Source organism: Micromys minutus, assembly GCF_963924665.1.
Source record: "Micromys minutus genome assembly, chromosome: 22".
Taxonomy (NCBI): domain Eukaryota; kingdom Metazoa; phylum Chordata; class Mammalia; order Rodentia; family Muridae; genus Micromys; species Micromys minutus.
In genome coordinates this window covers 36,042,065-36,113,333 of record NC_137957.1, presented here as the reverse complement: position 1 = coordinate 36,113,333, position 71,269 = coordinate 36,042,065, and the positions used below count along the sequence as shown (strand labels likewise).

General features: G+C 42.2%; 3 protein-coding genes across 6 annotated transcripts in view; 1 reads left to right on the top strand and 2 right to left on the bottom strand.

Annotated features, from left to right (window-relative positions):
- The window catches only part of MRPL42 (mitochondrial ribosomal protein L42), a 24,419-nt gene extending 18,437 nt beyond the window's left edge, over window positions 1-5,982 (bottom strand). For 2 of the 3 annotated variants that reach the window (XM_080934997.1, XM_080934999.1), the window contains exons 1-3: window positions 5,945-5,982; window positions 4,144-4,266; window positions 1,700-1,763 (exon numbers count right to left, since the gene is read on the bottom strand). In XM_080934997.1, the coding sequence (XP_080791123.1) occupies window positions 1,700-1,763; window positions 4,144-4,210 (131 nt within the window). In that variant the 5' untranslated portion in view covers window positions 4,211-4,266; window positions 5,945-5,982. Of the gene's footprint in view, window positions 1-1,699; window positions 1,764-4,143; window positions 4,273-5,944 lie in introns of all 3 variants that reach the window. The other variant, XM_080934998.1, reaches the window with a different exon arrangement.
- A 10,724-nt stretch (window positions 5,983-16,706) lies between these two features.
- On the top strand, window positions 16,707-44,148 carry UBE2N (ubiquitin conjugating enzyme E2 N). Its single transcript, XM_080935762.1, has 4 exons — window positions 16,707-16,892; window positions 42,224-42,470; window positions 42,669-42,809; window positions 43,412-44,148. The coding sequence occupies exons 1-4, from the start codon at window positions 16,863-16,865 to the stop codon at window positions 43,450-43,452; spliced, it is 459 nt and encodes a 152-aa protein (XP_080791888.1). The 5' UTR covers window positions 16,707-16,862; the 3' UTR covers window positions 43,453-44,148.
- A 4,424-nt stretch (window positions 44,149-48,572) lies between these two features.
- On the bottom strand, window positions 48,573-61,949 carry NUDT4 (nudix hydrolase 4). 2 transcript variants are annotated; one of them, XM_080935987.1, is made up of 5 exons: window positions 61,442-61,949; window positions 53,583-53,693; window positions 52,839-52,883; window positions 51,279-51,366; window positions 48,573-51,017 (listed from the first exon to the last, which is right to left on the bottom strand). In XM_080935987.1, the coding sequence occupies exons 1-5, from the start codon at window positions 61,535-61,537 to the stop codon at window positions 50,815-50,817; spliced, it is 543 nt and encodes a 180-aa protein (XP_080792113.1). In that variant the 5' UTR covers window positions 61,538-61,949; the 3' UTR covers window positions 48,573-50,814. The 2 variants fall into 2 exon arrangements, with proteins under 2 accessions (XP_080792113.1, XP_080792114.1); XM_080935988.1 differs by having other exon boundaries at window positions 51,279-51,363.
- Window positions 61,950-71,269: the final 9,320 nt, after the last annotated feature.

Sequence of the window (71,269 nt, the reverse complement as noted above, 5' to 3'; positions counted from 1 at the left end):
AAAGTACAGGTATGCCCAGCTAGAATACTTCCTCCTAATGAGAAAATTAATTAGGATCCGCCTGCCCCACATGCTACACTGCAAGCTGAGCCTCTGGCTGCTGGAGAAGGGCAAGGGCAGTAACGCCATAAAACCTGGCAGTGGTACAGGCTCCACCCACAGCACCAATGTGCTAAGGTGGCTCAGTTCACTGTAAGCCACAGGAGCAAATGTAGCCCAAGGATATGGCCACTGTTTCATATGCCATCAGGAAACAAACCAAGTCCTTCTGGGATGACTTTCATAAAGCTATGAATAGCTGCACATCTGCCTGGTCAGTCCACCTTGGAAGTTCCACATTACAGCAGAGGGCAGTCTACAGACTAGAGTGTTTTGAGAAAGCTTTCTAAGATAACCCCAGCCCTAAACCCCAAATTTCAAGATGCTATTTTAGGCTGGGTGTGCTGGCACACTCCTTTAGTCCTGGCACTTGAGAGGCAGAAGCAGACAGGTCTCAGAGTTAGTTCCAGGACAGTCAGGGCTACACAGAAAAAAACTTTCTCAGAAAAACAAACAAAAATCAACAACAACTAAAAAGCATCCAAAAAAAAAAAAAAAACCAAGAAAGATGTTAAGACAGATTATTCTAGACAAAGAAGAAAAACAGAGGAAAAATACGGAAAAGAGTTACTGGACTTGTTAGCCTAACTGAAATGTTAACTGACGATTTTTACAGCTGGGTCTAGTCTGGAGGAGGCTCTGAGCAATGTTATGCTTAAGGAAAAGAAATTCCCACAAACAGAACTAAAACTGGACAAACTAACAGGGGCTGGCGAAATGGCTCAGTGGATAAAGGTGCTTGCTGCCAAGACTAACAACCTGAGTTTGAGCCACAGAACCCACAAAATAGGATGGAAATAGAGCTGTCTTCTAACCTCTACATGCATGCATGGCCCATACATGCTCACACTCAGCCAAAGAAATGTAATAAAAAATGTATTTATGAAATGTTGCTAATTTCAGGCTGAGAAGCTATATTGAATATACTTGTATGCTACAAGTATACAAGTATTTAAATTTAAATAGTAAAATTAATTAAGCACAAATTTTGAAAGTGAACCTGTGTTGCTTGATTGGAAAGTCTAGCACCTATAGCATAAGTGACTGGAGAGATGGCTCAGTGGTTAGAGCACTGACCGCTCTTTCAGAGGTCCTGAGTTCAATTCCCAGGAACCACATGGTGGCTCAAAACCATCTGTAATGGGATCTGAAGCCCTCTTCTGGTGTTTCTGAAGACAGCTTCAGTGTACTTAGATATAAAATAAATAAAATAAATCTTTTTAAAAAAATAAGTGAGGGACTGGAGAGATGGCTCAGCGGTTAAGAGCACTGACTGCTCTTCCAGAGGTCCTGAGTTCAAATCCCAGCAACCACATGGTGGCTCACAACCATCTGTAATAAGACCTGATGCTCTCTCCTGGTGTGTCTGAAGATAGCAACAGTGTACTTACATATAATTAATAAATAAATCTTTAAAAAAAAAATAAGTGAGAACTAAGGTCATAGCAGAGTATGCTAACTAACTACCATAAAAATAAACAGTAATGCTACCATAAATAAGACAATTTTCAAAACAAAATTAAAGACAGAATCATCAGAAAAGCAAGTGTAAAATAATTTCAGACCTGGCTAAGACTGCTATGTGAATTTTCATACGTACCAATTGTAGTCATCTGGAAGAGAAGAATATGTAGATTTGTGACAAGAGCTAGATAAAGCTCCATCTGCAAAAACCCAGAGTAAAATAGTTTAGTTCGCTGGAACATAAAGGTAAATCTACATATCAACCAATAGTCTCCTGCTTTCTGTAACAGACGGGGGAGGAGGGGAAGAGGTTTAAGGCAAAGGGACAAAGGGGAGACCGGAGGCAGATGAAGAAAGGGATGTCTTCTCTCATACAGAAATCTAGCAATAAATTTATGTACAAATATATGAGAAAAAAGAAAAGGGGGTCTGTTAGGGAGAGAAAAAAAGTCAGCAAAGGGGAGGAGAGAAAATGGGATTAGTTACAAGGACTATGTATGCACAAAAATGTCAGTGAAAATGAGGAGAAGAGTGTTGTCCTTTGTTTTGTTCAGGTTTAGTCTGGTTTTTCAAGACAGGGTTTCTGTGTGTAGCACTGGCTGTCCTGGAACTTGCTATATACAGACCAGGCTGGCTTCAAACTCCAGAAATCTAGTGCCTCTGCCTCCCAACCTTAAGCATTAAAGACATGCACCACTACCACCCAGCTGATGAAACTTTTAAAGTCACAGATAATCAAAAGTTAAATGTGTATGGCTTTTACTTTAGTTTATGGCTACAATCTTTAGCAATAGTGTGCACTCATGAACTAATTTTAAGCCAAGCACTGGTGGCACACACCTTTAATCCTAGCATGCAGAGGTAGGGACAGGCAGATCTCTGAATTCAAGGTCAGCCTGGTCTACAGAGCAACTTATAAGACAGCCAGGACTACAAAGAAAAATAGTATGTGATAAACAAAATAATGTTCAGAGCTTTAACTATGAGGAGCAGGTGAGCAAGGGAGCAGGGGACAGAACTTGAAACTTACATGTCTGTCTGTGGAATTGGGTCCCTCCTTCTATCATGTGGGCTCCAGAGATGGAACTCAGGTCATCAAGCTTGGTGGCAAGATGAGAGGAAGATCCCTGCTACCCAGCCTTCTGCTTCCCTAAGAGAGCCCAGCCCCAGGGTGCTGAGAAGTCAGACCCAATACAGCCCGCAGTCTCCACAGCAGTTAATGGGAAAACTACCTATGTGTCCCTCTTCACTGAAAAGACTTTTTTCTGTCAGGTTTCCCACTGCGTTTATATTGTGGCCCTAGTGCAAATTTGACACCCTTAGTCCCTCTTGCACACAGCAGGAGATTTAGAAACGTTTGATTAACTGATAGGAGTGCCAGGGATGGTCAGAAAGTTCAGTTAACTGTGAGCTGACCTGAACTGCTCCCAAACCCAGCCATCCTAAGGTCCCGTGACTAACCTGACAAGGACTCCCTTGTCTACACAGCCTCTATTAGCTTTGAAGTTTTATGTGAAAAAGGATGTTAACATTGGTAGCAAAGCAAAATCCACAATTTGAGGAGAAAGTACAAAGAGCATCAAGAAGACGACCTCCCAAGTGAGAGAACATTCAAAACTTTTGCATGCAATCAAAATCAGGTATGGATGTTTATTTATTTATTTATTTTAAAGCCTATGAAGACATTTGATCTCATAACTTAAGGACAGAAAAGGAAGACAGAGAAGGTATGACTAAGGTCAGGTGACTGAAGGTTTTCTATAAAAGTGGGATTAGGTAAATTCCAACAGTTTTAAAAAGAACTTTAGTGAGCAAAGCAGATTTGCCTTGCCTCAAATGACCCCAACATACCTATGTATTGCTTTGGGGAGGTAGGGTGTGAAAGTAGCTAGCTGTGATGAACAGGACGTTTACATTCTGTTTATTTAGGAGCCAATATGAGGCACGTATTATAGACTCTCAGGAAAAATGCTCTTTAAAAAGGAAGCACATTTATTTGTTTAATGGCCACATCCACAAGGAAAAAACCTTCTAAAGTAGTAACAGTGATTATTCTTGGAAGATGGGGCTGTGGACTTTCCTTTTACTCCTAAGTGTTGAGAACTACTAAAAGAAGTTAGCAGGTGGAAAATGTAGTGGGTCTGAAGTGTTCTTCCTGAAGGGGAAGTTACTCTCTACCAGTCACCTAATCCTTCTTGTACCTTAATGATGGCCGATGACTAGCCTATATCTTTCACTCAACATTTATGCATGTTTGTATACACACATGCACACTCATACCTATACACACACACACACACACACACTATCTCTTAAGCCCACAACAGGACCATTCTCTGACAAATCAAGGTTTTTTTCTTTCTCTATTTAGTGATCTTTCCATGTTAATAACAGTTACATGATATTCATAGTCAAGATGTAGAATAATTTATTAGTTCCTCTTTTGACTGACATTTAAATTTTGTCCCCTCTTTATGACTGCAAGTAGGAGTCATATAGAATAACCAAGTGCTTTAAATATTCTACGTTTGAAGAAAACCACAAAACATGTTTAAGCATTTGAAAAAAAGTCTCACTTACTTTGGATTGGAAATAAATGCTTCCAGATAGTCCTGTTTGATATCACCCATTTTACTGCCATCGCCATGATCCTTACCAAGTGATTTGAAAAATGATATTGTAAAGAGAAGCCGCCTCTAAAACCTGTTGCTAGGCACACAGATAAAGGAAATCAGCTACAAAGGTAAAGTTAAACACTACTACAAGACAGTAACCATTAGCTACGGCTAACCACTTGAAAACAAGGCTTTTGAACTTGGCCTATCCAAGTTAAGGACAGGACAAGGAGCACTTAAGAGAACAACATAAGAGAAACCAGGCAACTGCGTCCACTCACTTCTCTCTCAGGACTCTGTAGTTCACTTCACTTACAAAGTGCTCAGCAAACATGTAATCACTTAGCCTTTCACACATAATACACACTGCAAACTCTCCCTCAAACACCAGTGGGTCTACCTACTAATTCCCAAGTCCCACACATAGGACCTTAACACTTACAGTCATACTGTTTCTGATTCAGCATGACCTGCTTTTGGTCCATGAAAAACTTAAGAGGAACCCGTCACCATCTTAGATGGTTTTTTCTTTCCTTTTTTTTTTTTTTTCAAGATTTGTTTATTTCATATATATGAGCATCCTGTCCTTTTTTTTAAGATTTATTTATTTCATATATGAGTATCCTGTCGCTGACACACCAGCTAAGGGCATCCGATCCAATTACAGATGTTTTATGGACCACCTTGTGGTTGCTAGGGATTAAACTCATGACAGTGCTCTTAATCACTGAGCCATCTCTCCAGCCCTATCTTAGGTGGTTTTAAACAAAGCACTTTCATCACCATCTTACTGGCATAGAACATTTAAAGATATGACAGGCATATTTATTTCGAATTATGAAAATTTAAAAGGACTTGCTTCCAAAGACTTAGAAGTTGCTCACTTACAAATTGGAAGATCTGAGGCAAGTCATTAACTAAACGACCTTCCAATTCTCCAGTGGTAAACTTGCAGAAGCAAACACAATTTTCATGAGATGTTGTAAATAAGGAGTATATAATTACTGTGCCCTGGGTCTGTATTGGTATCAAGGACTATGTGTGCTCTTCCCTACCTCAACAGGCATGAAAGGGATTAGGACAGGGGCTCTCTTTATTGGCACACAGATGCCTAACATATGAGTGCTGCGAACTGCAAACCCGAGTTCATTCAGCTGGCTATTTATTTATGCCTTGCAACCCACTTTCCTTATATTCTGTGCTTTCAGACAACTGATTAGGAACGAAGGCTGAGAAAACTCAAATGCTTTATTATTTTAGTAGTTCACTGTTTAACTGGTGGCATGCATGGGAAGAAAACTTGTCTTCTGATCACAAGTCCAAAATCAAAATGTTTGTGGGGGACAATCCTCTGCTCGATTCTAGCATACCCAGGAGAGAGTCAAACTCCATTACTCCAAAGAGAGACTTTCCAGGATGAGCCCCTCGGCACCGAATTCAGTTGCAAATCAAACACCCTGGTTGGTCTGAAGTTTGAGAAACAGAACACAGCACTACCACCCATGAGCCGGTTTAAAGACTTGATTCAGGAAGAATCTCAGGAGTCGTAAGGTCAAAGTGGTGCAGCCTGACGGCCTCCTGCACGCGGCGGTGTGCTACAGTGAGGCCGCAACCACACGCCGGCCCTTCTGCTGGATGGAGCCTGAGGACAACGGCAGCCTCGCCCTGCGCCAACCGCAGACAGAAAAGCCCTCAATGCCTACGAACAAAACTTCCAGGCCTGTCCCAGAGAAGAAGAGGGCAGCGGTACCTCCACAGCTACTCACCGCTCGCTCGCCATCTTGCTTCGATCTGGGTCCTAAAGGCGCCGTCCAGCGCGCTACGGGTCCGCGAGGCACTCTGGGAGTTGTAGTCTCCGCCGGGAAAGGCGCCGGGTTGCAAAAGGAAGGCGGGGCCAGCAGGTGTATCCTTGCAGCATTTGTTGTGGGCCCTTGGACTCAGGATTTCCAAAATGCTCAGACAACAACATTGCTACCCTCCCGATTTTAGTAGCAGGAACTATTTAGAATAACATCAAAAACACTTTTATGTTATTTAGAGAATATTGACATTTTCTAAACATTATGAGCCCATTGGCACCAAATTCAGTTCTAAACCAAATGAATGAATTTGTTTTCCATAATGGATGGATTAAGTTTTCTCAGGGGTTGGGGATTTAGCTCAGTGGTAGAGCGCTTGCTTAGCAAGCGCAAGGCCCTGGGTTTGGTCCTCAGCTCAAAAAGAAAAATAAAATTAGCCTTCTTAGAGAAGGCAAAATGCCGGAAGGCTAATCAACAGACAGAAGTTGTCTTTTAAGTGTGGGAGTGAATTCCACTCAGGAGTTGTTGATTTGGGGATTCACCTGAGACACACAAGCAGCGATCTAATGAAGCAGGCTGGTAGAGAGGTTTGTTTAGAGAGTAAGGGCTGGGCTACATAGGAGTATAAAGCCATGGGAATGAGGGTTGAGTATGTAGCCTAGAGCATGTAAGAGGTCACCTAGCGTGGGAATATCTGAAAAGAGACAGTCCAACAAACTATTGTTGCTATTCCTTCTAGATCCGCCCAACAGTTACCTGGCAACAGCTTAGGTAGGCCCGGCTTGCTATAAAAGGGACTGTTTAGGGCTGGAGAGATGGCTCAGCTATTAAGAGCACTGACTGCTCTTCCAGAGGTCCTGAGTTCAATTCTGGTGTGTCTGAAGAGAGCTACAGTGTACTCACATAAAATAAATAAATAATTCTAAAAATTCCTGGCCAGACTCTCCCCCCTCTCATCTTTCTCTGTCTCCTCTCTTTCTCTGCCTCTACTCATCTCTCTCAACTCCTCTTCCCTTACTCCCAAATAAACTCTATTCTAATCTACACCTGTGCTATGGCTGGGGAGGATGGAGATGCCTTAGCATGGGCCACTAAGGCAACCCCTCCCACCTCACCATACTACACTATAAGGATATCCTTGGCTTTATAAAAACACATAATAAATAAATACATAAATACATAAACTCAGAACACAACCAAAGAGCTTACATTGGCACACATAAAAGTAGTTTGGCCTGCGATAGTGGCTTATGCTGTTAGTCTCGACACTGGGGAAATAGAGGCAGGTGGATCTCAAGGGTTTAAGGGTAGTCTGCCCTACATAGATCATTCTAGGATAGCCAGGGGCTCTACAGAGAAACATGGTCTCAAAAAACAAACACCTTAAAAAGTACTTTGAAATTTAGAGTAATAAAATGGCAATCTAGACAAAATCCCAGAATGAGGTAACTGGCAGGGAATGATGGGACAGTTCCCCAGTGTGTGATGACTTTGCAGAAACACAAGCCCTGAACGTCCTGCCGCAAATATTTGACAAGAGAGAGACGTGCCAGGTGGGTGACACAGGATTGTGATCTCAGTACTTAGGACCTAAATCAGGAGGATTCCTGTGAGCTCAAGGCTAGTCTGGGCTCTGCATAGTAAGTTCTAGACTTGCTAAGACTAAATAGTGAGACCCCCTTCTCCATAATAATAATTATGTAATTATTATTTACAATATTAAATATAGTATTATATATAATAATTAATAATATTAGAATTATTAATAATACTCGAACAACTAAATTATTTAAACAATAACAATGGTTTAAATCATAAGAGATTTGAGGAAAGAACTGCAGTGACCAAAGTGACATCTCCTAACCTGACTCTACTCTGTGTCTGCTTAGATACTTTCAGCCTTCTATCCCACTCCCAACAGCCATGTTCATCTTGGTAACACATTTGGGATGTTACCTGACCATGGTCCAGATGTATTAATCAAAATAATTAGTGTTTGTAGAACCTGAACATGAACTAGAATAACTCGCAGGGGTATAAATCACAATTAGTTGTTGCACAGTGTCTGCAGTAACGATATTCTGCCCGAACAGATATTGCAAGGTACGCTAACCTTCATATAACATTGATTTAATTGTATTCCATATGGCCTTTTGCCTTTAACAGTGCTGTTCCCCAGAGCTTCAGCACCAAGTGTCTGTGTGAGGCACTAACCCACTTTTGGTCACTAGATAAAAATGAAGGACTCGGGTATGAGAGATAGCTCAATCGTTAAGAGCACTGACTGCTCTTCCAGAGGTCCTGAGTTCAATTCCCAGCAACCATGTGATGGCTCACAATCATCTGTAATAAGATTTGATGATCTTTTCTGGTGTGTCTAAAGATAGCTACAGTGTACTTAAAATAAATAAATAAATATTTTTTAAAAAGAAGAAACATAAATGACTCTAAATTGCATGGTGGTCAGTAACTTTCTCAACTACACTAGAAAAGTACATTCAAAAATTGGGTCTGGTTTTTCAAATATAGACTATTTAAAGCATTGGATTATTCTATATGCCTCCTATTTGCAACCATAAAGGGGGTGCAAGATTTAAAGGTCAGTCAAATGGGATTAATAAGTTATGCTACATCTAACTATGAGTGTCAGGCAGCTGTTATCATCATGGAAATATCACCAAATGGAGAAAGAAGAAAACATGATTTATCAGAGAATGGTCCTGTTGTGGGCTTAAGAGATGGGGTGTGTGTGTGTGTGTGTGTGTGTGTGTGTGTGTGTGTGTAGGTATGAGTGTGCATACGTATATATAAACATGCATAAATGCTGAGTGAAAGATGTAGGCTAGTCATCAGCCATCATTAAGGTACAAGAAGGATTAGGTAGGTGACTGGTAGAGAGTAACTTCCCCTTCAGGAAGAACACTTCAGACCCACTACATTTTCCACCTGCTAACTTCTTTTAGTAGTTCTCAACACTTAGGAGTAAAAGGAAAGTCCACAACCCCATCTTCCAAGAATAATCACTGTTACTACTTTAGAAGGTTTTTTTCCTTGTGGATGTGGCCATTAAACAAATAAATGTGCTTCCTTTCTAAAGAGCTTTTTTCCTGAGAGTCTATAATACGTGCCTCATATTGGCTCCTAAATAAACAGAATGTAAACGTCCTGTTCATCACAGCTAGCTGCTTTCACAACCTACCTCTCCAAAGCAATACATAGGTATCTTGGGGTCATTTGAGGCAAGGCAAATCTGCTTTGCTCACTAAAGTTCTTTTTAAAACTGTTGGAATTTACCTAATCCCACTTTTATAGAAAACCTTCAGTCACATGATCTTAGTCATACCTTCTCTGTCTTCCTTTTCTGTCCTTAAGTTATGAGATCAAATGGCTTCATAGGCTTTAAAATAAATAAATAAATAAGCATCCATACCTGATTTTGATTGCATGCAAAAGTTTTGAATGTTCCCTCACTTGGGAGGTCTTTTTCTTGATGTTCTCTGTACTTTCTCCTCAAATTGTGGATTTTGCTTTGCCCACATCTGAAACTGCTGGACTGCCATACTTATCTGTCTCACCTCTGAGATAAGAAAACAGTCTGGTGGCACATGCATTTGATGCCAGCACTCCAGAGGCAAGGCCAACCTAGGGTACCTAGGGAATGTCAGGTCAGCCATGACTACCCAGAGGAATACTGTTTCAAAAAGGGGTGAGGGGGGAGCAGAGCTGCAGAGATGGCTCCGTGGTTAAGAGCACTGACTGCTCTTCTAGAGGTCCTGAGTTCAAATCCCAGTGGTGGTGGCTCTCAACCATGTGTAATGAGATCTGGTGCCCTCTTCTGGTGTGTCTGAAGACAGTGACAGCATACTTACATACATGAAATATATAAATCTTAAAAAAAAAATAGAAAACAACAACAAATCCAAAAAAAAACCAAGGAACTGGGTCAGCTCAACCTAGCTTTGTCCCTTCTTTCTCCATCTTTTTTCTCCTTTCAATGCTGAGGTTGAATCCAGGACCTCAGGAATGCTAGGTGAACACTCTTCCATTGAGCTTCCCCATCTAAAAACAAAAACAAAAGCCAAAGGCTTCACAAATTTGTTCAGTCCTTCTAGAACTAAGTGGGTCATTTCCTGAAGATAGTGATGTGTGCAGGAAATGTTTGGGTCTTGAGACAGAGACTCCTGCTGATGGGGAACGAAAGGTGCTGGATGGGGTTGCCACACAGACTTTGGTGGGGTGTCTTAAGTGGGAGGAAATTATGACCAGGCAGTTTACGTTGAACAAGTTGAGTGTACAGTCACCAGGCAGAAGCTCAGGGACTTCTGGGAACCCGACAGGGTGGCGCACGGAGGCAGCGGAGTGGCTCTGCTGTTACCTGTCCTGCAAAGCCTGTTGCCAAAAACTGAGTCACTGTCTTCTGGAATTCTCTTTCCATTGAGAGCTGGCCCAAAGCATAGAGAGAAAAGCGTGTCTTAGAAAACAGAAAGCATCAACAAAAGCTACTATCATTACCCAGAACTTATCTCCTCGCATTTGCTTTCTATGTTAAAAAGGTTCTCAACCTTAATGTTGTGAAACGCCGCCCCCACACACACCATAAGATTATTTTTGTTGTTATGTCCTAATTGTAATTTCACTACTGTTATGAGTTGTAATGTAAATATCTGGGTGGAGTTTGTTTTGTTTTTTTTTGTTTTCATTTTGGGGTTCTGTTTTTGATTCATGGTCCTAGGCTACCCCTATGAAAAGGTCAATTGAGTTCAGGTGGTCGCAACCCAGGGGTTGAGAAACATGGCTGTATATTGAGTTATTACCTTTAAGGACTGATGGTGACCCAGGATGACTCTCCTCATATTCATTCCTTGGGTCCTGTGTTGCTCAACAGTCTCTACGTGTTTGGTGTCTTACGTTGGAGGCATAAATGTAAGGCAGCAGGAATTTTTCCTTGTCTTGTTTTGTATTCAGCCTTGTCTTCCTCCCCACCCACGGCCCGCCTGAGTCAGTGCACGTGAACCCTTCCCTCACAGAAACTTCTGTCTTGACCGCCCACAAAACAGTTTCCCTACACCGCCAGAAACAATAAGGGAACTTGCAAACAAATACTGATGGTTGTTGTGAGCTGAAACAGGGCTTCTATTAAAGGTGACCGATAGACCAATTTTTAAATGAAATTTTCTCCTCTCTTTCTCCTCTTTGTTGGGTATTAGTTCTAATGTTTTGTCTTATTTCAGCTCCCCAAAGCCACACTTCCAGACCTGGGGGGTCCCTGCCCCCAGCTAGCTTCGACTCATGATAAAGAATTGCCATGCAGTCATACAGAGAGAGGTGACTGAGAGATGGACAAGCTGCAGGATGGCAAAGCAGAAAGATGAGCTTTAAGGGTCCGCCGGCATTAAGAATCAGAGAAAGTGGCTCTAAGGGCCACTTCCCTGTTGGGTTTGGGGTAGCAAAGATGAAGTAAAGATTTTTTTTTTAAATGTTAACTCAGGAATACTTGAGGGGAATGCCTGCTAGCCTTGGGGAGACTTAGAAGTCCCCAACCATTGAGCTAGTCAAGGCATATCAAAATTAGCATATGTATGTTTTTTTATTCTCAAATCCAGAGAGCTCTTGGGCCCCTGCTGAATGTGCTGCATTCAGCCACCAGGAGCCAAAGCCTCGTCCTCCTCCTCTCCCCCTTTACATCAGAGAAGGCAGAAGTTCCCCCTTGTTAGCTATTAAAAACAAAGACAACTGCAGGCAAATGGATAGAACTAGAAACTGTCATTCTGAGCAAGGTAACACAGACACAAAAGGACATGCCTGGTATGTGCTCACTTGTTAGCTTTTCTCTGATCTAATTGTTAGAGGTTTTAGGTTTCCTTACTTCCACAGCAAGTGTTTTTACACACTGAGCCATCCCCAGACCCTCCAAGAGAGGTTCTCTTAGTCAGGGTTTCTATTCCTGCACAAAACATCATGATCAAAAAGCAAGTTGGGGAGGAAAGGGTTTATTCAGCTTACACTTCCACATTGCTGTTCATCACCAAAGGAAGTCAGGACTGGAACTCAAGCAGGTTAAAAAGCAGGAGCTGATGCAGGGGCCATGGAGGGATGTTACTTACTGGCTTGCTTCCCCTGGCTTGTTCAACCTGCTTTCTTATAGAACCCAGGTCTACCAGCCCAGGGATGGCACAAACCATGATGGGCTGGGCCCTCCCCCCTTGATCACTAGTTGAGAAAATGCCTTACAGCTGGATCTCATGGAGGCATTTCCTCAACTGGGGCTCCTTTCTCTGTGATAACTTGAGCTTGTGTCAAGTTGATACAAAACCAGCCAGTACAGAGGTCTTTTGGCCAGTGTTAAGCCCTGGAAGAGAACATTGAGATTCTAGCTACTTGTCTTCCTTTAATTGCTTTTCCAGCACCACAGTAAGTCCTTTCCTCTGTCACATGTTCCTCCTATGATGCTTTTTTCTCCAGAGGCCCCAGACCATCAGAACAACAGACTGTAGAGTAAGCCCTCCCCTTCTTCCTCCTCTGCTTTTGTTTATTTTGAGACAGGATCCGATGATGTACAGGCTGGCTATTCAATCCAAGTTCTCCTGGAAGGCCTTCTGTCTCTGCTTCCAGTTTAGGAATTAATGCGAATACCAGCTCATCTGGCAACCTTTCCCCATCTTAAATTATATCATTTTGTAATAGAACCTGAAAACTAACAAAGAGTCCAAAGTCCCCATTTTATTCTGTGTTCTCTATGTGAGAACTCTTCTCTGAAGAAATGAATGGGTCCAGTTGGTTTTATAATTGTTACGTTCAACCCTATTTTGTGGATATTTTAAAGATTTATTTATTTATTGTATGTGAGTACACTGCCACTGATCCCCATTACAGATGGTTGTGAGCCACCATGTGGGTGCTGGGGATTGAACTCAGGACCTCTGGAAGAGCAGTCCATACTCTTAAGCACTGAGACATTTCTCCAGCCCCCATTACTTATTTTGACTTGATTTTTTTTAAAAGATACATTCATTCCATTTATTTATTTATATGAATACACCGTAGCTGTCTTCAGACACACCAGAAGAGGTCATTGGATCCTATTGCCCATTATTGATGGTTGTGAGCCACCATGTGGTTGCTGGGAATTGAACTAAGGACCTCTGGAAGAGCAGTCAGTGCTCTTAACTGCTGAGCCATCTCTCCAGCCCCCATTACTTATTTCGATTTGATTTTTTGACACAGGGTCTTATGTATCCCAGGCTGGCCTTCGAATCATGATGTAGCCGAGAATGACCTTGAACTTCTTTAAAAATATCACTAATTAACTTAAAATACCTTGTGTGCATTTCAAAGAAAGCATTTAATCGAGGGACTTTGCTTACAGATTCAGGGGGTTAGTCCATTTTCCTTAGGTCAGAAAGCATGGCCAGGGTTAGTCAGGCAAGGTGCTGGAGCACTCAAGGCCACACCTCCTAATGTTTCCTAAGCAGTTCCACTGACTGGAAAACAAACCTTCAAATACAGGAGCCTACAGGGGCCAGTCAGAAAACACCTCTTTTGTGTTTACTTTGGTTTTTTTTTGTTTGCTTTGAGTCTTGGCCTCTCTGTGTATCCCTGACTGGCCTAGAGTTCACTCTAAACCTGGCTGTCCTGGGGTTAAATGCAGGCACCAACACACCCTACTAATATTTTGTTTTTATTTCTGTCTTGAATATAGCAAATAGAGTTCTAAACTAGCTGTTCTGTATTTGTGTGTGTGGGTGGGTGCATGTGGAGACCAGAGGTCCACTCAGGACATAGTTACCCCAGGTGCTGTTCATCCTTTTTTTTCCCCTCACTAGCCTGGAACCCCCTAAGTGCCCAGCCCTGCTTTTAATCACAGAGCCTGCCATTCCAGATTTCTGGTCACTTGAAATTCTCCTTTTCAAGTTCTCATTACTCCTCGGCCTTCATTTCTAATCTAAAAAAAAAAAAAAAAAAGCTGGGTGACTATGCTGACTGGCTCAGCAGTTCAGAGCATTAGCCACTCTTCCCGAGGACTTGGGTTTGGTTCTCAGTCCCCACACGGTAGCTCACAACTGTCTGTAACTTCAGTCCCAGGGAATTTTATGTGGTCTTCTAATTTCCATGAGCACTGGGCCTTCACTCTGATGCACAGACACACACAGGGAAAACATGCACATAAAACAACAAAAAACCTTTTAAAGGATCTGGAGACAGTACCTACATCATATGCTCTACAAGCATGTTATTTCATGTGTTTTTTGTTTTTTTTTTTTTAATCACACCCAGCACAAAACATTCCTCATGTCTTTACTAGGTTTTCTGCAATCACATTTTCCTTAGTGTATTCCCTCTCCCTTTTTAGCATAGACCTGGTTCACAGACTATTTCTATCCCTTAGACTCCAACTCATCACTGAGAATAGTGTTGTTCAGCTTGTGGGCTGCAGTGCCTCTGGGGATGGTCAAAGGATCCTTTAACAGGGGTTGCCTAAAACTATGGAAAACAGATATTTACACCACAATTTGTGATAGTAGCAAAATTACAGCTATGAAGTAGCAACAAAAATAATTTTATGGTAGCAGTGCTGGGAGCCATTGTTAGGTAATGTTAGGTTTCAAACCTGGGACCAATAGTTAAGTTACTTATTTAACAAATCAAAGGAGACCCAGCTGCCAGGTTCTCCCAGCATCCTTAGGTTCCTAACTTCTCCATCCTGGAGGCTGGGCTGTCCTTCCCTGTGTAATTCAACTGTGTTGGTCACATGGCCCTTTCCTCTACTTCTTGGCTTCCTGGCTGCTGCACTTGGTTCTCCTCTCTGCTGTCTCTGCCTCCCCACCCCCCACATGGACCAACTCAAGTCTGGTCATGTCCACACTGGATTCTCCCAGATGTCCCTGCCTCTCCCTCTGCTCTACCTTTTATCTACAATAACCTTTCTCACCCATCATACCTAGGACCAACCATGTTCCTTTCCTTTTCCTTTTTTTCATTCAGGTAAAGGCCTGTGTTCTGACAGACCTTCTTGGGAGAGGAGCTGTACTATTTCGCTATAACCTTGGAAAATGTTAAGCCTATCTAAACAGCAGTGCCATGAGCAGAGCTGGAGAGATGGTACCTGTTGCTCTGGCAGAGGACCCAGAGGGTGGCTCACAACCATTCTTAACCCCAGTTCCAGTGGCTGTGGCTCCTGAAGGCACCAGCCATAAATTAGCATTATTCACATGATAGGCTCTAGAAACACCTCTGGTCATGCCTGTGGGATTGTCTTGATTTAATTGATAGCCGTCTTAATTGTAAACTGCATAAATGAAGAAAGCTGAGCATTAGCATATAAGATTCATTGCTTTCTGTTCCTATGTGACCAGCTTTCTTAAATTCCTGCTGCTGTGATTGTCTCCCTGTGGTGGACTATCTATAACCTGCGACTTTGAGCCAAAATTAGCCCTTTTCCTTTAAGTTGCTTCTGAGGGCAGAGGAGGGGCGTATTTCATCACAGCAACAGGAAAATAAATGGAAATGTCCAGCAACCCCTTTGACACACCTCCACTGTTTTAGGGCTCTCATTCTGTGAGTAGTCCAATTCCTTTGGAGATTACTAAATTCTCTATCCTCTTGATGAGGTTAGACGGACTCCATTGCAGGCTTCAAATTTGACAACTGAGAAGAGGGGGAACTTGACAAGTCCAGACCTCAGAAGCTGCCCCAACACCTGGCAGTTTCCAGACTTCCCCAGTAAGTTTTCAGCCTCTCTTCACCATGCCCCAGCAATGGTTTTGGAATGTCCTTCGAGATGGAGCAAAGATTAAGATAGAGGTCACCTACCCTCTATCTTAATTCCCAGAATTAATTACCCAGAATTCTCCTACTGTGCTTTAAATCCGGCCTGTGAGCTCACTCTGAGGTCTCCATCTTGGAATGAGAGACACCAGCATGCTGGACTTTTGCAGAATAAAAGACTTTGCATTTACATACTATGTGGGTCCCGGGTATCACTCTTTGGCCTTATACTAAGCAGATCCTTCTTCTAATTAGCAAATAAATCCCGATTGCCAGGCTCAACCCTAAGTGGTGGCACAAGCCTATCTACTCAGAGGCAGGAGAATCATGAGTTCCAAGCCAGCTCAATGCATACATTAGAGCACCAGGCCAGACTTGGTTATATAGGGAACCACAAACACAAAGACTAAGATTCCTGGGGGGCCAGGCGTTTAGGGGCCGTGCCTTTTGCCTCCTCCCTTGTTACTAAACCCTGTTTTGGGGGACGCCAGAGAGGCTCCCCTTTTATATGAAATTTAAACATTTAGAATTCCTGTTTCGGGGCCTTGGCAACTAGCGAGATTCCCAGTTAGAAACTTTGGCATAGACTTCCGGTCTGCGCGCCACTTCGGAGGAGCGCGCGATCCGCCCGGTCCGCAGGGAACTGCTGCAGCGCCAGCCCGCCACGCGCACTGCGGGCACGTTGAATGAAGAAACGGAACGAATGAATGAATGGGCTGCGTCGGGGGCCGGGCCTTTGTTACGTTGCCCACCGACGCAGGCGTGGTCGCACGTTCACCGTTCGTGGACGCCCGACGCCCAGTCTACTGCGGCGGGCGAAGAAGCTCGGCGCCGCCTCGCGCCGCCTCCCCCAAAGTCCCTGCCCCGCCGCGGAGCGTCACTTCCGCCACCCCCGACTGGGGTTGGGGCGGGGAGCGCGGGGGAGGGGGCCACCAGGTCGGAGGGAAGGCCGCCCGAAGCCCGCGCCCTAGCAGGGACTACATTTCCCGAGGGGCCACGGCGGAGGCAGCGACGGCGGGCGCGGCGACGTTCCCCGGAAGTGGAGCCCGGGACTTCCACTCGTGCGTGAGGCGAGCGGAGCCGGAGACAAGAGCAGAGGCCGAACTCGGGATCTGACAAGATGGCCGGGCTGCCCCGCAGGATCATCAAGGTAACCGCCCAGGCGGGCTTCGGGCCTCTGGCTCTTCTCTCCTCCTCCAGCGCGCCAGGCCGCGGGGCTCTCTGCTTCCCTCCGCAGTTCCTGAGAAGCTCGAGGCATCGCGGAGAAGGGTCTGGCCTCGGCGGCGAGGAAGTCGGGCGCTGAGGAGGGGGCGCCGGGGAGACTTCCGGCCGCCTCTGAACGCCGGACACCCGGGACTCCCGGGCCGCGAGGCCACGGCCGGGGAGGCCTGGCGGCTGCCCGGTAGAGGGCGGGGCTGCGGACTTCGGGTCCTCCTTCGGGGCGCGGGACCGGTGCGGGCCTCGGCAGGTTCTGTTCACCCGCGGGCGGGAATCGCGGCGTGGCCTGGACTCGGGGCGCGAGCTGTGGACCGGGCCGGCCGCTCTGTCCCGGAGCTTCTCTTCCTCCGCAGGAACGCGGGGCTGCGGCAGTCCCGAGTACGGAATGAATGGACGGACACCGGGAGCCGGGCGGGGCCGCGGGCCGGGAGAGGCGGCTCCGGTAGGGCCGCGCGTCCTGCCCGCCGACCGCACATGTTCGTCCTGACTGCCCGCACCTAGCGAGGTCGGGGGCTTGCCGCCCGGTTGCCCTGGCTTCCGTGTTCGCTTCCCGGTATTTCAGCTGGCTATCACTGAAGTGATTTTATTACTCCGGTTGGCAAACTCTTTGGAGACTGTTTTCTGTTCAGAGTCATGGGCCTCAGTTATGGGGATAATCTGTGAAATAGTTTGCCTCGCAGCTTTTGTGCGCCTTATTTGAACGGCCCTGTGGTTCTTTAGGGATGCTGTATTTTGAAAAATACATATGTAACCACGGGGTGGGAGCCCTCGTATCTTGATTTCCTAAAGTCTTTACATAACACCACTGAGTCTTCAGTTTCCATAGGTGTTATAACCCAAGGAAACTAAATCTTAAATTTTTTTTGGCATTTGTGTTTTATGAAGGAAATCGGTTAAAATACCCACTGCTCAATATGCCAGTTAAGTGTCCAAATTGAAGCTTCACTTTGCTTGCTGTAATCCAGTGTACATATATTTATAGCATTATTCCACTCTTCCAAAGTTTTAGGGGAAATTTGTACTAGGTAAATGGAGGGCCTCTTTGAAGGGTGGGAGACGCAAATGTCTGTGAGGCTGGGGTGTCAGTGACAGAAAGGTGCTTAAATTAGAAAAACGACCTTTTATAGGATAAAAATTTTTAGGAAGGAAGAATACGTTTTTCTTGAGTACTAGAGCCTTAACACAATGTTTATTACAGTTAGGAAGCTCAGAATCTTTTCCAAGTAGGTTTTCATGCATTGGAAAGGTCCATAATAAATGCACAGAGTCACTAGTGATCATATTCACCAGGATTTCATTTGAAAAAGACGACTGCTTCTCACCACAGACCATCAATTTTTTTATTTATTGTTACTTTCGATATGCACTAAACAGCAGAGATTGATAATGAATACAGTTCTCTAAAAGCTTGGTAAATCGAACAGTTGATCTAGTTTTTTAGTTTTGCTTGATTCTGGAGATTGATATTCCACAATAATATGAAGGCCTTGAATGAGAAAATAAAATCTGTGGAATATATTGGTTATATGCTTACAGAAATGGTTTAAAGCAGGAAATTGAAGTGTTCCTACTTCAATTCATTTAGCACCCAATGCTTGCTTGCTTTTCCTTATTTAAAACAAGATAATGGTGAACCCATGCTGTAATATATAATAACTTTATAGTACGTTATTTATAGTACGGTATCAATTGATCTCAGTGCTTTTAGCTTTATGCCCCACCCCCCAATTACTAAGGCAGATTATGAGATTAGAGGTTTTTTTATATCCATTTTTTGTATTATCGGTAAATCTTTTTTCTAGTTTTAGGGATTCAGTTGAAAATGTATAAGGGCTTTTATATATGCTATGCAACACCTCAAGCAGAAAATATTTACATTAAAATTTATCTTGAACAGTAACTTTAGGGCTGGAGATGTAGAGGTTTAGCATACCTGAAGTCCTGCTAAGTTCCATCCTCAACACTGCACTTATATAAACTAGTTTATGTGTTATGGTGTTATTTTTTTTTTTTTTTTTTTTTTTTTTGAGACTTTCTCTGTAGCCCTTGCTGTGGTGGAGCTCTCTCCGTAGAACCTGTTGGCTTGGAACTCAGAAACTACCTGTCTTTGTCTCTCTGGGGTTAAAGGTTTGTGTCACCACACCTGTTTCAGTCATATAGTGACTAGAGACAGGTGGGTTTAGAAGTTAATCATCCTTGGCTGTTTAGGGGCTTGAGGCCAGCATAGGAATGTGGGACCTTGTTTCAAACAGATTGCTATTGTATAGGGAGGGGTTCTTGTGACTAGGACAGTGGGTAGGGATAGCTGAGGCACAGAGACGTACTTCTTTTAAGAGACAAGACCTCACTACATTGGCTTCAAACCCCAATTTCTCTGCATCTGCCTCTGATTTTTGAGATTAAAGGTGTATTCCACCATACCTAGCAGTATTATTTTTATCCTGCAAATACTAAGTAGTTTGAGTTAGGTGGTTTGGTTGGTTTAGGCAGTTATTAAAATGATGCTTTCTATCTCATGATCCTGGCCTGTTGCATTAGTCTATTTGTGAGCAGTAGGTAGTGTTACAATTTAAAGATATAGATCATGTTACTGTACTGCTAAAAACTAGTGACCCATCACATAATAAAATCTACATTTTGACAACCCCTACCCCAGCCCAAAGCCCTACACATTAGGAATCAGCTATTCTCTTAATATTTGAAGTTATTTTCCTATAGTTATGGTGTTGGCTTTGCTCTACCTTGGACAATGAATGGTTAACTTTTCCAGTCATGAGGCTTCGCTGGTATTTTGCTGTATTGCTCACTTTGCTATTGTATTGTGTTCTTTTTCTCACAAGTCTACCTCAATTTTAATTGTCTTGTTTCTGTGTCCCCATAATCCCCTCCTTTTCATTGTATAGCACTTAACACTGATTAAAGCTGTAATGTGGCTTTGGGTGATCTTGGCATCATTCATTAAGGCCAAGAGAATCTTTGATACATATATGATGGAAACTGAAATACTAATTGACATGAGATTTGTTTGGAAGAAATCTTACAGTAGCTGTGATTTTATATTATAATTTGGCATTGTTGCTGTGTTTGGTAGCATTCATTTGGACCAGCACTGTGTGGAAAAAAATATTTTTCTTCTTTCTTTGCACACAGGATTTTATGTAAACCAGGCTGACATCAAACTTCATTTGTAGCTGAGAATGACCTTGATCTTCCTGCCTCCAAGTGTGCCATTGTACCTAGAATTATGTGGTGCTAAGTGTTGAACCCAGGGCTTTTATGCTAGGCTAGGACTCTGCCAACTGCTCTGTTTCCAGCCATGAAACACCTTGTTTTCCTCCTCTAAGTTCATCAAACAACAACAAAGACTAAGACCAAACTGGTCAAAGGCTTAGGAGATATAGAGTGGATAAAGGTCACACATGTGCTCCTTAGCATTCCAGTTCTCCACTACAGACAACCAGTGTTTTATTGTGTGTCCTTTCAAAAAGACCACAGGACTTGTTCATGTGTGTTCTGCTGCTTCTCCTACTCATGCAAATACTTGCTATCCTCTCCACCCATCTGCTCAACAGTTTACCTTCAAGATGACTCACCTTTTATAGAACTGCCTTATAGGGTTTTAACTAATTGCTTATTGATAGCTTTTAACTTGTGAAGATTGTGTTATCCAACATTAACAGTGTTGATAGTTTTGTGTGTGTGTGTGTGTGTGTGTGTGTGTAATACTGAGTTTAAGGTATTACCCCCCACCCCCATCCCTTGCTGCTCTCCTTTAAGTTCTTGCTAAGTACCCGAGACCGTCTTCAAACTAAGACCTTGCTTCTGTCTCCTGAATGCTGGAATTACAGAGAATTGGAATTTTTCTTAGTTTGAAGCTAACGAAGGCCACTCGAAAGTATCCTTAAAGTAAGAGATTTCTTTTACCTTTTTTTAATCATAAAGAAGAACTGGTTTGGGAACAAGTACATTTAGGTTTTATGTTACATTGATATGATATTCTGATCTTAAATTTTTTAATTTTTAGCAGGATGTGCTGGTGCATATCTTTGAACCCAGTACTTAGGAGGCAAAGGCCTGAGGATCTCTTGAGTTTGAGGCCACTCTGGTTTATAGAGCAAGTTCCACAAGAGACAGGACTACACATACATTCCCCTCCCCCATTTTTTTTTTTTAAAGCATGCACTTGCTTGATTGCTTGTGCACATATGGGCTATGGCATACTTAGGGAGTTCAGAGAACTGTTTTGGGTAGTTGGTTCTCTTTCTGTGTGAATTCTGGGGTAGAGCTTAGGTTGCCAGGTTAATGGTTACTCACTGAGCTATCTCCAGTCCTATTTGATTGATTTGGTACTAGGGTGGTCTTGTACTTGACAGCTTGTGTTAGCTTCCAGTGTGGTAGGATCACAGGCATACCATCACATGCAAAGTGACACTTTCTTGTGTTTTTAAAATTAGTCATGGACAATAAAATGGTCTGATAAAATAGCTGATTTACTCAGGGAGTTAGTTGACAACTTGATTAAAATCTAGCAAGTTAGGGGGAGGGATGTAGCTCACCCAATAAATGCTTGTCTAGAGTGTAAAAATCCTGGGTTTGGTGGCCCATGGACTATAGTTTGAATACTTGGGAAGTAGTTACAGGAAAATCTGGAACTTCAAGGTTATCCTTTTCTATTGAGTTCCATCCAGCCTGGAATACATGAGACCATTTTAAAAACAATCAACCAGACAACCTACCAACCTAGCAAGCTAGTTTCTTGAGATTGGACAGTCATTCTTTTTACCAATTTTCCTTTCTAGTATGGTGAGGCTTTCTGCTTCTCTCCCCTTTATTTCTTTTTGAGTCAGGACTGTGCAAGATGATTTTTGCTTGTGTTCCTCCTGTTTCAGCCTCCTAAATGCTGAGATTATAGAAGTGTGCCTGCTCAGCCACATTCTTAGTTCTCTGCTCTGTTACTTTATAGTTTAGGCTTGCTCTGCACATTTTAAGCATAAGCTCCTGCTAAGCTATAGCCAGCCCCTAAAGTACTTTGAAATGTTACTTTAGCATCTAATTGCTCATATATCTTGCTTTTAAAAAGAAAATTGGCTGTTCGTATTTGCAAGGTCTCTTTTAATTTTCAATGCTATAATTTGTTACTCTGGTTAGTTTTAGACAAATCGATTTGTATTTTCAAAAAGTATTTACAGATTTAGGGATCATAGCTATTGTAGCTAAGAAAATAAACCACTAAGCTAGTAAGACTCTAAGGACACATATTCTTCCATAACGGATTTGCTTGCCTTTTTGTCTTCTACTCAGTGTGGAGAGAAAGTAATGACATATCTCATAAGTCCAGTAACTGATGTATAACACCTTAAGTTTTAGGGTTGTTGAAAATCATTACTGTTTAGATGCTGTGTTCAGAGAGTTGGCATTAAGAATATAGCCAGAAATAGTAACATGTCACTGCAATCTTCTCTCAGGAGGCTGAAGCAGGAGGATAGTGAGTTTGAGTGTCATCTGGACTACATAAGGGATATATGAGAAGGTGGCTCAAAAAAAGAAAATAAGACTTTAGCTGGGTGGTAGTGGCACATGACTTTAATCCCAGTTCTTATGAGGCCAGTCTGGTCTACAGATACAGCCAGGGCTACACAGAAAAGCCCGGTCTCAAAAACAAAACAAAATGAAACAGACTCTTGATAAAAACAACTTAAAGAGAAAGGATTTTTTATTTTTTTAAAGATTTATTATATTTATATGAGTACACTGTAGCTGTTTTCAGACATACCAGAAGAGGGCATCAGATTCTATTGTAGATGGTTGTGAGCCACCATGTGGTTGCTGGGAATTGAACTCAGGATCTCTAGAAGAGTACTCTTAATCACTGAGCCATCACTCCAGCCCCAGGATTTTTTATTTTGAGAGTATTTTATTTGTATGAGCATTTTGCCTGCATGTATGTCTGTGTACCAAGTGCATGCCTGGTGTTCAGAGAAGCTGAAAGAGGGCATCACATCCTCTGGATCTGGAGTTAGAAGCATTGTGAGCTGTAGTGTGGATGCCTGGAATTGAACTCAGGTCCTTTGAAAGAGTAGCCAGTACTTTCAACCACTGAAACATTTCTGAGCAGAAGAAAGGGTTTATTTTGGCTCACAGTTAATGAATACAGTCCATCCTGGTGAGGAAGTTCTAAAGGCAGTTTGAGGCAGCTGATAAGGTTGTAGCTACACAGGAAGCTGAGAACAGTGAATGTCCACGTTCAGTTAACATCCTTCTTTTTTCCTGTGGCCCAGAAACCAAGCCCAGGAAAGGAATGGTGTTGCTATCCTTTAGGATAGGTCTTCCCACCTTAGTTAAATCAAGGTAATGCCTTATGGGTGTGCCTAAATTGTAACCTAATCCAAATAATCCTTCATAAGTATACCTAGAGGTTTGTCTTCTAGGTGATACCAGATACTGTCATAGTGGTCATCAATATCTAATTGTCATGCTCAGGCTGTCCTGAAACTTAGTATGTGGCTGGCTTTGGACTCTGCAGCCCTCTAGTCTAGGCCTCTCAGATAAAGGTATCATAGGCATATAAAGCACCATGCCAAGCTTTGTGGCAATGATTGTTTAAATAAGGTTGGTCATACAGGTTTTTTTATTCTCTATAATAATAATATCTTACAACGAGTTAGGCACTGTTCTAACTAAGCATGTTGCATGCATTAATTCCAGCAGCAACCTTGTTAGTGTATCATCCCTTTTTTATAGATCAACCATCTGCACAAGGGACCCATTCATTTGTGGAGCAATGATTTGAACCCAAGTGGTTTGGTTCCCTGGGCTAAGTACTCACGTGCATTTTTATATCTTGTGGACTAATGGATTGAAAATGTGTTCAAATTGCAGGATCTAGGTTCTTTAGAGAGAGTGGGAGAGTGTTTTGCTTGTGTTGTCTGTATGTGTACTACATTTTTTTCTTGGTGTCTGGAAGCCAGAAGAGGATGCTAGATTTCATGGGACTAGAGTTAAAGGCAGCTAGAAGTTGCCATGTAGATACTGAGAATCAAACCTGGGTGGGTCCTCTGCAAGAACAGCAGGTGCTCATAACAGGCCTTTTTTGTTTGTGTTTTGTTTTGTTTTGTTTTTTTAATCAGAACTTTGTTTTTATCAAAACTGTTTAACTACAGGCTTTTACCTAATATAGTGTTGAAGTTTTTTGTGGGTTTAGTCAAGTTCCCTGAATTCAGAGAAGTTTGTGGTTCTTTAAGAATGAACTCTGTACCCTGGTGATAGCTAGCTGCCAAGTGCTAGTCTCCAGATTCACTTCCGTGTTTTCTGTTTCCACTTCCATTTATCTCCACTGTCTGGTAGGGATTTCTCTCCAAACTCCAACCAGGACATTTCCTTTAGAAGTCTCCCCATGGGCTGGAGAGATGGTTCAGCAGTTAAGAGCACTGACTGCTCTCCCAGAGGTCCTGAGTTCAATTCCCAGCAACCACATGGTGGCTCACAACCATCTGTAATGGGATCACATGCCCTCTTCTGGTGTGTCTGAAGACAGCAACAGTGTACCCACATACATGAAATAAACAAATCTTAAAAAAGAAAGAAAGAAAGAAAAAGAAAGAAAGAAAGAAAGAAAAGGACTAAGAAGCAGTCACTACCACTAACCACTAGCTGTTTCTTGTATTCCCTTTGTCTCCTGCCCTCCCTTACCCTATGAGGTCTTGTTGTGTGGCCAGCATTCTCAAACAAGCAGTCCCCACCTCAGCACTCCTGAATGCTAGGATGTGGTGTAATACTATATGATACCATATTTAGCTGATTCTTACCAGGAAGAGATATTCGAGATGTTATCACATCACAGTGAAACCATTTTAATGTTAACTTTAACTTTAAACAGAACTAAAAGTAGATTTAGACTTTTTTTTTTTTTCACCCAGTGTTCTCAACTGAGAGAAGGTATTTGTATCTGACTGGCTCCCTTTTGGAGAGAATAAGAAAACCTACCTTCCTCATATAGCTTTCTTTTGCCTGCAAATAATATTCTTGGTGTTGGCTTAGGGAAAAAATACTTTATTTTTTGCAGTTGGAAACTGGTTTACAACAGTAAGACTTAACATTTCTTAATAATGTTGGCTGTAAAAGCTATACTTATTAATGAGCTCTCCCCCAATAAAGGCTTATTTATGTTTTGTTGTTTTTGTTTTGTTGTGATGGAATTGCAGCTAGGACCTTGTGTATGTATTCTGTTGTTGAATTATCTATCACCACCTCACTCATCCCTTTTATTTTTTAATTTTTGAGACAAGGTCTGAAGTAAAATTGCCCAGACTAGCCTTGAATTTGAGCTTTTCCTCCTTCAACATCCTGCTCCACCAGGTCGAGCTGGTTGTTATTTTGATTTTTAAGATTGGATCTCATGTATTCCAGACTAGCCTAGAACTTGCTGTGGAGGATGACCTTAAATTTGTAATCATCCTGCTTCTTTCCTTTTAGAAGTTTGTCAATATATTACTAAAGATCCTGTTATTGTACCAAGCGTTAAACACTAAAAAAAGTAGTAATAGAAAATGAATAAGTCTTTCTCCCTTTTTTGCTAGTCCAGTCTCTACTGTGTAGGTAAAATGTCTTCTCACTGAATATTGAAAGAAAAACTAAGTTATTCATTTGTTTAATTTTAATATATAATTTATATAACAAAAATTAGCACTTTCAAAATTTGAAATTCAGTGTTTTTTGATACATTCAGAGCCATGTTACCAACACCACCAATTCCAAAGAAATATTTTCATAACATGTGAAAGAATCCTCTACATACATGCATTGCTGTAGGACTGGGCATCTTTGTAGCTCAGTTGCTAAAGGGCTTGCCTAACCTGTACAAGGCCATGGACTCAGCAGTACCCCATAACCTGGGTGTGAGGGTGTGTACACATACTCATCACTGAGGAATTAGAGACAGAGGACCTTGACTCTGTAGTGAGTTATAGGCTTATGGCTGCCTGACCAAAAACACAGAACAAACTGTGTTTTATGCTTATATCATTTCATTATTTTTGTCTCCACTTAAAAGTCTTTTACATTTCATCCAACTTTGTTTTTATACAGAAATATTTGTTTCTGGCCAGCTCTCTGAAGTGTGTATGAACACTGCTGGTGATTCTTTTATCAGCTTCACCAGTATTACTTAGTGGTATAAGATCCATTGACCTTCCTCCAGATTGGTTTCTTTGTGGGGGCTTTTGTCCTCTTCTGGACTTAAAAACAAACAAACAAACAAACCTATAATCTGTGAATTGTCAACCTTTTCACCCTGAAACATCTAAAAACATGATCTTGAGGAGTCTAGGGGTCTCTATTGTGGGTAGAATTGGGTTCCAACTTCATCTGCTATGTAAAACCTCATAGGCTGATGAGATGGCTCAATGAGTAAAAATGCTTGCAGCCAAGCCTGATGACCTGAGTTCACTTCTGGGACCATCATTGTAAAGAGAGAACAGACTTGTGCAAGTTTAAGTTTTCTTCTTACCTACACATCCATGTGCAGTATACACATGCATACTAGAAAATAAATGAGTCTTCCCTTTCATCTAAGTTCATTGACAGTTCCTTTCTATGCTTCCTTTGCTATGCAATTTCTATGTTTATTGATTACAGTGATACATTTTCCTGCTCCTGAGTTAAATCATGGTTGGGTGTCTAGTGAGGAATGATGATTAACTTGGTTCTCTCAATATTGGATAAATTCCAAATTGGATGAATATTGGGTGATAATCAATAGGAAAAGAATCCTTGAACAAGTTTTCTGTTTCCTTTGACCATTTCTTTGTTTAGAGTTTAGCAGTTATAGAAGGATAACTGAGAGCTGTTGACTTCATAGCCAACAGTTTGTTTTTTTTTTCCCACCAGTGGACGGTTTTTTAAGGCAGAAAAGAGGCTGACATGGCCTTGCCTATAGATAGTAATAAGATATTCTTGTGATGTTTTAGTACTTGGCTTGGCTTCAGTTCTGCAGATTTGTAGGTTGTTGATTAAGCTTAGGACTGCACATGCTAGTATAACTTTAAGTAATCACTTCATATTAGATAGAAATGAATCTAATGTGATCTAAAGTCCTACCATTGTAGATGTTTTTGTGTACATTTCTGTAAGATGATTTTGGAGCTGGTTCTGGGGATTAAATAGTTTATGTGAAGATACAAATTAGTGTCAAAGATTAATCCCCACCTTATATACATATCTAGCTAAATCTATCTAGCTTTCTCGTATTGTTTTATTTCTTGTTTTTATTTATTTATTTATTTGGTTTTGAGACAAGATCTTACAATGGCTGCCCTGGAACTCAAAAAACTCCTGTCTCTGTGTCCTGAGCACTAGGATTAAAGGTATGAACCACCACGCCCAACCTTATCTAAACTTTTAAATATGTGTCAAGTGTGTATGAGAATGTGCTCATGAATTTAGCTCTCTGTGGAGCCCAGAGGTGTTGGATCCCCTTGAAGCTGGAACAGCCACCAGTACCTTAAAATTGTCTGAAATCCCAGAGCTCTGAGGTTTAGCTGTTTACCAAGTAGTTTAGCCAGGATCTTGAGGATTCATTTTGTGGTTTTAGGGTACATGCTGTTAATATAAGTTCAGTCCTTTCAACAGAGGAATCCACTTACTCCAAACATTGTTTAAGTCTAGAGTTTGTACTGAAGATTTAAGGAGTTGAGGTCAACTACAGTGCAGAAACTGACCATAAGCCACCCACTGACTCTTAGTGCGTTTTCTTCCTGCTTTCCTCTTGGGCTGCTCCATTGCTCAAGTCTGAACAGGATACATGTTCAAACAATGGGGCTGGCCATGTCCCCAGATTAAACATGTCCTCTTACCAAATTAAGACTCACTTCCTTTTCCAGTAAGCTCAGCATGTTTATAATATTTTTAAGTTAACTTTATTATGTTATGTATCTATTTTAATTTATAATGTGTAAGGTTTTTTGTTTTTCAGGGTTTTTTGTTTTGGTTTGTTTGTTTGTTTGTTTGTTTGTTTAAACCAGGGTAGCCCAGATTCTTTTCAGACTTAACATTCTTGCCTCCACTTCTCAGGTTTTTGAGAGGGAAATGCCACCATACCTAGCTACTATTTGAGTGGTTTTTGTTTGAGACAGGGTCTCAATTAGCCCATATCATGCTTGAATTGGAGGCTGAAAGGCTGGCTTTCAAACTCCTGTCTTAAACTTCCAAGTGCTATGTGCCACCAGCCCCAGGTGAATGCTAAGAAATGTATACAGTTGTGAAAACATACCCCTTCACTGAAGCCTAATACTTAGAATTGTACTGTTTCAAAGTACATTAAATGTTAGCATTGCTTTTTTTCTTTTAATTAATTCTACATGTTGTCAATTGCAATGGAAATGAGGTCATTTTCAAAACAGGATTACTTTAAAGGTTTCTTCTGTTTTTTACTTGATTTTATTTTGCTTTGTAGAAAGTGTTTATATTAGATACATATTTTATATGTATATTAATATTAGTGTTAGATACAAAGCTCAACAGAAAAGTAACTCATTTGAAAGATATCTTCTGTTTTAGGACATTAGTCACCCTAACACCCTGTAGAATGCTTGCAACAATGTATGTTCGTTTATAGTTATATAAACCAGTTATCCTAGAGGGAGATTTTTTTTAAATTATTTTTTAAACTGGTAACATGAGTTAACGTTTATATTTTTAATTGTTTACATGTATCTTATTTAGTTTAGTGGCAGACACCTTTCATCCATCGAACAATCTTACTAGCTCCTGTTTATTTTTAATTATTATGTGTATGTGAATGCAGGCATGAGTGCAATGGCATGAAGTCAGGATAACCTTTGGGCATTGGTGCTTTTTGTCCTCTGAGTTTTAGGGATCTAGCAGTGCTTTTTACCTGCTGAGCCATCTCACTGCCCCTCCCCATTTATCTTTTTAAAAAAATATACTGTTAAATTATTTCAGGGAATATTTTTAGGTTATCCACATGAAGTGATTGAATTTGACTTGATAGTTAATTGTGTAGTGTACCCTGTGTACTTGTGGGAGTCATTTCTCGCTACCTTGTGGGTGGGTCTTAGGAGTCGAATTCAGGTTGGTAGGCTTAGGGAGCAGTGCTTTGCTTTTTACCAGTTAAACCATTTCACTTGCTCCACCCTTACCTCTTTATATGAGTCAGATTTCACTTAGTTGCTCTGGCTGGCTTCCTTTACACCCTCCTCCTGTCTTAGCTTCCTGGATAGTTGGAATAGAGCAGATAGCACCATGTTCCAAGTTTTGTTTCTCAAGCTGTTTAATTTCAAATTCTGTTACTTAATGTTTGTTTATATCTTATGGGTATGAGTGTTTTCGATGCATGTGTATGCACCACGTGAAGGTGGGATCCTTTGGGGTTAGAAGAGAGGGTATCAGGATCCCCTAGGAACTAGAATTAAAGACAGTTGTGATCTGCCATGTTAATACTGGGAACCATACCTGGGTCCTCTACAAGAGAACCTGAATCATCTCTTCAGTCCTTCAAATTCTTTTAAAAAAAAAAAAATTAAAACCAAACTAAACAACAAAAACTTTGAGGAAGAAAACAGGCACTAGCAGTGATCAAGTATCATTCTTTAGGAGCTGTCAGTCTGGTTTTTAAGATATAGATCTGGACCTGGTTAATCAGCTAGGCTGGCTGATAGAGAGCCCTGGAACCTGCATGTCTTTGTCTCCATGGTACTGGGATTATAAATGCACGGCTGGCTTTGCCTAATGTATTAAATCCAGGCCATTTTACTGCTGGAACACTCTTCCAGTCCTTAACAGTCCTATTGAGGCCATGTTTATTATTGACATCAGCCTAAGTTTGAGACCAGCTATGACTACATAGTAAAACAGCATTAAAAAACAAAAGAGGGTGGAGGAAGGAAAAAGCAAAATTGGGGAAGGGGAAAAGGGATGGAAGATGGACAGATTATCAAAGCAGTTTGGAAGAGAGAGCAACAGAACCTGGTGACTCTGGCTTTGGTCCTTGTAAGTGTATAACCTGTAGCCACACTATAAAAGGTAGAAGGCTGTTAAATAGAAATGTAAATGGTTTGTGAACGCCAGAACAGTCTGTCCCATTATCATTTCCAACCCCCACCCTAATCCCCATACACATTTTCTACCATTTATAGCTACTCTCTGGTTTCCTAAGTCCTTAGACATAAATTTTTGGGAGTTCTCATCTATTCTCTTTCCATTTCCTCGTGGAGGTACTCATTTCTTCCACCAATGTAATAAGTGAGACTCAAACATGGGTACTTTGGGTTCATGCTTTTGTGGAGACAGCATAAGGTAGTTAATTGTGTCTTCTACAGAAGGTATATTCTGAAGTATAGTGGTACTCAGTAATACTTATGGATTCTTTAAACTAGCATTAGACTTTCCAAATGATGAAAATGTTGGCATTTGGGCTTAGATTTATCTTCTAATACTTAAAGCAAATTGCTGATTCTTTTAGAGAATGTGATGTGTGGTTATGTATAGTAGAAGCACAAAACCTGGGGCCAGATTGTTTTGGCTTGGCTTTTGCCTCTGTCAAAATAGTAGCTTGAGTACCCTCAATTTACCTTTTTGGGCGTGTGTGTGTGTGTGTGTGTGTGTGTGTGTGTGTGTGAGAGAGAGAGAGAGAGAGAGAGAGAGAGAGAGAGAGAGCATGAGGGAGAGAGAGAGAACAGATATTTGCATACTGTTAACTCTAGGATGGTTAAAGTGAAAGAACAGAGCCTAGCATGATGCTGAATTATATAGTGTAGATTCTTACTGTTAACTGATTTTACAAAGATTCTACTTCACTATAAAATACCTTACCATATGTATCCTACTGAGTCGAATTTTTGAGTCAATTACATAGGATACATAACACTAAGTTTAACTCTAAACCAAACATTTGAAAGCCAGTGATACTTACCAGCAGTGGTTAGGAAAGTGGGAATGTCATGTAAGAATCAATACGTAAAATTGTTTTTTATGAGTTAAAAAATAAAAAAAGTCAACTCTGGAACTAGCAAAATGACATGGTAGATAAAGTAGTCTGTTCCAAGTTTGATAACCTGAGCATAATCCCAAGGACCAACATAGTAGGTGAGAACTGATTCCTGTTCTACTTCCTATACCCCCCCCCCACACACACACTCTTAAGGGTTTCTCTGTGTAGCCTAGACTGTCCTGCAACTCCTATAGACTAGGCTGCCCTTGAACTTAGATCTGTCTGCCTTTCCTCATGAACTCTGGGATCAAAGTCATTTGAGCTACCATGCCAGGACACATTACCTCTTTAGTGTGGCATATGGTTTTGCCTCTTTGCTTTGGATTTTATTGCATGTGTCTGTCTCCGTGTCTGTTGGGAGATGGCACATGTGGATATCAGGGGAAAGTTTGTAGAAAAAGTTGGTTTTCTCCTTTCGTTATGAGTCCTGGAAATGAGACTCAAGAATAGATCATCGGATACAACAAATGAATTTACTCCTTCAGCTCTCATTGGCCCGTATGTCTTAATTCTTTTCTGGAACTAAATTATGCTGTTGGCATAAATGAATTGACTGCAGATTTAGACCAACATTACACCAGGAAATTTTATCTCTTACCAAAAAATTGAGCTGCTTTACTTCCCTTTCTTCTGTATGTTGCTAGACGCACAGATGTTAGGGGTATCTGTAGGCACTGCATTGTGTTGTGGTGGCTGCAGTTGAGATCTGAATTCAACTGAAAGAAACACTGTGTTTGCTAGGTGGCAAGACATAGGCTCTTGAAACCCCAACAGTACAGAGACAGTTATTGTTGAGTTGTCCCTGCTCTTATAAAAGTGTGATCACTAGCTTCTAGGGCATGGAGAGTTGTTTGCAGTGCAATTTGTGAAGAATGATGCAGCCAGATTGAGGAATGAAGCCAATAGTGCCACTGTCAGTAACAAGTGCAACTGTACAGTTTTAGTTTTTTTTCTTTTTTCTAATTTTTTTTTTGTTTTGGTTTTGGTTGTTTGACATATGGTTTCTCTGTATAACAGCCCTGGCTGTCTTGGAGGAACTTGCTATGAGACCAGTCTTATAAAAGTAGGCCTGCCTCTGCCTCCCAAGTGTTGGGCCTAAATTCACCATCATGCTTACCCTTAGTTTTAGGGCTTTTGTCTGTATAAGAATAACATTCTTGAATGTGACGGGTTGTGATTTTGGTTACTAGTATAACTAATCTCACATTTTATAAATAAGTTAAAACTAAAAACTTGGAACTTGGGTATAATGATACATGCCTGTAATCTAGTAATTCACTCCACTGAAGCAGGGTCAAGATTTAGAGGTCAGCCTGGGCTATAAACAATTATGCCTTCCCTCTAAAACAGCAACCACAAACACCAAAACTAGATTTCATTGGTAACAAATTTCTTGTTTAGAGAATGTACCTGGGACACAATTTATATATAGGATTATTCCTAAAGACTATCAAACAGTACTTAGAAGCCTCAGAAATACTACAAAAGGGGAGCTTCAGTAACAATAAGTCTTAACTTATTTTAATAATATAATAAAATGCTTAGTAAGTTTAGTGCCAGCGTTTTGGTGTTCAGAGCAGGCCTCAATTTTAAATATATCTTACAATTTTTTTCTCTCTCATAAAGTCTAATATTCCAGGCTACATAGCTGATTTTCATCTCTGTAGTATGAATTTAGTACTATCTTAAAACGATTTTAAACTATATAGGTCTTTGATAAGAGATTATAATTGACTTAATTTGTTTTTCCCTTCCCCACATAGAACCATAGGGGCTCACCCCATTCCCAGTCTGATAACTTCCTATCCTGCTCTGGTTTCTATTGCTGTGATGAGCACCATGACCAAAAAGTAACTTGAGGAGGAAAGGGCTTAGGGCTTGTCTTATGTGTTACAGTCTGTCAGGAGAGGCCAAGGCAGGAACTGAAGCAGAGACCTTGGAAGAACACTGCTTACTGGGTTGCTTCCCATCCCTTGCTCAGCTTGCTTTCTCATACAACCCAGGACCACCTGCTTGGGGTGGTATTTAATCTCTCCCCCAAAGTGAGCTGGATTTTCACACCAGTAATTAATCAAGAAAATGCCCCCACAAGCTTACCCTTAGGCAATCTGATGAGGGCATTTTCTCAGTTGAGGTTCCTCTTCTCAGATAATTCATTCCTGTCAAGTTGACTAGCCAGCATGTCCCCCTTTCACTTCTCTAATTTTAGAGACTATATGGTTACCAAGCAACCAAGGCAGCTTTAGGTAATTTGAGCAGGAACAGCATCTATTAGGCATCTCAATCATTCGGAGAGTCAGAGAGCTAGCTAGTAAGAGGGTTTAGAATTGGGCAGCGATGATATCACTGCATTGATGTATTCAGTATGCTCTACATTGTGTGTACTCTTGATTCTTGTGTCCAGTACAGGATGCTGCTATTAGAACTCTTCCACTGTTGGTTGTCTTGGTGTTAACTGTGGATATTCTTTCCAGAGTGGGCTCCTGGCTATTTGAATTCTGGCACATAGGTGTTTTGTTTTGTTTTGGTCTTTGTTTTAGACATGATTTTACATATCCTGGGTTACAAACCAATGTGTAGCTGAATTTTTTTTTAAATTCCTGATCCTTTTGCTTCTGACACCCAAGTATTTGATATTACAGGAGAATGCCTGTATCAAAAATTGAGGAATTAATATTTCAACTTCTATCAAGGTGGCAAAGCAATTCATAAAAGTTTGAGGGTGGAGTGTGTGTTACTGCCAAACAAGGGTATTTTCTTGTGAAGTGGCCAAAGGAATGATGGATGGAACTGCGGATATCTACAAGTCTCATTTTGCTAATACTTTACCATACAGTCTTTTACTGTGGCCATCATTTTGTTACCTCACTTTTCCATATTTTTCTACAGCCACAGCTCCAACATAATACTAAGGAGGAATAAGGAAAGGAAATATGTGTATGAACAAAATATGAATGTTCTGGGGGATTGTTTTTTAACTAAAGTTCAACTTAGTGCAGATCAGTTTTGCTAATGTGTTACATGGGATGTTAAATTTAACGTACAGAAATAACATTTAACAAGCAGCTCCCGTAGTTGTCATTGATGATGAAGTCAGACCTGTTTCTTCCCCTACCTTAAGTTACAACTATTCTAGGATATAAAATATGCAAGCTAAATATATGTAGCTGGGCTGGAAAGATTGCTCAGTGGTTAAAGCACTGGCTACTCTTCCAGAGGTCCTGAGTTCAATTCCCAGCAACCATATCGAGGTTCACAACCATCTGTAATGGGATCCAGTGCTTTCTCCTGGTGTGTCAGAAGAAAGTAACAATGTACTCAAACTAAATCTTAAATAAATAAATAAATAAATAAATAAATAAAGCCACCAATCACAGATGGAGCATGGGCAGGACCTACTCCACTGCAGCTTGGTTTTTCGTGCAGATCCCTCAACAACCGGAACGGGCTGCCCCTGAATCTGTTGTCTGTGTGTGGATCCCATTCCCCTAACTGGGCCACTTTGTCTGCCCTCACTGGGAGAGGATGACCCTAGTCCTGTAGAGAGAGACTTCATGTGCTGGGAGATAGGGGTGGGGTTCATACCTGAGAGGACTTCCCCTTTTCAGAGGAGAAGGGGGTGGGAGAATATGAGAGGGGGTCTGATTGGGATGTTAAGTAAATAAATAAGTAAATAAATAAGTCATTTTTAAAAGTCAGCTTGTCACATTTATTAGTGTTTTAGAAGCTTGGTCTACAGGAGTCACAGTGACTCCTGTAGTGTTACTCAGATCCTTTTTTTAAAGATGTATTTTTTATTTATTATATATTAAGTACACTGTAGCTGTCTTCAGACACACTAGAAGAGGGCATCTGATCTCATTATCTGAGGGTTGTGAGCCACCATGTGGTTGCTGGGAATTGAACTCAGAACCTCTGGAAGAGCAGTCAGTGCTCTTAACCGCTGAGCCATCTCTCCAGCCCCTCAGATCCTTTTATGAGCAGTGGAAACTCCTCATAACAAGCACTGGATACTCAGTAGCAGAAGTGAAGCAGTTGTGACTACAAGTGTGGATGCCTTGATTGAAAGCAGAGAACGTTTATGACCCTGAACACAAGTCTCCTTCCTTTTCTTGTCTTTTTTATCTTATGAGTGTTTTTTTTTTTTTTTTTGTACCACAGTTATAGTTGTTAGCTACCATGTGGTAGGTTGGGAATTGAACCTGGGTCCTCTAAGAACAAGCAGCTGGTGGTGTGCTCTTAGCTGCTGAACCACATCTCTCCAGACCCAAGGATTACCTTCTTTGTCTTTTGCCACTTTCTCAACAAATACACCTGCATTGATTTAACATCATCTCATTGGCTAAAAAACATTTCAGAAATGTTATCTGGGCAAACGGTGCACATGTTTAATCTCATCAGTACTTGGAAGGCAGAGGCAGGTGGCTCTCTGAGTTTGAGGCCAGCCTGGTCTACAATTCCAGGAAAGCAGGGCTACACAGACACCTTGTCTCAAACAACAACAAAGTGTTTCAGGTGCATGACCTTGTGTTGTCTGCCTGCAGGTTAGGCAAGCTTGGTAATCAATTTTTACTCTAAATGTTGAGGTTTGGTGGGAATATCAGGTATTAGCAGGCCGGGTTCTGTTCATCTGTAGCTGGGTCTAAGTTTCTGTTTTGAAAAAGCAAAAACAAAACAACTGTATTGTATTTTGTTTTTTAAACTTTCATTCAGGCTTCTGAGATACCGGCATTGGTAAAATTATTCCTGAGACACAGACTTTATGAAAAATAGAAAGATAGAATGCAAATTTTTGAGGTCTTTTTTGTTTGTTTTTTTGAGACAAGATTTCTCTTCGTGGCACGGGTTGTACTAGAACTCACTCTAGACCAGGCTGGTCCCAAGAAATTCTACTGTTTCTGTTTCTTTAGCACTGGGATTAAAGGCATGTGCCGCCTACCATCTAGCTACAGTCTTGTTTTAATGTTTTGAGTTTATATAAAAATAAGTTGAGCTGGGTGTGGTAGTGCATACCTTTACTCTCAGCACTGGGAAGGCAGAAGCCAGTCCAGTCTTTACATAATAATAAGTTCTAGGGCTACATGTGACTCTATTTCCAAAAAAAATGGGTGGGGGTGTTAAGTGTTTTTGTTACCTCACTCATCCAGTTAGGAACTAGAGAAAATGAAAATGAAGTCTAGCTGCCTTGAATTTAATTTCAGAGCTGGATATATTTGAAGGATAATTTTACCATCAGAAGTTTTGTGAGTGTTTTATGAACGAGTAGGGGATGCATCTTTAACTATGGTGTTAATATTTGGAAGTCTTTCGGAAAACAAAAAGATAGAGGTTTAAAGTACTTATTTGCCATAAAGCTTAATATATCTTTAGAAATCAATCAGCAAGAGCCCTAATCTGATCATAGCTTGTTATAACTTCTTGTAAGACCGTGATGCTCAAATTCTGAAATAAACTGACAGCGCTATCTCTGGGAGTAGTAGTATATTTTCATTTGGGTGCTGAGGAGACAATCTCATGTCTTCACGATTATACAGCAATACATTTACACTCAGCCTCCAAACTGAGCAGAAATTAACCTACCTTCCTTAGAGAAGGGAGGGAAGGAAGATGGGGAGAGAAATGTGTTTTACATTCCACTATCTGTAATCAGAGCACGATAGTTTACACCTGTAATCTCAAATGCTGAAAGGAAGGAGGATTGCCATGAATCTAAAGTCAGTGTGGTTACCATGTTGCTATTTTGAAATTATAATAGATAATTCTAGGTCAGTATGATTAATATAGCAGATTTCAACCAAAGAGTCTTTTCCTGTCTTTCATTTGTGTTAATGAAACTACCTTCTCAGTAAAATGGAGGAAAAGTGACATTATTGCTTAAATTTACTTCTTTCATAAACTGTTGATTATAAAGGTCTAAAAATAAGCACCCCCTTCTTTTAAAGCTTTATTCCGTATACAGTGTTCTGCATATATGTTTACAGACTAAAAGAGGGCACCGGATCTTGCCACAGATGGTTATGAGCCACCATGTGGTTGCTGGGACTTGAACTCAGGACCTCTGGAAGAGCAGTCAGTACTCTCAACCGCTGAGCCATCTCTCCAGTCCCCAAATAGCATCCCCTCTTAACTCCTGTGTTCTTCATTGCTCCAGAAGACCAGTTGGACCTTTATAGTTCACTGTCAATTAATTGCTTGTCTGTACCATAGAGATTAAGAAACCAGGTGTGGACTAGAGCCCAATCAATGCCTGTATTCAGTCTTGGCTCTGCTGTTTCCTAGTTTGGTTCTTTTCTAACTGGTTACTTTTTGTTCCTCATTTATGAAATGGGTATGAGGATTAATTCATGTAGAACATTGACTTGGCATGGATCATTGTATCCATTCTTATCTGGGAATAGTGTGTGTCCTTATCCTTAGGGAGTTTACAGATGTGAGTAAACTATAACAGTGGGTGTGTTTAGGTATGCTTATTTGAGGCAGAAAACTTGAGATCGTAGACAAGGAAATTAAGAGATATTAAGATTTTTTTTCTTGTCAGTATCTGAGTTAGCCTTAAATGCTAATTACTCTCTCTGCTCCCCATCCTTCCTTCCTCTCCCCCCACTCAGGCTGGCCTCACTTTTTAAACAACCTTCTTGCCTGAGCTTTCCCCAAATGCTGGAACTGCAGGCAGAAGACACCACGTCTGCCTTTAAATGTGTTTTGGACTAGACGTTTCCATTTTTGCACTTACTGCCATTTGCTCGCTGGGTTTCTTGTCATTAGACAGCTTAGGGCAAGTACGCCAAAAACCATTGTGCCAGCTTGGGTGATGATAAAGAGCAGGAAAGTGGAAATCCAGGAGAGGTTTTCCTTCTGTTTGTAGACCCGAGGAACAACCTGACAATCATGCATATATACTTAGCCTTTCAAAGCTTTTGTTCCTTGAACATCACAGAAGTATCGATTTCTAACTGGCCCCTTTGGAACTTTTCTTTGGAGACAAGGTCTCTATCCCAGGCCAGCCCTTCAGCTCACTTTGTAGCTAAGGATGACCTTGAATACACGTTCTCTTGTCTCTACCTTCTGGTGTGTGTGGTGTTCAGGATTGAGCTCAGAGCTCCTTACACACCAAGCAGAGTGTCTACCAACTGAGCCTCATCTTCACCCTCCATATAAGGCTTTTGCAGTACATTAAAAATCTCAGATTTAGTCCTTGGTAACATGTCTTAGAAAATACCTTCTCCCCTCCTTTGAATATGCCACCCAAAATTCCAGAGGGTAGAGAGGGGGAGTGTGTTTTGAGAACCATTATTTTCTTTTGATTTTTGGATAAGCATAGTCAAAAGGTTCCTATGGGCCAGTGACCTGTCTGGGATTGTAGGAGGCAAAGAAGGAAGCAGCACACAGAGACATGAGGCTAGCTTAGTCTGCTTGACTGCTTGCATTAGTTTCCTCAAACTCTTAAAAAGTTGCATTTGAAGTCCAGATCAGAATGGGCCCCTTTTAAGGACATTTACATTGGTGCCAGCTTTAGCTTAGAAAAGTGACCATATAGTAAATTTAAAGAGAAGGAAAACAAAGACTTCACCTGTTGGAGTGAAATAAAAAACTTTTTAGAAGAGTATTTTATGTTTCTGTCTCATCTGTTGATATCTTGTGTCCACTAGAGGGTGGTGTTTACTGGAAGAATTAAAATGTTTTTTTTTTTTTTTTTTTTTTTTTTGATTAGCCAATATTTCATCCTGTAGTTAATTGCCTTGCTTTTTTCTGTTTTCTAAAACCCAACTTGTCATTTACAGACAATGTTTTGATTGCAGCAGCCAGAAACTCTGACCTAAAGGGACTGGTAGAGAGCCTTCATGACCTATACCAGTTAGTGATGCCATATCTTCCTTTATTACAGATTATTTTTGAGTGGGAAACACTGGTAGTTTCAAGTTGCTCTACCAAAATTTACCTATGTGTCTGAAGCTCATTTGTTCTTAATGACCTGTCTATAATAAACTTACCTTATGTTTTACTTTGTAGGTGCTAGCATCTAGTGGCTATAGAACAGTTGAAATATGGCTAGCTTGTTTTGAATTGTTTGAATTGTTGCATGTGCATAGTGTAGATTAAAACCTGGATTTGTGAAGACTTAATGTGAAAAAAGATTAAAATACTCTGTTAGTATGAAATACAAAGAGTGGACTTGCTTAGAAACAGTTAACCTTGTGTTTGGTAGTAGGGAGAAAATATTTCCTTCTATTGTAGGTATGGAGTTCAGACACTGGTGTCAGGTGTTCTTACAGTGTATGCTAAACTTGGAAAATAAAGTGTTTCATTGGATAAAATTATCTTTTGTGTCAAATTTGAGATTTGAGAGGGATGTTTTATACATTTTATGATCACAATTCCAGTGACATTTTATGATCAGTAAGGTCACATTGGTACTTTGTACTTTTTGGTTTTTGAGATGGGGTCTTGTACTGTAGCTGGCCTGGGACTCAGTATTGTGGCCCAGGCCGGCCTTGCACGTAAAGCTGTCTTCTGGCCTTAGCCACCCAGCTGCCAGGACTACAGGTGCACACCACACACCTACTAATGCATTCTTTGGGAAGAGTGCCTGACTAAGAGTAGGTAAATGGATAGCAAGAGTGTGAATGTGGAACTTGACAACAAACAGTGATTTTTGAGCTATTTTAGGATCTGATCTTGGAGGTACTTGGGTACCTTGTTAGAGTTTTAAATAGCTGCTACTACGTATAATCTGGGAGTGGTGCTTGCTTGGACCCTTTTCTCCCTTTTCAGCCTTCTTTTTCATGGAAACTTGGGATAAAACAAAGTTGAGAAAAGGCTGAAATTGAAGAAAATTTGCCATCTAGGGTTTTTTTTTTTAAACTTCTCCTTCTCTGCTGATCTTTAACATATTTTTCCCCTTTAAAATAAAGGCTAGGGTCCCTTTTTGTTTTTTCCTGGGGGAAAAGGACAAGTCTTTGTCTTTGAAATAGAAATAATGTCTAGTAGGTTGAGGAAATGTAAGATCAAATGGGCTCAAACAAAAGTCTGGGTGTGGGGATAGATGAAGGTGAATTGGAAAGATAGGCAGAGTACAAGAATCCATTGCAAGGCTTTGACTTTTAAATAAATGTAAAAGTTGGTTCCAGGAAGTATAAGGTAGCAGGTAGAGGTTGGAAGCCAGGGATATGGCTAGGTTATTTATTTAGTCTGCCAGTTAGAGCTTGAGGAGGCTTGACCAAAGGGGTAGGAGTGGTGAGACACAGTATTATTGTCCTTGCTGGGGAATCAACCTAGGGGCTTGCCTCTGACCTTTACTCCAGTAAGCCTTGGTGGTTCTTCAAGCAGGTAAGAAAAAAATCAGGCTACATATATATATATATCGGAGAAGATGGATTACTGATGGGTTGACTTGTGGAAAATTTGGCCCCAGGGTGGGGTAAAGGTCAGAAAGATAAGTTTAGATTAGATTAAACTGGGCTGTTGTATGTTAGTCTGTTTTCTTCCATTGTCCTAAAATGTTGAAGCTGGGTGTTCAGAAAGAAGAGGCTGAAAGTGCAAGATGAGGCAGCTCAATCCTTTTGCTTCTGATGTATCATGCATGGCATGGCATGGCAGAAGACCCGAAGGGAAAAATGGTCATGTGCAGAAGATGACAAGCCTTTAGAGTGGCCTCATTTTATAGCCGTCTGTCAGGAGAGCGAGCTTTGTTAGTCCAGGTCTTGTTCTCTCTTATTAGGAAAAATAAAAGAAAATGTGTATGACTATAGGAAAGGACTGATTCTGGAGAGCTGTTGGAGTGTTGTTCTTGAGAAGGTGCGGAGAGATCTGTGCTCAAGGGGGAAAAGCCTTACTTTAGCAAAGTGCTCTGGTAGTTCAGAGTTAACAGGTAAGAAGCACATGGGTACAGAGGTAGGAGGTACATGTACAGATGTCATTGTGGAAACTTAAAGGATGTTTGCCTTCTTATGAAATAGGAAGCAGGGCTTCAGGAGAGGTGTAGAAAACAGGATGTAGTATAATTATTGCAGAGTATTAAAGGCCCTTCAGAGATTGTCAGTTTTACAGTCTTACCAGCATGTGCCAGCACACACTGCCTTCTTTTTCTCCATTTCTATGTCTTGTGCCCCACTTAAGTACCCTACAGGTATTCTGAGTCTTCCTCCTCCAAAGACAGGGTCTTAGCTATGTAGCTTTGGCTGTCTCTGAACTCAAGAGATGTGCTTGCATGTGTCTAATTGCTGGGATCCAAGGGTGTGTGTGCTGTTGCTGCCTTACCCAGTTTCCTAAACTTTTCTTCAGTACCTCTGTGGTACCGATCTGTGTCCATGGTTGGAAAACCTATGGCAGTGTTATGTTTATTGAACAAGAATTTTGTCATTCTTGCCTGTTTTGTGTATTGCTACTTACAAAACTTTCCCACTGTATTAAGCATTACAAGTCATCTAGAGATGGTTTGAAATATACAGGAAAATCTTTGTAGTTTAAATACAAATACTGTACTTTTATGTAAGAGACTTGGGCATCCAGAAATTTTGGTATTGATATTATTGCCCTAGACTACAAAAAAATGATCAAATTTTTAAGAAGAGTTTAATGGCTTGTTTTTTGTTGTGTTTTTTAAGATTTATTTTCCACTGTAGCTGTCTTTATACACATCAGAAGAGGGCATCAGATCCCATTACAGGTGGTTGTGAGCCATTGTGTGGTTGCTGGGAACTAAACTCAGGACCTCTGGAAGAGCAGTGAGTTCCCTTAATCACTGAGCCATCTCTTCAGTACAGTATCTTTCTTTTTAATAGAATTTAGAACAGGTTGCTTTACCTGTAAGCAACCCTGATGTCATTTTTGTAAGTGAACACAAAATTGGTTTTATTAATTTAATCTAGAATGTGATAATCTGCAGTTATATTCAGTTGGTTGTTATTACGTGTCTGGTGTTTGTTCTTTGGAAACAGGGTTTTTCTATATAACCCTGGCTGCCTGGCTGTCCTAGAACTCACTGTAGACCAGACTGGCCTCAAACTCACAAGAGATCCACCTGCCTTTTCTGGGATTAAAGGTGTATACCATCATGCCCAGCATAAAGCCTTTTATTCCTTTATTGTTTTGGGTGTATGATGGCATGATGCAGAGGTTAAAGAAATTCTTTTTTTAAATTTTACTTTTTATGTGAAAATTATGTCACTGGGAGAATTTCAAAAGGTGAACTTATTTTTAATTTTGGTGTCCAGTGAGATGACATTTGTTTTACAGGTATTCTTGTTTTTCTGTTGTAGGAAACCCAGCGTTTGCTGGCAGAACCAGTTCCTGGCATTAAAGCAGAACCAGATGAGAGCAACGCCCGTTATTTTCATGTGGTCATTGCTGGCCCCCAGGATTCCCCCTTTGAGGGAGGGACTTTTAAACTTGAACTATTCCTTCCAGAAGAATACCCAATGGCAGCACCTAAAGTACGTTTCATGACCAAAATTTATCATCCTAATGTAGACAAGTTGGGAAGAATATGTTTAGATATTTTGAAAGGTAAGTGTTGTTTGTCACCCTGTGCTTTTATTAACAAGTCCTTTCTGTCCTAAGCATTTCACATCTAGAATGTAAACATTGTAATCTCACCTATGCTAACAGCACCAGAATGTGGGGGGGAGGGGGGGGAAGCACAGCAGTTCTGGGCCTGTTGTTCGTGCTTTACTTTATCCTATACTGGGCCTGTTACCTTCATAGATAAGTGGTCCCCAGCACTGCAGATCCGGACAGTTCTGCTATCCATCCAGGCTTTGTTAAGTGCTCCTAATCCAGATGATCCATTAGCAAATGATGTAGCCGAGCAGTGGAAGAGCAACGAAGCCCAAGCCATAGAAACAGGTACTTCCTATCTATTCTCTTCCCTGCTTCTGCTTTTCACGATGGGTCTCTAATCATTTGATATTTTGTTTATGACCTCAAATTATTTAAAAATAATCTATAAAAGGAGATTGTGCCGTGTTTAACCACGTGTATGTAACAATAATGAGTATCTACTGTACTGGCAGTATGTGAAGATAGTAGAAAACTTGGCACCTGTTCTTTTTATGGTCCACTTAGAGAGTATGGAATCAGCAAACTTCCTCCTGCTACAAAAAAATTAGTGAGGGAACATAATCACCTATTGAGAAAGAAAAGAACTTTTCCCATTTGTTGAATTTTATGATGTGTTTATCTAGTCTGGGTTTATGATAACTTTAGCTAGTCCAGTCTATATATATAGTAAGAACCTTAGGAAAAAAAAAAACAAACAAAACCCCTTCTAATTAAATTGTACTGTTTGGTAGGAAGGCATTCAGAAAACTGACCCAACCCAGTTTATAGGGGATGGTAGGAATTTAGGAGGGTGAATATATAGCATGACATTTTCACAGGTTGTATTTGTTTGCTGTTTATGGTGTTAGGAAAGAGACTAACAGCTGCATATTTGTTTTTGTCCACAGCGAGAGCATGGACTAGGCTATACGCCATGAACAATATTTAAGTCGATCAGATCATCAAGTGTGCACCACTTCTCCTGTTCTGCCAAGACTTCTTCCCTTTTTTGTTTGCATTTAATGGACACAGTCTTAGAAACATTACAGAATAAAAGCCCAGGCATCTTCATCTTTGGTGATTACATGCACATTAGCAAATCTGTCTTGTCCTGATTCACTGTCGTAAAGCATGAGCAGAGGCTAGAGGTGTCATCTGGGCTGCTGAGAGATGCTGAGAAGCAGGACTCCTGTGCTGACTCCTTTCCCATCATGGTTTAAGTACAAGGCACTGTGAATGAAGGTAGTTGTCAGGGTTAGCTGCCAGGGGTTTGGTTTTTATTTTATTTTTTAGGGGGAAAGTAGTTTTATTTTAATTTTATGACCTTCTTTCCCCTCCCCGCCCCCCTTAAGGGATCTAATTGCAGTGGTTAAATGCAGCTAACCAGTTTTTTAGAATATGCTCTCTAGCCAAGTCTAACTTTAGACGCTGTAGATGGACAAGCTTGATTGTCTGAACCAAAATGGGAACATGAAATAAACATCACAGCCCTCACTAATAACATTGTGACTTTGCTGTCAAGTGTAGATTCTCCATCCCCCACCCCACCCCCAAAAGACGAAGAAAAGCTTGTGACCATTTTGTATGGCTTGTCTGGAAACTTCTGTAAATCTTATGTTTTAGTAAAATATTTTTTGTTATTCTACTTTGCCTTTGTACAGTTTATTTTACTGTGTTTATTTCGCTTTCCCGATGTGACAATCGTATTTAAAATTAAAATAGATGGAACATTCTGTTTTAGTCCTTTCCATCTGACAAATTGGCAAGAGGAGAATAATACCCGCCTGTTTCATTGATGCAGATTTGTGTTAGGATTCTACTGAGTGAGTATTTATAAACTTGCTCTGAGCATGCATGGAGCATCAGTATCTGACTTTTTTTTCCTTAAACCTAGAAAATTGAAATAAATATTACGTGATTCAATTAGGTGACCCTTGGTGTCTTGCCATGTTTGAAAGTTGACCACACCCAGCAGTCACTATGAAGGGGACAGTTACATATCACATAGGGCAGATGTAGGCTATGAATTTTCTTAGTTCTTGTCTGAAAACTATAAGTGACCATTGGTTTGTGCTATTAAGAAGCCCTAGTTACTTGATTTTTTTTTTTTTTTGCTGAGGCAGTTTTGAGTCCTCTTGCAGACCTAACGAACCCAGGCAAATGGCATCATCGGCTCTTTGGTTCCTGTGCGTTCGCCATGAGAGCTCCCTTCCTCCCTCTCTGTTTTTTCTTTTCTTCCCTTCCTCCCTCCTTCCCTCCCTCTCTCCCTCCCTCCCTTCTTTCCTTCAAGAGGGGAGTCTTGCTATGTAGCTCTGGCTGTCCTGGAACTCACTATTACAAGCCAGGCTGCCATCCAACTCAGATCCAGCTCCCTCTGCTAGGATCAAAGGCCACCGTGCCCAACTCTTCCTTTTATCCTTTAATTTGCTGTCGTAATTGTTTTCTTGTCAAACAATCCCATTGCACCTTTTTCCACATTGAATTTTTGATTCTTGTCATTTTTAAGTCATATACATGTAAATGCTAACCTCGTGGTCTGGAATCTTCTGCAGTATAAAGTTATGTTTATTGTAGCCCATCTGCATATTTCTTCATAACTTCTGAAGTTTTGTTTTATTATGTTCTTTGTAAGATGAAAAGTTCATATAAGAGCTTTTGACAACTAGTAACTGGATCCTTCCAAATAAATGTGTTTTGTTAACAAAGGTAAAGTGTAGAATACAATTACTAATGGCTCTAGCTGATACTGTAAAATTTTAAACTCTAACAGCAATTATTATAGTTCTTGGCCTGAGTGTGTCTTTGTCCATGGCTAAGACAGTCATCTTAAGCAAACTTGATGGGACTGAAATAAATTAACCATTCACCATTATATCCTGAAAGCCAGTACTGATTCTAGTTGCAGCTGGCGCCTTACACATTGCCCATGGCGGCCTAGTGTGCACTGAGGTCTCTGTTTTCCCAGTTTACTTTATGACTCTTAATTTCCTGGCATCACATTTTCTTTGGAGATTCTGATGAGACCCCATTGTTTGAAACTTGCTCTTTTGGCCAGTTGGAAAAACCAAGAATTGTTATGTATGCCTGAACTTGTCCTAAAAGACATACCAGAAACAACAGGTCAAGGTGGAGGTTCAACCCAGGTTGAACATCTGGCCTATGGGCCGGTTTTTGTAGGCCAGGAAAATAGTTGATTCAGAGCAGTAAATGGCAGAATTGCAGAAACTTGGCATAGTCACACAAAAAACATTTGTAACATTGGAATAGGATGTAGCACGAATAGACTAACCATCATTGCTTGGCACCTCCTGGCAGGAGCCGAGTAGCACCCCTGGATGATGTTATTCTCTTTTTCTGTTTAAAGCAGGTTGGAGTTGGAAATTCCAAGCCTGTTTCTGTGTGTGTGGTTCTGTTTTCTTGAAAAGCTTTGACTTTGTAGCCCCAGCAAAAGGAAGACACATTCCTAAGACAAAGCATTTTAGCATCTGTCTGCTGTTGATTGGGAAAGATGGGAATGAATAGTTTGGGCCTTGCCTTTGAAGGGACAGCATAGGTTTGGGGTAGTTGCAGCTCATCTTGAAAAGGCTAATCTTCTGGACTCAAGTCAAAGACCTCCAACCTCCAGAACTCTGCACATGTAGAGCTCAGAGAGAGAAGAAAACCAACTTTTCTCAGATTGGCATCTTGAAGTCAGTTCTGAAGCCCTAGGGTGTAAATTTGAGTTTTGTGGTTTGAATTTTTTGTTTTGTTTTGTTGTCTGTTTTGCTGTGGTTCACTTCTACTGTGAGATTAGTTATCCTTGGTTCTCTCAATCTTAGGCATTCTGTATATAATACTGAATATTCACACTAGACCAGGAATGTACTTTTAAGATAAAGTTGAGTGTAAATTGATATATTGGAACCACAGGGATGCCTTGGTCAGCATTTCTCAGAGGGTGGGGAAGAACATCTGGTGTTCTGTCAGAGTACTACTCCCAGTCAGCCAAGTGGACCTCAGTTCTGCCATGGGACAGTAGATTGGCTTTGTTTCTCTGATGGTTTAGGTATTGTTCTCTTGGTTAGTCTAATAACTACGTCAGTTTTTTTGACTACAGAAGCAAAGGTTTAAGGCTGCAACATAGGAAAGCTATCCACATACAAATTACAAAATGAGATGAGAAATTGGGCACCTAACCCACAATTCCGTAAGAAATATGTAATATTTCATTGGAATGTATTCTGGGGCTGGGAGCGACATTTCATTTAGCTATGAAGCATGCTGTCTTTTAAGGAGCTATATCAGGGTTTATATTTTAAGTAAAAGGAAAACATGTTGAATGTAATTTCAAAGTATAAACAATAAAAAACCATATACCAATTTGTGATGATTTGTCTATTTCCTGCACTCTGTGCTCACCTCTACACTGATTTCTGTATATCACTAAGGCTGAAGATAGTATTTGTTCTAAGAGTTAGCCTTTCCCTCTACATGTGTTTGTGTTACTGGGGATTGAACAAGGGACCTTTCTTGTGCTAGTTAGGCAAGTACCACCAAGATAATAAAAGTAGCCTCACAAGCTTCTTAACACAGTCTTTAAGGAATTCAGCCTATGGCATCATCCAGATTAATCCCATCATCAAAAGGCAAGTGATAGGAGTTCAAGTCCAGCACAGAATACATAGTTCCAGGACAGCCAGAGCTCTTTAGAGAAGCCACAGGGATGAGAGTACTTAGAATTTTTATATGAATGGTGTCTTGTTTATATGAACACCATGTTTGTGGTACTAGCCTCAAAGGCCAAGAGGGGGTGTTGTATCCCTATAACTAGTTTGTAAGCCAATATACTGGTGTTAGGAGTAGGATCCAGGCTGGAGATGGCTCAGCAGTTAAGAGTGCTGATTGCTGGTCCAGAGGTCCTGAGTTCAATTCCCAGCAACCACATGGTGGCTCACACCCACCTGTAGTGGAATCAAATGCCCCCTTCTGGTCTGTCTGAAAACAGCTACAGTGTAGTTACATAAAAAAGGGGGCACTCAACCTCATGTAGTTACTCATAGCTTGATTCTGCTAGAGGATCATTTTTTACATAAAAAGATGTCAAGGAAACTGCTGGCTGTGTGGACATAATCCCACCATTTCCTTAGCAGCTGGAAATTTCATCCAGTATGACTGAAAAAATTAGGTGGTTTCTCTGTAGTTTCTCAGAATGCCTGCTGCTAAGATTGAAGGTGCATGCCACCATGCCTAGCTTCTGACTTAGAAATTGCTGGGGCTACAAAGTCAAAGCTTTTCAAGAAAACAGAACCGCACACATAGAAACAGGCTTGGAATTTACACATCAGGCTAGACTGGCTGGCCTAAGAGCTCCAAGGACTCAATCTGCCTCTGCCTTCCTGTGCTGTTACCATCACATCTAACTTCTTACATGGGTTCTGGGAATAGAGCTCGGATCTCATGCTTATGTACAACACTACTAACTTGTCCAACGTGCATGTGAGTGCAGGTGCCCACCCATGGAGGCCAGATAAATCAGTTTTCTCCTGGAGCTGGACTTATATAGGCAGTTACAAATTACTCAAAATGGGTGCTGGAGGGTCTCTGTAGTCCTGGAACTCTATATTGGGACTACCAGGCTGGATCTAAACTTGTGGCTAGTATAGCAATACTGTTTGTTTCTCTCCATGCTTTCCAAAGGTAGGGGACTAAAGGCATGCGCTGTTACTACCCACCCAGCCCAAATTTCTGCTTCTAATCACTGCTCTGAAAGTTCTTTAGTATGCTTGAGTAGAAATTGTGGTAAGGAATGTACTAACCCTGTACTTCAATAGTAGATCACTCCTTTTACCAATCCAAGCAAGTCACAAATGAAGTGCATGAGAGCTTTGTATACAAGGTGTGTGTTTATGGCTTATGTGTTGTTCAGAGGCTAGAATATCAGATCCCCTTGGAGTTACAGGATGTTTGAGCTTTTTTATATGGGTGCTGGAACAGATACTCTTAACCCAACCCATTTCTCTAGCCCCCTGGTAAAGAATGCATCTAAAAGATGACTAACTTTGAAAACAGGCTCTTACACTAAAATAGACACACAGGTTATGTTTCCATTTTTATTTGTTGTTTCCAAATGTAAAAAAGAAAAGTCAAGATCCTTATAATTCTTACAACAGTTCAAATGCAACCATCTCACATGACCATGCAAAGCAATTCTTGTACACATAGAATTTCTCTCCAACTTTTCTGCTTAATGCAGTGTGATTGACAGAACTGGATGGCCTGTGCTCCGTGGGAAGATGCTGTTTCTTTGCACCACCATACAGGTCAATTCTGACAAGGTGCTTTGCTTTTTAACTTTAGCTGCCCCGTCCTATTCAGTGACCGCATAAATAAGCACAAGCAGCAGCCTCCGGGCTGCAGGAACCCGGCTGGTAGACTTTAGATGATTCAATTGATTTGCAGCAAAAGAACTGAACTGCCTTAGGTCTTTTCCTTTATAATCCTGCAAGCCTGGATTCCAGAATAATGAGGAACCCTCAGGTGAAAAACAGTGAAGTAGCTTTCTGTAGCATTCTGTAATTCTTTGCTATTTGCATAGACTAAAGACAGTTTGCTAAATGGCTCTGAAGAAAATCTTGACCCAGGTGACATGACTTAGTCCAAATGTTTCTGACCAAAGAAATTATACAACAATATTTATAGGCTAACTTTTAAAGAGATGGTTGGCATTAATACTGTACATATTTTACATGGCAATACACAGTTCAAGAGTTTATAAAATAGGTTCATGCATTATTACCTCAGAGTATCATGTACATATCAACTCCCAAGCACTTGTGATGGTTTATTAGCTGGAAGCAGTATTCTATACAAAACGGTCCAGTTTCTGTTGTGTTTAGTAATGGAGAAATTGCAGAGAATCGTGAGAAAGCCAAATGATAAAAAAAAACGTCAATCCGTGGGTTTCTTTTAAAACACCATAGTACAAGACCTCTGTACAAAGAAAATATAAAAGGTCTGTATGATCACGTTTGATTACACTACATAATTTAGAATAAAAACTACTAGCTGAGTTTTTCTGCTTTGTAACCTACTGTTCTGCTGCATTTGTGGCACAAGATCTCATTTTCAAAATGACAGCAGTCTTCCTTAAGGTAAGGGCGTTTTCAGCAGCAGCATTACACTTTAAAGGTTAACAAGTTACAAGACCATACTGTTTTATGCTCACCAGTTAGAGTATTTACAAAGGGCTAATGATGGCTAAAGATCTTTTCCTCTTCCCACCCACTTCACTTCCTCCATGACTTCATGAAGGAAATACAGATACTTTTTCATGGGGTAGCCAGTTGAGTGAGCACAAAGACAAGGTACAATGATTCTTGGCTCAATGTTCTAGTTCCCCCAGTTAACTTATCTGACAAGTTACTTATTGACACTTAGGCCTAGACCAGCTGAACAAAACAGCCATTTTTAGTGTGATACAGTCATCACTGACTGGCATCCAAGGTTAAGAGTCTAATCTAGTGGTAAACATTGTCACTAAATCAGAAACTGAAAATATATTTAAAGAGCACTCTCCATTAAGGGAAATGTGGCCCCTAATATATATAGTCTATGTCCAAAGGATTAGAAAGGGAAGAATAGCAGCTGAACATGCTAAATAGATTTCTATAAACACAATTTAGAATAAGCTGTGCTGAGCCACATGCAAGTTACTGACAGTTTTCCCTAAAAACAGAGCACTCTATTTCATATCAAATCACTGTATCAGAGGGGAAATGTCCTTGTACATTGTGACATAATTTTGTCTGTGAACAAATTCACAGAAAGAGTAAGCTCAGTGCTTCCTCAAAGGCTACTGACCCACACAAAAACAGCCAAAATCTACAGTTGGAGATCTTAAACAAGTTTTGGTTGTGGATGTTTCTTTAAATACCAAGAATATTTTTCATTAATTCCCAACAAAGATTTGTTGATATTGTAAGAAAAATATATTAGGGCAAAAACATACCCAACAACCAGTTCATCTGTCAAAATAAACCATAGACTGTTAAGTGGACAAAAGTGAAAATTTGAAAAAGGTTATAAAAATGAAAACCAAAGTAATGGGGCAGAGTTACAATTAAGGCTTAAAAAAATCCACATGGCTTTGGCATCTCAAAGTACTTTTGCTAGTTTGTTATTTTAAAAGACTTGAAAGCATCTGAAGTACATGCAAATTATTTGAAACCCCTGCATGGCAAATTTTTGCCAGCAGCAGTCAGGTGTGTTAGAAAAGTAAAAAAGCCTCTCCTTGGACATGTGCCATCACGCGATGGGGGAGGGGCCCCCAACTCTATCTTATACTGGATGGCACCCCAGAGGGCTGTGCAGCAGTCACAAACAAGGTGTTGTTATCTGGGAGGGAAGGGACTGTGGAATTTCCATTGGTCGGAGAACACCCCAGCTTCAGTTTTTCCAGATACTCTGCATGGACAGGCTTATGACACTGAAGAACCTTGATTGCATCTTCTACTTTGAACCACTCTCTTTTCCTTCCTAGAGAACAATACAGCAGCAGTTACTGTAGGGTCAGTATTAAGGCATATCTTGTTAATATACAAGATTCCCTTTTTCCACCCCTCCTCCAAAATGAGTTTTCTACCTAAGTGACTTGTGGTGTATGGTAGCGGAAAACAATAAGGTAATTCAAAAGTAGAGATACATGTTCATCTTCCCCTCTCAAATGAGTAACCAGAATATCAGTTAAGATGGAGTTACAAAAATGTCAGAGTGACTAAGTAAAGGACAGGAGCTCACCTATGTTAACGGAGTCTTCCCAGTCTTCCAATATTTCAGTGACTGTCAGAACGTACACATACGTTCTGTGCTTCCGGTCTTGATTCTGCTTCAATAGAAAAGAAGAGCATTTTAATTCACAGCTCTGGCAGTGACCAGCACAGCGTTGACAGTGTGACAGTGTATAGTGTGTGTCAGGCAGAAGTGTATATCCACCCTGAAATTGGCGTTGGCAAGACGGCTCAGCATATAAAAGCATTAATGAGTTAAGATTTTGGGAACCTACAGTGGAGAAACTTTCCCAAAAGTTTTTCTCTAACCTTTACATGTGTGCATACAAGAGCATGCACACACAGGCACACACTTCTAACTGAAAACAGCAGGCGTGGTAATTCATGGCTGACATCAGAACCTGGAGGGCCAAGGGAGGAAGGATCCAGTTTCAAGGCAGCCTGTACTATCTAGCAAGTTCCAAACCAGCTGAGGTCAGAGTTAAGGCCCTGTCTCAAAACAAAGACACTAGCCTGGGTATGGTAGTGTACCCCAGGAACTCCAGTACTTAGAAGACTGAGGCAGCCTGCATTACAGTGAAGTATCTCAAAACCAGAAACGGGAGGTCCAGCACTGCCAATGGGAAACTGCTAAAAATGTCACATGCTATGACACACTAGAAGGGAAGAAACATGCTGGCTGACAGTTCCTGTGAAATATTTGTGTTGTTTTCTTAACAACTTAAGTTTTATGAAAAACTGGCCATACTGACAAATGTAATTGGTATCCACACATTATCACAGAAAAACTTGTATTTCTCAGTTTAACCCGAAGATGGTGCGATGCAACTGTAAAACCAGTGCCAGAGGCACTGAGCAATATCTTAAGAACTATTTTTTAAAATTATTTTATGTGCCTGAGTGAGGGTCAGATCTCCTGGAACTGGAATTACAGACAGTTGTGTGAACCACCATGTGGGTGCTGTGAACTGAATTTGGGTACTCTGGAAAAGCTACTTCTTCAGCCACAGGAACTGGTTACTAATCAATTCCAAATAGTTTAATTCCTAAAGGCTTAAACTCTAAGGTTTCTATCAGAAGACTGAGCTAACTCTTAAACTTGAACAAGGGAAAATCCCATACTTCTGGGGTACCACACTGACTAGATACGCGTTTACTTTCTTCAAATTGTCCCCTCCCTGAGAATTCCATCCTCCCTCATTAGTAAGAGACACAGACAAGGTTTTTATTTTAGCAACTATTCCTTCTACCTGAGTTTTCTGTCTTCTGCTTCTTAAAGTCATTCTATGTTGTCCAGTCTTACATGCTAAACTGGACAGAACCCACAACCAATCACCCCCAGATCACAACTGCTGAAGATGCTTTGTGTGTCTAGATCCATGCTGAAGGCAGAGGGTGGTTTCTGTGTCAGCTCCACTCTATGGTCAGACATGGGTAACCACCCAAATGTCCCCCAATCTCCACCACTGAACTGCCTACTGGTAGTTTTAGAGGAACTTGCTTCAGGCTGCTGTTAGGAAAGAGTCACGAATTCTAGATCAGTAAAAGTGAGGGCTATTTTGTAACTCACCTCAAATATTCCCAGGAGTCTGCCCAATTTTCCTTTGACTCCAGCCTATTAAAAAAAAAAAAAAAGTCACGTTATCTTTCATAATAATCTTTCATTTATAAGCTATGCTTTGTTTCAACTTCTTAATTTAAACAGTTCAGGCTCTCCTGAGGTTAACTGCCTAACTGTAAAGTTTCTTGGCTATAGCAAGACTTATCACCTATGTATAGAATAACGGTTTCATTCACAAACAAATCCTTATCTCCTGGATTGATTAGAGGACTTTCACACAGTTGATAATAATGAGCTTATCAAATTGAATGAAAACTTTTCTGTATGAAAGAGTCCCCCATCCTTTTTAGTCAATTTAAAAAGAAAAATTAATGTATGAGTGTTCTGCTGGATATACATCTGCAGGCCAGAAGAGGGCATCACACCCCTTATGGATGGTTGAGCCATCATGCAGTAGTTAGGAATTGAACTCAGGACCTATGGAAGAGCAGCCAGTGCTCCTAACCTCTGAGCCATCTCTCCAGCAGGATTTTCTCCCTAAAAACCTGCCTTTCTCCTTTTCCAGGCTTAAGAGCTAAAAACTGTATGTTAATTTTAGAAAGGTCACATTCATTTTAGCTGTTTACCACATACAAAAAACAAAATAACTTCAGCAAAATGTAATCCTTTACAATATCCTTATAAACACTGTAGCAGATGACAACTCTTCTGTCAACTGCCGGGTAACACCCCTCAAAACACTCTTCATCTCACCTCTTCATACACCTCCCTCACGGCAGCTCCACCAGGCTCCTCCTCTGGCTCCATCCCTCCTCCTGGGACAATCCATTGGTCTGGGTACCGACTGCTACTCACCAACAGCACCTGTAAGACCCATGATGACCATATACTTAAGCAGCTAAGACATAATATTTTCATAGCTGTTACTGGACTCTGGATTAATCATGCTGAAATCTCACTGAAGTTATTAGGGCACACACCAAGATACATTGAGTCACATCGCTAAACCATCCTGCCTCTATGAGCTCATTTATACTTGTGTGAGGGGTTAGTGAGACACTGTCTCACTGTGTAGCTTTGGCTAGCCTTGAACTCAGGCCCCCCTGAAATCATTTAAACTACTAGATTTAAGAACAGCTTTGCAGTTCTTAGACGAATGTATTACTCCAAGTGAATGCACTGAAGCCTGTGGTCATCACCTCAGTTACTTTGGGGGTGGCACACGTGCGTGTATCCCCATGCATGACTGTGGAGATTAGATTCTCAGTGTCATTCTCATCTCACTGAACCTGGAGCTCACCTTCGGTCAGAGGGATGGACTGCACGCACATGGGATCTGCTGGCCATCCCTAAGGTTAGACAGAGTCAAAGGTGTGTGCCAGCACACTCAGCTTTACATTTAAGGCTTAATATCTACAAACAGGGCCATAGTTCATCACTGGAAATGAAGGGGGCAGCGTTAGAAGGCATGAGTCTGAACTTGAAGCACGTGGCCTGAGCAAGCTCCGATGGCCACTGGGGGCTCTATGTTCCCCTGCCTGCACAGGAGTCAGCTCATTACCCAACTGCTGCTGGCTTTCCAATTCTGAGAATGAAGACAGGATGGCAGAAAATGTATGTTTTTAAGAAACTGTAAAGACTCACTAAAAATAGGCTATTCATTGATGTGCAATATATTACTGGAAAGTTGAATAAAATTTAAATAACCCAGAATCCTGTAGGGCAAGAGTCTTTATATTCAAATTCTACCTTAATGAAAGTAAGGTTACAAACCCTACTTCAGTAACATTGCTGTTACCCAAAAGGAGGCATTTAACCTGAACAATGACCTGCAGGCTTTAAATCACACCCCATATGGCCTGCAGTGTAGACAACCTTGGCTCTGACCCACAGTTACTAGCCTTGTGGTCTGGTCAAGAGTTAAGAGCTGCTGATATTACCAGCTGTAAAACTTTACTCCATAATCCTGTGCTAAACGACTCCCTTGTGCTTCTATAATGGGTCAGAACAGTGGGCACAGCACAGAGGGCCAGCTAATAAAGTCGACTCAAAACCACTGCTATTCAGTGTTTAAGCCTAAAAAATAAAATCAGTGCCGGGAATCTAGGCTGATGAGCATCCATTCCCGGCATTCTCATTCGTATTCACCCCCACCCCCAGACACCCCTTTTCTCTGCGTCCTTTCAGCTGAGACAGGGTCTCCTGTAGAACTGGCTGGCCTCAAACCCATCATATCCGCTAAGGAGGACCTTGAACTCCAGATCCTCCTGCTTCTGCCCCAGAGCTGGGATCACAGGTATGGTTCACACCGCCCAGCTCCAAGAGCCTGGAGAAGATTTGTCAGTGACCACCTTTGGTGAAAGCAGATTTACAATCTCGTACCTTTCACTACATGCGTCTCACCCCACAACTGTGGGCCCTTCATCCCTTCATCTGCTGCTTCCACTGAGCTGAGCTCTGCAGGCTTATGGAGCACCAGGGATGCATGTGTAGGCAGCTCCCACTGGTGGCACACAGCTAAGAAACAAACTCAAAACCCAGTACTTCAACTCCTGTCATAGTTTAGGTGCTCCAGCCTATGAAGATCCACAGCACTTGAGGTTATCCAAGTCCTCCACACCAAAGATCGCCACTCAAACTAAACCCTCCAACTTCAGGGGGCTGGGGGTAGAGCATAATCCACCGTCACAGTAATAAAAGCTAGTATGAGCAGGAGCGCTGTGGAGGAAGGTGTGGCTGATCTTGCCCCTTACTGTAATATTCAACACTGGATAAATAATGAGGGTCTGCCCTCAAAGTACTCACTCCTGGAGGTGAGAGAAGAAAATCATACTCTGGGTTAGTAGTTTATGGCTGAAACTAGCCACAAAAATGATAACAATGTAGATTATATAAAGCTGTGGCAGCAAGTTTTCAACAAGTAACTTAGCCTAACCCAGTAACATGAGTCTCAATATTCTAAAAATGAATAACTTCGATCAAACCAGTAACTTCAAACATGCCTTTCCAAAACAGGATCAATTTAAGTGTATAATTCTTATGGTATAGAGAATTGTGGCAAACTACCAGGTTAGAGAGGATACAATCACCATTGTTTAAGTATTATTAAGTACTTGTCAACTCATATTCCACTAAGTTAGAATTTGGGCACAGCCAGATTTTAAAGAGGGAAAGGCAAGGACCAGGGTGACACTAAAGAGCTGGTGATCCCAGCACTTAGGAGGTAGAGGCAGGATGGATATATAAAGTCATCTTGGACTGCATGAAGCCTGGTGTCAAATAGAAACACCAAATAATGGTGTAGGGGACTGGAGAGGATGGCTCAGGAGTTTAGAGTGTTCCAGAGGCCCAGGGTTCAAACCACATGGTGCCTCACAACTGTCTGCAATGCCAAATCGTCCAATGGCCTCCCTGAGCAACAAACAGGGACAGAAATGGCACACAAACAGTTGGGGGGGGGGGCTACTGAGTGTTCTTTTTCGAAACTCAAAAGTAATAAAAGATTATAAAAGATTCACCTACCTTTTTCTAGTTCAAACCAACAAAGGAGTGGTGGCCCAGGCTGCAATCCCAGATAAGCTGGTGGGAGGCTGAAGGCCACAAAGTCATGGCCTAAAAGTTTCAGCCTTAGTACACAGCCACCTTCAGCAATTTAAGTTTTTTGTTTGGGTTTGTTTTTGCTTGTTTGTTTTTAAGATTTATTATGTAGTGTCCTGCCTGCATGTATGCCTGTGTGCCAGAAGGGGGCACCAGATGGTTAGGGAATTGAACTCAGGACCTCGAGGAAAATATCTAGTGGTACTAACCTCTTAGCCATCTCTCCAGCCCTGAGTGAGATCATGCCTAGCATTCACAAAACCTTAAGTTCAAGCCTCAGCATGGGGACCGTGGGTAATAGAAGCTCAACCTGCAGTCTAATTCACTGGACCAGGGAGCCTCCCACAGCATTCATTTTCTGAGATAAGGTCTAGGCCTAAAGAGCCTGGAGCCCCATGTAGACCAAACTGGCCTTGAACCTTTTGCCCCAGTAATGCATCCTCATGCACAACAATAAAACATAAGCCAGTAAAAGTTCATATAATGAAGTGTAATTAAATATGAACTATTCAGAACCTACCTTTCACCTTTCCTTCTTTTTATTACAAATGAGTCTTTCAAAAATCACTTTTTCCGTGCTGGTCTTACACATGCTAGGTAAGTACTGAGCTATATCCCGCACCTTTAAAACAAATTGCTCCCAGACTTGGTGGATCCTAAGTGTAATCCCAGCACTGTAGAAAATGCAGCCTGGGCAACCGGGAGGCACTGTCAAACAAACAACTGATTTGGGGGCAGTGAGATGCTCAGCTGGTAAGGTCATTAGCTGACAAGCTGGACCTGAGGACACACATGGTAGAAGAAAAGAATTCTACAAGTTATCCTCTGAGCTCCATAGCATTCCCTCCCATCCATATGCATACATGCAAATAAAGAGTTTTAGGGTGGGCACTGCTAAGTAGGGTGAGGATAAGTGTTGCTGTTTCCTCGTGACCCTTGGGATACTAGGACTTGCACAGGAATTGTTCTCAGCAGGTGTGAATAGCTTTTGTTTCATTATACTTTTGTTTTAAACTCTAAGTTGGTGGGCAAATTAGACTGAATATCCTCTGCCCGTGCAGATTCTAAAATCAAGTCAACACCATTTGTGTTTTTGAGGTCTGTGGGGAGGTGAGGGATGGGGGGATGAAGCTATTCACCTAGTCGAAACAGCAAGCAACACTTCCTTGTGATTATATTGCCTTCAGAAACTGGACAGCTGACCCCAAGCTCCCTCCATAAACACTGAAGACTCGCCCCAGAGAAACCTACTAAAAAGTACTATTCTTTAACACCCCCAAAGCAGACAAACAAAGAGGATCTACTGGGTGTACATCACAGTCACCGTGCTAATTGATAGACAGATACTATTCACTAGAGCAAGGAAACAGAACTGTAGAGAACTCTTCCAGGTGGAAGCAGCAGCCACATTGGCAATCCAGCTTCCATATGAGCCCTGGCTGACTTCAATGCCAAGAACAACCCACCAGGCTGTACAATTATCCTGAGATCACCCTATGACAAACACACAAATGCCAGACAAGTGCTCTCCCTAGAAGTAACTGGTTAGTTTGGTGGTCCTTATTCAGGTCTGGGGGAATCATAGTCAGATAGTGTTTCTAAAACGTGTACCTTGAGCAGGGGGAGGGAGGTGTGCTCAATGGTAGACTCCTTGTTTGCCTAGCACACACAAGCTGACTTCAACTGTCAGGCAGCAAAGGAGTCTCCATTTGAATGGCTTATCTGTTCAGTGACTTAAATCCCTGGGTCAAATATGCCAATACCTAAAGACCAGGTGACTGCCAGGGGGTAAATGGCAACCGACCCCACCAGTGCAGACCCCACCAGTGCAGACCGGCAGGGGATGTTTTGTTGCACTAGGATTCCTGATTAGGACTGATACCTTCATGGTTTTAGTTTTGCCTTTTGAGAAGCCTTTTCACCATGCCTTACTTTTACTGTTTGATTTTGCTGGATTTGGATTTTCCCAAAATATCAAGCTCTATAGCAGGCTAGCTGAGAGGGAGGTTAAAGCCACCAATCAAAAGAATGGGTGTCGCTCTCAGACTGATTTGCTCATGCCTCCCTCTTGGTACTGGATTCAACCCAGGACGGAGTCACTTCTATGTTCCATTTTGCTCTCAAATCCCCCTCAAAAATCTAAAATGGTCATGTACTTCCTGTCTAAAACATCTCCAGTGCTGATTTCCCCTGGGGGCTTTGTGTGTGATAGGCAAGCAATCCACTACCGAGCTACATTCTCTACCCAAGGTTCTTAGGTTTAAAAAAAAATTCCTTTTTCTCTGCCATCCCAAGTTGCCCTTGCAGAGCACAGCCCCAAGCCATCCTCGTCCTCTATTTAGGATGTTCAGTCCCTCCTTTCCCATTTACTGAAGTCCAATTCCAACTGACACACACTGGGCTCCAAAACCAAAGCGCATGAAAGAAAGCATTCTGGGCTGTTAGTTTCGTTTCATTGACTTCCACTATAGTATGTTCCTCACAGCTCAAATTATCTTTACATCCACTATTCAAATACACATTGGAATATATTAGATATATTCAACGGAATCCATTCTGGTCACCTACTTACTACGCCACCACCATCTCCACCCATAGAAGCAGTGTGCCAGCTACTGGGTTTGTCTGGAAGCTCAAAGCCACACTGAAGGTAATGGTCCTCCACAGAAAAGAACTAGCTAAGAGAGGCTGCTCAGATACACTTAAGACTTCAAGTCAACAAGTCCTGCATGCTCTGTGACCTTGGGACAAGTTCCTCCTACACCCTAATTTGCATGTCCGGTCACTCGCTCCAAGGCTGGCCTTGAACTTAGTTTGGACCTGTTCTAGGTGGGCATCAAGGCTCACACAGATAACCCCAGCACCCGGGTGAGCCAATGGGAGCTCCCTGAAGCCTTTCAGGCTCCGTCTTTAAACAACTCTTTATTTGATTACTCTCATCCTGAAACGTACATTTAAATGTTCTAACCAGAACCGACAACTCCCTAACCCGATAGATAAGCATTTTCACCCGTTAGCTAGAGAGGTGGGACAGGCAGCTTCTGTCTATCCTTGGAAGGCTAGCAGTACCCCTTCACAGGGGAAGGGCATCTGGAGCTTTCCTAGACTTCTTACCATTTTGCTAAGAGATTATTCCCTGCTTGTCATGTAATAGAAAGTCTCAACTGTACCAAACCACAGAAGTAAAATTTCCAAAGAGCCAAACCAGATGCTGAAAGTTGGCTTGTGTGCTCCGGAGAACTCCAGAGTTTTCCCTCAGAGCATATCCCCTAACAAGCTGATTCACTGGGTCCCCCCAGCCTACCGGAAGAGCCAAAGCTTTAGAATGGATTTCTTCTCTAACACTCTCCAAGGCTTGCTCACCTCACTGTATTTAAAGATCCTAGTGTCTACCAACTATTTTACAGCAACTTCCCAGAAAGGAAGGGGAGCCCAGGCAAGCTCTCTACCAAGGAGCTACCTCCTTTAACATCGCTTCCAACAGAAACAATTTCCAAGCACAAACAAACCAATTCACCTACCCGCTTAAGGTCACTTATTGTCAAGTCTGCTTTGCCAGACCCACAATTTAGATCACTCGGTTTTCTCCTATCCCCACAGCTTCCCCTAGGGACACACACTCAAAACGGGGCCTGAATTTCCAACTGTTATGTTCTGGCACGATTTCAAAGGTAACTTAAACGTCTTTGAAGTTTAGCCTCACAAAACATGGAGCACCTGATTGCTGAGACCCTTTACCAAGAGGCCAGCTTTCTGGAGTAGGAACTTGATCCCTAGCAACGACTGCTTCCTAATTCTGTCTTCTGGACAAAAAGTACTTCTCCTCAAAGCTGTCTTCTCACCTACAAAACAGGGCCGACCAGTACTGCCTCAAGTGCTAAAAGGATTAAATGTAACACTCCCCGCCTAACTCACTGTAAACGCTCAGGTAGAGTGGTGAACAAATCAGACCCTTGGTCACTATTCGCTATTATCTGCTTTTACATATAGTTTGCCTGGTCCTAGCACTGCTCCTCCTCCCAAGACTCTTCCCTCCCCCCCATAGACTGAATTTAATGCTTGATGGGGTTTTTTCCCCTTTATGCACTTTAATAAAAGCTCTTACATTTCGTTCTCTTCTAAGTAGACCCACTTAAAAGACCTATCTCTGAAAGTTCCTTCAGGATTCGGGTTTAACACTAAGGTTTCAAATCAAGCCCGAGTTGTTTGCTTCTTTAAAAATAAATAAAACGCAAAAGCGGTTTAAAGATCATAACTTCCAAGCACGCGGTTTTTTGTTAACAACCAGAGTGTATGCTGTCATACTTATCATATTACTTCAGGGACTAGCAATAAGGAAGCCACTAAATCCTCATCTCCAGATTTCCGCCTGGTGCCTTCCTGGACACAGCTATAGAAGCAGAACTCAGAACGTCAACTTTGTCTCTATCAGTTAGTTCATTTTAGGCGTGGCAGCGCTACAAGATTTCCCCCAGCTACCAAGCGACTTAACTGTTCAAAGCAAGATAAAAACAGAATCATTTTAAAACCGAACAAATACAACCGAAATTAAGCAAAATAGGTTCTCCCAGAGATTACTCCAAAGGCCCCTATCAACCCAATGCGCGCGGTGGGGGGGGGGGGGGGATTACACGCCGGTCCTTCCCAGATGTCAAGTCACACGGCAGAACAGCCTGGAGAAACCAGAAGAGCGAGAGATCGCCGGGCTGAAAAGGGCAACTTTGCCCCGTTTCTGGCTTATCTTGTCCCTTCTGGCCTCATTCCACATCTCTCGCTGGCCATCTTTCGGTCGTCAGGAAACTTTAAAAGCGGAGGCCGCCTTGCCAAAGGAGGTATCTACGCAATTAAACCAACAGCTTGCGACCTAATGGGCGGTCTAAATGGCAGGCTGGCGAGCCCCAGCGACCCATCTCCAGCCAGCTCCGCGCGTGGGGGGTGGCCGGTGACCCGCAGGCCCGGGCGGTGTAGGGGGTGCGGGATGGAGCCCGGCCGCCAGCCTTTGTCCCCGCGCTTACCTCGTCCTCCTGCTCGCTGCGGAAGCACAGGCAGGCCGCCCGCTTCTTGAAGCCCTCGCGGTCGTACGTCCGCGTTTGGTTGGGCTTGAACTTCATCCTAGTACCGGGCTCCTGCAGCCGCTGCTCCGGCCGCCACCGTGGGGACCCGGCCGCCGCCACCCCGCCGGGGAGTCGGGCCGAAGGAAGTCGCGGTGCTCAGGCGCCGGTGGGACGGGCGGCGGCGGCGGCGCGGACTCGGACGGCGAGGTCCGGCGACCGCCGGGACGCGGGGCGGAACACGGGTCACTGCAGTCGGGGCGCAGCGGTGGAAACGCCGCCTCGGCTCGGGCGCCCGCCGCTCTCCATGGAGGCCGCCGCCGCTCTCAGCCGCTCTCAGCTTGCACCCGCCGCCACCGCCGCCGCCGCCGCCGCCGCCGGGGGAAGAGCGCGGCTCCCGGCTCGTGCCACGCGGAGACAGTTGGAAGTGGCGGCGCAGACCGGGCAGGAACGCCGAGGATGCGCGCCGCCCCCTTCGCTCGCATTTAAGACGGGCCCCCGCGCGCGCGCGTTCCTTTGTGCGCACCATTGCGCCTGCGCGCCGAGACCGTTGCGGGGCGGGGAGCTGGGGGTGTGGCTTCGGCCAGCCCGGGGGCGGGGCTCGAGGCCTAAGTCTGGGGCTCCAGCTCTGCCCTGCCGGCCGGCGGGTGCTCGAGCGGCCTAGGAGGGGCTGGGGGCGCGCTTTGTACAAGGCCGAAGGAGGGAAGCGAGCGGAGGCCTCCTGGCTCAACGCTTTAGTGGTCCGACAGAGTTCTCCTTAGGGATTGGCCCTAGTACTGTGGCCCGGAGCCAAGGTCTCCGGAGCCATTGCATGACTACGGAAGCTTCGTGGTTAGCGCTGCTAGTGAAGGCTAGGAAGGTTAAGTTCATTGAGTTCTCTCTCTCTCCTCTCCCCTTCCTTCTCCCTCTCCCCCATTTTCTTTCTTTCGATGAGCCTTTATGTGCTCTTGAAGAGTCGCCTCAAGCTTTGAAATGTACTATAGACAATTGTCTGTGTTGTAGCACCCCCCCCCCTACCGCCACCTCGGCTCACCCCCCCAGAGTACATTCATGAAGACTGGTTATAGCTGTTATTCTGTGTGTATCTCATTCTAAGGCCACAGTAGTAAATCAGTGGGGTTTTTGTTGTCTGGAAGCTTATAGTCTTAGACACTTGGAACAACTCCCCGTATTTCAGTGCCATTGAAGGGCCGAGATAGAAGGTGGGAGACTTGACACCATGGAATTCAAGAAAACCCCTAATCCAAATCAGGTGTGGAACCTTAGGTTTGTGATCCCAGTACTTCAGAGACAAAAACAGAAGGATTAGGAATTCAAGGTCATCCCCGGCGCATTTGGAATTGGTGAGACTGGTCTCTGTGAGACCCTATTTCAAAACCCAAACTCTTAACCAATCCTCTGGAGCTCCGCTTCCCACAGAACTGTTTAGACAGCCACATCCGTTTGTTTTTCATTCCTGGAAGGCCTCCGGTGTGCCAGGCACTGGCATCTTACAAAACCGGTCAGACCCTGCCCTCAGTAGAATAAGGATCTAAGAACAGAAAAATAGTGACCAATCACAGGACGACATATTAAACTGATGGGCGAATAGTGGGTTCCAGAGATCTTTGACCAGAGGGGAAAGAAGCAAGCTTCCTAGGCAGCTAAGGCAGCGAGGGGAGGAGGAGCCGAGAAGACAAAGAGCTGAACTCTCCGGAACCCAGAGCTGGAGTTTACACAAAGGTCGGGGAGGCAGAGAGGGAAGGAACAGAGCTCTTAGAAATAAAAGAAGGCCAATGTGGCTGCAGAGGGGACCGGAAGCTTATACCGAGTACTGGACTGGGAGGCTTCACTGAGAGCTAAGGCTCTCTTTTGGTATGAGACTATTTTGCCTGTTTTACTCCCAAAACCTAGCGGATGCAAGTCTGGAGAATGAGTTAATGTTGAATGGCTTGTTTAAGGAATGAAACTTCACCGCAATTAGAAATCAAGTCTGTACAGAGAAATTTTCCAAGCTGTTCTTACTAAAGCCACTTGAAGTCCACGGATTACAGACACATTTACGTAGGAATTCCATGCAGAAGGACTGATACACGGGTGCTGTTTTTGGATAATTGATTCCTGTCTATAAAGTGGTCTTTTTATTGTGTTTTCTTAGCTAGGGTCTCATGTAGCCCAGGCTGGCCTAGAATTCCTGATCCTATCTTTCAAGTGCTGGATTATAGGCATGTCCTCACATGCCTGGCTTTACTATAATCCTTTCAAATGGATGAAGAAGATTCAGTATCCCCCTCCTCAAACTCTTCAGCGATCTGGCTTCTAGAAGTGGGTGCTAAACAGAATGGCTGAACCTAATGATGATTCACTTGTCTCATTTACTTTTTATATTTATGTGTATGAATTTTTGCTTACATGTTTGCATAGGACAGAGGAGGACATCAGATCTCCCCAAAACGGGAGTTTAGGATGGTGATCAGCCACTCTGTTACTGCTAGGATCTGAAACTGGGTCCCCTGTAAGGGTAGCAGGTGCTCTTAACCACTGAACCATCTCTCCATCTCTGTTTATTGGCTCCAGAAGGTGAAGCATGGGCTAGAATTAAGAAAAAAGAAAGATGTTTGGAACAAAACTGCTGAAGGGGAAAAGCGGGGCAGGGCCTGGGTGAATGTAAGCAGGGGACCTCTTTCAGCTTCCAGGCACTGAACTCGGTTAAAAGAAAAAAGATCTTGGCTTCAGCTACTACAAGAACCAGTGATTACTTGTTTGGGTGTCTGAGCCCCAGTGGTTCTCATCTCTCTAATGGGCAGACTGATTTCTACACTCTGGACCGAGGCTGTGAGTCTGAAAGTGCTTTGAAGTTGCAAAGAATTTAAAGAAAGGCACTTCTTAAGAATTTAAACAAAGCACTTTTGTTTGCTTTTGTTGTCTGTCTTTCAGACAGGGTTTCTCTGAGTAGGCCAGGCTGTTTTGGAATTCACCCTGTAGACCTGGTTGACCTCAGATTCAAGAGATTTTGCCTGCCTCAGCCTCCTGAGTGCTTGTGCCCCCACTGCGCGGTCAATAAGAATTATAACTGTTGCTTTAAGGAGTCCTTCTTGTGGCTCAGGCTGATCTTGAACTCTCAGGTTTCTGGCTCAGTCTCCCTGGGATTATAGGCCTGTATTTTAGGTTTTACTGCAAAAGGAAATTCTTATTAGAGAGCTCTCCAAGTCCCTCCTTCTTTCCCTACTCAAAGGCTGAAGAAGTATTAACAAGATATTTGCAGAAGATTTGGAGTTTAACATGGAACAGAAGGGGCTTAAATATTGTAATAAGTTATTTAAACTGAAGACTTTGTTGTTATTGTTTATCGAGACAAAGTTTCCCTGTTACACAGAGCCCTGGCTGTCCTGGACTGGATTTGTAGACCACGCTGGCCATGAACTCACAGAAATCCAGCTGCCTCTGCCTCCCAAGTACTGGGATTAAAGGCATGCACCACCATACCCAGCTAAACTGAAAAATAGTATAAATCACCTACTCCTTCCACACTCCAACCAGGTCTGCATGTCCTTATGTCAATTCCTGAGAATCAGGGAGCCCAAATCTCCCAGCTTAGTATTGTTTAACGAGTATTATGCATCTGAAATGAGCTTAGGCACTGTTCAAAGCTTAGGTCCTATCCAGTCGGATCACAGTTGAGATAGACAGGCTGTTTTTCCTCTGCAGAACCAGTAAGGGCTGAGTTATACCGGTCAGTTCCCTTGGGTACCGGAGTCTAGTTTCAGATTAATGTCTGTTTAGTTCATTGACCACACAGTATTGTGTTACTTGGAATTTAGCACCCACAGTGTCATTTTGTACCTTATTTCCAATTTTTTTCTGAACCTTCAGAGAAGGAAAGGGTTTAACATGGGCTTTATAGGGTCTTTCCCCAGCCCCCACCCCGTGGCCCAGGCTTTGAACAAGGTAGCAGACTCCTCAGAGTATGACCTCTGGGTACAGAAGGGTTCTGCCTTGTCCTGGACCCAGTGTTGCCTTACACTGAGTTCTTTCTCTGGATGAAACTGTGATCCTGAAATGGGTCCTTTCCACGCCTTTCTACTGATGATAGAAGCGCTTTTATCTTGTGTCAGCCAGTGCTGACTTGGTTGCATGATCTCATTTGATGATCCCAGCTGCAGAACTATGGGACAACTGTTGGGGCTTTTGTTAACATCTGTTTTGCTTTTGTTTGCTCCATCAGGGTAAATCCCAAGCCAGTTTCAAACTCACCCTGACCCTAGGCCTACCCAAACACTTCCTCCTGTCTCAGCCTCAGGAGTTCTGGGATTACAGGCCTGTTCTACCACCCAGCTGCTTTTTATTCACAGGTTACAGACGGTGGGACTCTTTGCAATTCCTGCCTGGGTTCTGTGAGCATGTCCTGGTTTTTCTCTTACATAGTGACTATTAATTCCTGTGTGTTCCATTCTAACACAGAGTTTCCTTACCTTTTGAAAGGAAAAGGAGCTTAGCTCTTGAGGTCCGACATGTAAGTGGGAATCCAGATTATAATTCCATTTACTCTCATGTTTTTGTTTTGTTTGCTTTACAGAGGCGCAGATGAGTAAAGGCATAAGTCTTTAAACCAGTGGTTCTCAAACTTGGGTTCACCTAAGGAGGGGATGGAGGACCCTTTCACAGGGGTCACATACAAGATCAAAATTACAATTATGGATCAGGGTCCCAGCATTAGAAAGGTTGAGAATCACTGCTTGAAACCTACCTGCTCTGGAGGATGAAGCAAGAGGATCATAAATTAAAGGCCAACCTGAGCTATGTAGTAAGACCTTGTCTTAAATTAAAAGAAAGGAAGGAAGGAAGAAAGAAAGGAAGGAAGAAAGGAAGGAAGAAAAAAAGAGAAAAGAGGAGGAGGTCTGAACATATACTTCACATACTTCCATGGTAGATCACTTACCTAGTTTATAATTAAGGCCCCAGGTTCAACCCTTACCACTGCAAACAACAAAATAAAATATAACAGATCACATGTGAGCAAAGGTTAAAAATAAAGATGAAAGTTCTTTAAATGACAGTTTTTTTAAAAAAGATTTATTTGTTTTATGTGTATGAATGCACTGTAGCTGTCTTCAGACACACCAGAAAAGGGCATCAGATCCCATTATAGATGGTTGTGAGGCACCATGTGGTTGCTAGGAATTGAACTCAGGACCTCTGAAAGAGCAGTCAGTGCTCTTAACTCCTGAGCCATCTCTCCAGCCCTTTAAGTGACTTCTTATTGACCCAACTATTATTTAAACTTTAGATGCAGACTTCTTTACCGTCTCTGTTTGTAAACCACCCTCTTATGAGAATAGTACTGGAGTTTCACATTTGCAACCGAATTTCCATTTTCTCTGTTCTTCTTCTTCCCCCACTGGGCCCTTGTTTGAAAACCTACTGTTTATAAGCAGTCCTCCAGCTGATGGAAACATGTGCTGGAAATAAGATTCTCCCGTCCTTATCAGTCAGGGAAACGCACAAGCCAAAAAGTTATCTCCTTGCAAAGACATGACTTGCTGATCGCAGACACTTTGGGGCAGCTTCTGGCTCTGGCCCCGCCCTCAGAAACTTGTTTATTTGCTAGAAAACAATTCTTCATCTTCAAGATAAAGGCAATAACAACAAAGAGACACGCCAAGTAGTTACAATACATGGAACTTGTCTTACTCTACTATTTGTTTGTTTGTTTGTTTGTTTGCTTGTTACTTGGCATTGGTGTTTTGTCTGCATGTATGTCTGTATGAGGGTGTCAGATTCCCTGGAACCAGAGTTACAGACAGTTGTAAATTACTAGGTGGATGCTGGGGATTAAACCAGGGTCCTCTGGAAGAGCCATCTGTCCAGCCCTTAATCGACTTTCTAACAAACTACAAAGAAACTGTAGAAGGATAGTTATTTGGTTCCAGATATCTGGAGTCACAGACTAAATATTTCATAATGAGGGACTGCTGCGCTGGGGGTGATCTTTAAAAGGGAGAATCCTTGTTCTTCATCAATATATGTGCTAAGTACATCCAGGAGAGTAACATGGTGTTTTGAGTTCCTTAAGAATAATCTAGGTTGTTGTGGGCAGGGAAAAATGATGAGAGTGTAGAATAAACAAGATTATTGACCATCATTGAAGCTGAGATATAGGTACATAGGGATGAACTACATTCTTTTCATAACATTGAATAGATGTGTGATTTATTGATTTGAGATAAGCTCTTTCGATATCGTCCTAGCTGGTCTGGAACTCTCTCTATAGATCAGGCTGGGCTGGCCTCTAGCTCACAGAGATCCAAGTGCCTCTGCCTTCAAAGTGTTCCAAGTGCTGGGGTTATAAAGGCAGGTAACATCGGGTCTGACAGAAAAAATCCTTTTAAAATATAAGTTTCAAGCCATTAAAAAAAAAGATAGAGAAAAGAAGAGAGACTAGAAGGTGTTTTGTATTTCCTACGGCTATAATCCTACCTCTCACCCTGCTAGGATGGATGCTTGAACACTCAGAAGGATTAGTCTGGACTAGACTCTAGAGAAACAAATTTGGTCTGAACTAGATGGAATTCATTGATTTGGTTTTAGAGATCTGAGTTAAGCCTTTTCTTCCTTCTATTTAAAAGGTAAAAGGAAAGTTTATGTTGGCACATATTAAAAGTCAGCTCTAGATTATATAGATATTATATGTTGTTCTGGAGTTTTTATATATTTCTAAATCATACTCATTACTTTTTATATGTATGGGTGTTTTGCCTGCGTGTAAGTCTGTGAAACGCAGTCCATGCCTGGTGTTCAGAGGCCAGAAGAGGATACTAGATCACTAGGACACAAGTTACAGATGGTGGTGAGCCATATGGGTGCTGGGACTTGAACCCACGTCCTCTGGATAAGCATCCAGTGCTCTTAACCACCAAGCCATCTGTCTAGGCCCCATGGAGTCCTTATATTCTTACACTATATGCTACCCCCAGCAAAAGGGCCCCAAGATGGGTTTATAAAAGATTGGGAACCTCTTGAAACTGCATACAAATGTGTGTGTGTGTGTGTGTGTGTGTGTGTGTGTGTGTGTGTGGTTAATTCATAGCTTTAATAATTTCAAGGGAATCTTCAAAGAGATTAAGAACCTATGTCAACAGGAACCTCACTTGTAAAACTTAAATGATAATTGATCTCTGGATTAGACTGTTAGAATTCAGAATTAGAAGCAGACAAAACTGCTCTTCAACAACAACAGGCATGCAGGTTCTCTCTCTTAATAAAAGTACCTTTCAATATTACTCCTTCTTTCCAGCACAAAAAGAAAAGCATGCTGTGAGACTGTGTTTTCTAGTAATGTCAGAAGCTACACCCATAAAAACCTCACTAGCATGACTGCCTAATATGAGCTGAACAAGAGCAGTAGCCACAGACATGGCAAAGTGACTGGGGAGAACCCATGAAGCTGCCACCATACACAAAGGACTACAGTCAGCTAAGGACTGCTGAGAGCCGGACACATTACCCTGCAGTTAGAGCACTCAACTGGGTATCCAATACCAGGTAGTCAGCCCTGGCAACGTAGGTATGAGCAACATTATACAGACCCATCAGGTTATATTTAGGAATATATATGCATATACATATATACATGTAATATCAACTAATGAAAAAGAGGTCATGGATTTGGAAGAGAACAAGGAGGGGTGTATGAGAGGGTTTGGAGGGAGGAAAGGGGAAATTCTGTAAATTTATTATCTAAAAATAAAAAAGAGGACATGAATGGTATATGTGTGTGTCAGGGGTGGACTAGCGGATGGGAGGGGGTTGGACTAGGGGATGAGGGGGTGGACTAGGGGATGGGGGTTGGACTAGGGGATGGGGGTGGACTAGGGGATGGGGGTGGACTAGGGGATGGGGGTGGACTAGGGGATGGAAGGGGGTGGACTAGGGGATGGGGGTTGGACTAGGGGATGGGGGTGGACTAGGGGATGGGGGTGGACTAGGGGATGGAAGGAGGTGGACTAGGGGATGGGGGTTGGACTAGGGGATGAGGGGGTGGACTAGGGAATGGGGGTGGACTAGGGGATGGTGGAGGACCTGAGAATACTGGGAGAGGAATAAAAGTGAGTATGACCAAATGCCTTGTATGCCTGTCTGAAACTTTTGAAGAATTAATTTAAATTATGTATTTTTAAAAATTAGTTTAAAAAATTAACAATATATTAAACTTTAATAGAGAGTGGACACGTATGTTTTTCAAGAGTCTTCAATATTCCAGTTTGACAAATGAGTCAGAAGAAAGAAAAAAACGGAAAGAAAGAAAAGGAAAACATCAGTACACAGGGGCATTTTAAATTTTTTACTCTTTATTTTTGAGATGGTCTCATGTGGCCCAGGCTGGCCTCACTTTGCTATGGAGTCAAGGGTGACTCTGAGCTTTTCATCTTCCTGCTTCTACCTCCCGAGGGCTGGGGTTACAGATGTGCGTCCCCAGGAGTGGTCTCTGGTGCATGCTAGGCAAGCACAGTACCAACTGAGCGGATCTCCAGCCGTCTTAGGGTTACTATTGCTGTGATATCATACCGTGACCAGGAGCAGCTTGGTGGGGGAGAGGGTTTGTTTGGCTTACACTTCCAACATTGTACTCTGTCACTGAAGGAAGTCAGAACCAGAACTCAATCAGAGCAGGAAGCTGGAGGCAGGAGCTGATGTAGGGGCCATGCAGAGGCCATGGAGGGGTGTTGCTTCATGACTTGCTCATGATGGCTCCCTCAGCCTGCTTTCTCATAGAACCCAGAACTACCAGTTCAGGTATGGCGCCACGCCCCCACCTCCCATCAATCGCTAACTAAGAAAATACCCTACAGCAGAATCTTATGGAGGCATTTTCTCAATTGAGGCTCCCTCCTCTTGGATGACTCTAGCGTCTGTCAAGTTGACGTAAGACCAGCCAGCACACCAGCCCTACAGGTGCACTTAAAGAACAACATAACCGAACACTTCGGGCTCAGTTCAGTGTTTGTATAGCTAGTCATTTAAAAACAGTAAAAACCAGGTCTGCAGAGATGGCTCAGGGGTTAAGAACACTTCCTACTCCTGCAGAGGTCTGGGGTTCAGTTCCTGTTTTCCCTGTCAGGCAGCTACAACTGCCTGAGCTCTAGTTCCTCAGGACAGAATACACTCTACTAGCCTCCATGGGCACCCACACTCATTTAAAACCCGGTGCAAAGGTTCTCACATTCAATTCACTGATTTTTGAGACACTCTTTCTATGCAGCCGTCGCTGTCCTGAACCTTGATATGTGTGGGCCAGAATGCCCTCAAACTAATGGAGATCTGCCTGCTTCTGTCCCATCCCCCACCCCCGGGCGCCAGGATTAAAGGTGAGCGCACAAGGCCTAGCCTCAAGTGTAGGCTGATGTCTATATGCAGGTGAGAGCTGGCACTAGTTGGGTCAAGGTGATACATGATTGGATAGTAGAGAGTGGGGCGGGGACAGAGTTTTGGAAAGGTGGGAGAGAAAAAAAGGGAGACTCAAGATGGAGACGGCAGAGGAGGATGGTTCAGATCAAGGTGAACTAGATGGATTTTATCTTATCTAGGTGGGCAGTTTATATCTTTATTAATCGGCAGTGACTTATTGTCTAGATGTGTTGTGGATTGAGAATTGAACATATAAATCTGTTTGGTAAGTCATTGGTTATTGAGTTATGTTTTTACCGGGCTGTGGAGGACAGCGTGTGAAAGCAATGGCTGAGAGGCAGCTGGAGCGTGCGGATCCGGCTCTGTTGCCCGAGAGGAGTGAGAAATGCATGGAACCCAGGGAATGAG

Bases quoted from the DNA above. Each gene is read 5' to 3' on its own strand.
- UBE2N (XM_080935762.1), top strand. From the start codon at position 16,863: ATGGCCGGGCTGCCCCGCAGGATCATCAAG. The intron at 42,471-42,668 runs GTAAGTGTTGTT...TTACCTTCATAG, and splicing joins ATGTTTAGATATTTTGAAAG to ATAAGTGGTCCCCAGCACTG. The intron at 42,810-43,411 runs GTACTTCCTATC...TTTTGTCCACAG, and splicing joins AGCCCAAGCCATAGAAACAG to CGAGAGCATGGACTAGGCTA.
- NUDT4 (XM_080935987.1), bottom strand. From the start codon at position 61,537: ATGAAGTTCAAGCCCAACCAAACGCGGACGTACGACCGCGAGGGCTTC. The intron at 52,884-53,582 runs GTGAGATGAAGA...TTTTTTTAATAG, and splicing joins TGAGGGAGGTGTATGAAGAG to GCTGGAGTCAAAGGAAAATT. The intron at 51,367-52,838 runs GTGAGTTACAAA...TTTCTATTGAAG, and splicing joins GACTCCTGGGAATATTTGAG to CAGAATCAAGACCGGAAGCA.